Here is a 61,787-nt window from a genome sequence, read left to right as displayed (position 1 = left end):
TAGAGCAGCCGAAGTATAAAGAATGAGCTTATCTTAAACTGAAACAGAGCAATTACAAACTGTGATCATTACCTTACCCACAGCAGCCTTCACAAAATAATTCTTGGCAATACAGGCATCCTTACCATAGTGAACAAGTTAACATGTGTGGTGTGATTTTTAAAAAAAACTTTGTCCTCTTGAAACTAGAGGATATGAGCATTGAACCTCTTGTTGAAAGACAGCTGCTTTTTTTCTGGTAGATTCTGCCCCTCCCCAAGTCATTAAGCTGTGGAAAACTCAAAAATTGTTGTGTGCTTACTGAAAGATGCACAGAAAAAAGGGAGGAAAACCCTTCTTTTTGTGTTTTGTGGTGGTTGTGCTCCTCCATTTTTATTTGACCTAGTTCCTGAAAGTCAATTATCTTGAATATAGGACTGCCTTTTTCTTCTGCAATCGTTGTTTGGGGGTCAAGTGTTAGTTGCAAACGGGTCTTTTTGGCAATAGAAGATGCCATTTAGTTTGGATTTTCTTAAGATTAGAGTGAGAGCATGTGACAGCAAGGAGCAGCAGACACAGAAGCTTTTGTGTGCCTCCAGAGCCCTCAGGCACAATGGGGCAAGGCAGAAAACACAGATAGATTTCTGTTGGTAGACGAGAGAGGCATAAGATCGTTTAAAAGATGAAATCAGAGTTTTACAATCTTTCATAAGACAAATGTTCATCAGATATGACATATTTCCATGAACAAGATACTTTAGTTTAAGAAACAAACAGAAAGTGTGATGGCTGTATGAGTGATTGTTACCAGTTCACCAAACAGAAAGGTTAATGAAGGAAAAAAAATATTGAAAATCATTGTGCAGATTGTCTTTCTAACCTGAGTCATGCTCCACAAATTCTACTGGGCATACACAACTTTACATGCATTTTCTGTACTTCTGTGAATTAACTATTATATTGAAATGTCATCTATTAATTAGATGTGACAAAGCAGGAAGATAATTAATGAGACCACTATACTGTGTGTATGAAGGAGAATTATTTGCCATGCCTGGATCCAACTCTGACTTCCGTTCATTGGCTGGTTCTTCTGCTGAAGAGGCCTGAATTCAAATCCTCCCTCGGTCATGAAGATACTAGCTTAGAAGTTTGGTCCAAGGCATCTTGCTGTATAAGGTAAAGGACGGATGCTATCCTCCTCCCAGACCATGTGGCTGTTGAAGGTCCTTGTGATGCTCATGATGGGATGGCCTTTTCCTGAGCGCAGTTGGTTAGATGAGGGACCATCAGACAATGTGTGTGACTAACCCATGGGCTTCAGTATATTCAGGAAAGTATCCCTTTACCTCTACCCGCATTGAGAGAGGAAGCACAAACTGTGGCAAAAATTCTCTGGCCCACATTCTTTACCTTCTTTTCTGTTTTGGAATGGGACTGATATTTATTTCTAAGGTCTAAAAGGGGGAAAAAAGTTACCTTGTCCCCTCATATCCCACCCAGTGTGGGGAGAAGGCCATGTACTTTTTTCCTATATGAGAATGTCACTCCAAAGCATTTCAACCAGCCACCCTCTGAGACAAGTGAAGGAATGTGGAGAAAGTTTAAAGTTCAGTGCTGCCATTCTAAGGATTTGAACATATGGAGGACTATCTGGAGTATTAGCAGCCACCCAACACATGCTGTATCATCTACTGCTTGTTGCTCAATGGGAGGGCCAGAAATGAAATTAATTCTGGACATGTAAGAGACTGGTAATGTCATTCCCTCCATATGTTTCAGACTACCAAAAAGCACTAGCCAACACGACCAGTGGATAGAAACTTTGGGGGCTGTAGTCCCAAACATTAGGCAGCCACTATGATGGCTACTCTGATAGTATAAGTCTAGTACCCTTCTCTCATACTTAAAAGTAAACTCCATTCTTGGAGCTTTATCCTGAGGGTAATACAGGAGGTATTACCAAGGGTAATACAGAAAAAAAACTGCAATACAGAAAAAAACCAGTTTCTTTTTCTGCAGTAAGTAAAGGGATTTAGTTAAGTCTCATTGTTCTCTTACACAAATTATTCTGTTGTATGCAGAAGGTTACGGTAAGTCTTAATGTACTGACTGTATACCACTGAAACAATCCTAGAGCAGTAATATCCATGCCACCCCAGGGTGAACAGGGTAATTTTTCACCCTAAATTATAAACAGCCGGGAGAATGGCAAGAGACCAGCTGATTGCGCTGAATTTTGACATGAGTTCAGGTCTGAATTTCATTAGTATGTGAAGACGAGACTGGAACCAGCTCTACTTGAATTTATCCTCTGTTGATTCAAAGAGATCCTTTCAAAATAAAAGACTGCGTAGTTGATGTTTTGCCTAGTGATAGTATTGCAACATGTTAAGAGAGTTCAGCCTGTGGTTTTGCTTATCTGATCGTCTCAGGTTCTACTGAGTAATACTTAGTTTTTAAAAACCTCAACAACATTTGTCTGTACTCATACCAGCACAACCTGTGATAGTTATCTAATTCTTCCAGTTGAGTAAAGATGCACTCGGTTTTTTTCATGGCAGAGCAGTTTATTATTACAATGTTTGCTAAATGTGCCAGTACTCTTTCTGAATCAAGGCGAAAGTGCTGTCATCAATTTTCACTGTATTTTCCCCCTATACTGACCGCCCCATAGCCACCTCTTTCAATGTATTAATAAATATTTCTCATATTCGCATGGCAATTTTGTATGGTTTTAATCCAGATTCAAAGTTATAATTTACAGAAAAGTTTGAAAAAAATTAAATAAAAGCTGTAATCTTCAACACATGTATTTCAGATTTTGCACCTATTTTTTAATTTTTCATTCTCCAAAATGCAAACATTATTATTATTATTATTATTATTATTATTATTATTATTATTATTATTATTATTATTATTATTATTATTATTATTATTATTATTATTATTATTATTATTATTAAATACATATTGCGGAACTACTTATCGGGATACGACAAGGTATTTTTTGCTACTTCTTTCATACACTGCTTGCATTTCAGAGAATAAGCAGGCACAGACTTTTCAATATATCCTCATAATTCTGAGTAAATATATATAGTTTACTCTATAAATGTCATGTCCTACTTTTTCCCTTCTCTGTACAGGATTATAAACAGGACTTTACTTGTAAAGAGCCTAGTGACATAGTTGTTAAACTGCTACACTGCAGTAAAGACTCTGCTCATGACTTGAGTTCAATTGCTAGCTCAGATAGCTCACTCGAGGTTGACACAGCCTTTCAAAGTCAGTACATTGAGTACTCAGCTCACTGGGTGGGGAGGCAATGTGTAACCTGCATAATCAAATTGTAAACGGCCCAGAGAGAGCTTTAAGTACTATGGGGTGGCATATAAGTTTTGCTTGGGTTTTACCTAACACTTGCCATAAGGTTTGGACACACAGAGGAGAAACAATTTGTCTCAGAAAACCAGATAAGGAATGTTCCCCTCAGTCTCTAATGTTAATAACATGACACAGGAGCCGGTTAAAATTAGCCCTTATTCGGCTGCACAAGGATTTCAGTGCAAGGCATTTAAAACATAGGCCACAATCTTATTGCTGATTTATGCTTAAGGGAAATTTCATACATCATAGTGAGAATGTCCACTCATTAATGAGGTACTGGTTGCATTCCAGTCTGTGTGCAGTTTGTCACTAAAACATACTGTACATGATTTCCCTTACACATGCATGAATTAGCACTAGGATTCTGGCCATAGGAAAATAACCTAAATGCTGAAGAGCAATCATGCAGTGAATTTTCCCATCCCTTGGTCTCCTCTTCACACAACTGGTCACATGAACCAGTCCGGCACCTTGTTTCACAGTTAGTGCAAGGACAGGGAAGTTGACTTGATGGGGGTTGTTCTAGAGCCTCAGGTAGTAGCTGCTGACAAGGCTGCCATCCCAGCCATTTAGGCTGATTAACTGGGCAAAGCTGCTTCTCTCACACAGATTTCACTTTTGAAGGATGTCTAAAAGAGGTTGTTGAAACATGCCGTGTTCCAGATGTCAGGAATATTTGGCATCCAGCTTATGTTGGATCACAGCTTCCATCATCAGGTGGGGCTAATGGGTATTGGAGTCCATAAGTATTTGGAGGTGTGTGTAGTAACACAGAATGCCTAACTCAAAGGGCCAGTGGTGACCATTCATGCCTTTCACAGTCTGCACAGTAAGGAGACTCTCTTTCCATAGACTGTCCTGCTCCTATGTTTCCTCAGAGCTACTGGGGAAATGTAGCTCCCACTTTCTCCCAGATCAGAGCTGTAAGAACTCTGTTGCACCTATTAACACAGAGAAAGGAGAGCCTTTGATTTAACCATTTTATTAAAAATTGTACCAGTTAAGGGAGGGGAAAAATCCAAAAGCAATTTCAAATAGATTTAAAAGCACTAAAACACAGAAATCTAGAAGTACACGATCAAGATACAAAAACACAGACTTGACTTGGTTGTTAACCGTTCAAGGCACAGGGATCCTGAAGGCACAGAACAACCAGGACAGACAAAATGCTACATTTTCACTGGATCTTGGTCCATGGAGAAGAAGGCCTGTGGACTTCAGGACTCTTGTGAAAGACCCACAGTGCAAGGTGGGAAAATCTAAATGTATGCAACATGAAAATATAATATTTTAAAGCATTATTTTTTTAAAAAATCACCTAGCAAGCTTTCTCTATTACCCACTTGCTTTCCCAGTGCAATTGGCTATTATCAAGTTAATTTTCTTCTGTACTAACGTGGAAGAATTCCAGTGAGAAATGAACACAATCTCTCAATCTCTCTCATCCTGGGCATTTAAAAAGTTGCTTCTTATTAATAACAGGGCACCTAAAGAAGGCAGGCAATGCAGCTCCCTTGGGAGTTTAGTGTAAGAAACCAACTTCATTCTCCTCTGCCCCAAAAAACCTTTTGAGTACTCGTTGTATTCTATACCTCAATTTACCAGAACATTTATCTAAAGAGGGGAAAAAAAAGAACAAGCTGATGTCTAGTAGAGTTTAGATTCGTGTGGTCAGTGACAGTATCAGAGGCAGTAAAAGTTGGAAGTCCTGGGTTCTATTGGTGACATAGGAGGAAGGGCAACTGCTCAGTGAGTTGAGCACATGAAATGTACAGGTTCAAGGTGTAATATTTTGATTACAAGGACCAGGGGCCATAATGAGAAAAAACTCTGCCTGGGATTGATAGTACTTCCAGCATTCAGGAACATTGACAAGAACTCTTCCTGGGAGTACTATCTACTCCAGGGCTTTTAAACACACACTTGTATCCCATGTGCAACATACACTTGCAGTAGCTTCCTGTTGGGAAGCCAGTCTAGGATGAGCAGTACCTCCTGAACGACGCTTGAGAAGGTTACTTTTTGGATTACAACTTCTGTGCCAGAGATTCCATCACAACATCCAGTGCCAGTTACATCAGATGAATGAGTTGGAGCAGAGTTTGAAAAAAGTTACTTTTTTGAATGACAACTCCCCAAATCTTCAACAATTTATCAAGTTATAACCTTGGTTGCAAGATGCACTATCACTATAGAAGTACATGGTAAAACTAAATGTGTAAGCAGTTTTGGGCTAGATGAACAAAATGTACGTGCTGTTGCATGAACAGAAATCAGAAAAGTTACTTTTTTGGACAACTCCTTCTGCCAGAATCTCTGTGCCAACATGATAGCTAAGACATTCTGGGAGCTGTAATCCAAAATTATAACTTGCCCTTTCTGAAGGAAAACGAAAGGACAGCAGTGCACCTCTGTCTCTGATAGTTATACAATATATAGGATTTAAACAGATAGATTTTCATCCTCTTTTGTACGGCAAACCTGCACCTGCTCTTTCACACAACAACGGCACACCTTTCTGACGATGAACAAGATAATAAAAACTGAAAATACAACTATTTGGTACAGTTATCTTCCACATTATCCTAGCTTATGTCCAGTTGAATGAAAACTACTCCAAGATACTTCAAATAAAAAATGTGTAAGCAACAAACTATCATTTTTTTTTTAAAAGTGCAAGGCCATGATTTTCATAGAATTGGTCAAATTCATTTTGTGTGATCACACTGGGGTGGTGCCTAATTCCTGGAGGTAAATTGCTTCAAGTTAAGAAACCACTGCAGATCTTGTCTACGGGATGCTGAGTCACCTGACTCAGTACACCACAGATGATGTCTTCAGTGATTTCGTAACTTGAGGCAATTCACCTCCAAAACTTATGGCTTTAGTATTACACTATGCAAGAAGACCTGGGGCATTATTTTAAACAATGCATGTGTCTCTTTGCCATCCATGAACTGCTTTCCTTCCCCCACTTCTCTAAATGCTGCAACTGAACCAAAGGCATCACTCAAAAAATGTGTGCATTTCTATAGGCCTGCCAACACGTCAACTCACTTGTACAGCTGTGCCTTTAATAGCAGTTTGACCTGAAGGAATAAGGAGGGCAGAAATCAGCAGACAGTGCTGTTCACCGTTTAAAGCTATGCACTGAAATGAATCCAGGCTTGATTTCAATTATTCAACTCAAAATAGGACTAAGCTGGATTCAAGCCCTTGTCACCCATTTAAGTCTGCAGATCAGAAGCATGTACAGCTGAGCTGTGACTTGAAAAGATGGTAACTGTGTCAAGTTCTGTTTCCAAGATATAAAACAGATTGATATAAGGCAGTAAGTACATGGGCCTCTAGATGGAGAAATTAAATTTCTCATGATGAAAACAGTTTGCACAATTACACCTGGAAAATAGATCTACATTTCCAAGGTGAATTCCTGAGGCTTCATTTAAATGTTTAAAAGGAGCCAAGAAAATATTAAAGTGACATGAGAGAGATTCTATGCCAGCTTACTCAGAAACCAGTCCTACTTAACTCAATAGTTATTCCCTGATATGCATAGGAGTGCACATTTCACTTATTAACTTTTTGTCTTTAGATCTGGAGAATTATTGCCAGGGTACTTGAGGAACACATGTCACTCTCTAGTGAATATAGAGCACTGAATACCTGAAAACAGCAACTGGAACTCCAATTACATTACTCTATTGCAACTAACTGCAAGCAATTGTTGCCTATAACTGATATCCTCCACCTGAATATTCCCAGGTCTGTTTCTATAAGTTATTAGGTCCAATACTGAGATGTAATTTGACAATGAATCATAAGAATGCCTACTTTCAGTGTTCACAAAGCTAAGCAGATGAGGAGGAAGATAAAACATAGAAGTGGGCATCCACATGTTTGGTTATTATCATGCAAGTCACCTTATACTGCTTAATGGTTCAGCCCTGCCTTCTCCCTGTTGTTCATCCCCTCGCTCCTTATCTCCACCTGCTCTTACAAGCAGGACACTAGGTAGAAATGTGAAGATAATGCACAGTACTGAGGATCAGAGAAACACAGTCACAGACAATCCCATCTACTAATACACTTCTAAGGTGTGAAAAGGTGCATTGATAGAACAAATATCTTGCAGGCACCCAGACACAGTTTCAATCTCCGGCATCTCCAGGTGGACCTGGAAGAGACCTTTGTTTGAAATCCTGGGAGAACTGCAGCAACTGTAGTGTTGACTAACACTGAGGGACAACATTGCCCTTCAGGTGCTGCTGGACTTCAATTCCCAATCATCCTGGACCAGTGTGTGATTTATACTGAAAAGGACAATAAGCAATGCAAGTTATTTGTTCCTTGTTACTGCCAACTTTGTACTGAAGGGTCTCTCTACTTTCATATTTCACAAGGCACATTTATTTCTGCTTCCTCCTTCAGAATCTGAAATTAACACCCGCACGGCAGAGCTGTCAATGAGTGCTCAGATCTGATGGCTGCAAATTTATATTTGTGCCTTCTTTTTAGGGGAGGCACTAAGTTCTCATTAATCTAAATTGAATACATGGTTTCATTTGCAGGGCAACAGTCTCAGTGTCGCAAAGCCTTTATCGCCATGCCAAAAAAGAGGTTTGTGTGAATGCCACAATGAGCAAACTAAAGCAAGTAACCCCTCTGAGGAAAGCAGATTTGCAGACAGGGCTGTCTGCAAGGGCACGGGCTTCCCCTTCCTATTCCTGTACTCCAGTTGATACAGGCAGAGCTTGAAAACAGCAGAGAGGCTGGAATAGCAGAAAAGGCTCCCTCATGGGCAAGCATCCAAAAGCGAGACTTCCAGCATTCAGGAACACTGACAAGAGCGTGCTGCTTAAGTTGGCAGAAGGAGACAGGCAGACTTGGTACAATGGGAAAGAAAAGGCAGAGGGATCTAGGAAAACCCACACAAACCAAAAGAACAACAGTAGCTGCCCATATGTGGCCACAGAAGTTACACAGCAGAGCGTTACCAACACAGAGACCACTGGCGCTCTGTGAAAAGCCCCGTCCCCAGAGGCCCGCTCTTTTCAGTCGGAGGACCGTTCCCCTTCTTTCCCTCCACCTTGGCCTAATTTTTGGCAGCTGGGAACTACCTCAGGCACTACAGTTTTGTTATGATTGCAGTCTCAGTTTCCAAGAACTGCAGCAAAAGCATTATTGCTGGCTTTAAGCATCCAAGAAAAGTTTGGGTTTTTTAAAAAAAAGGGCCGACAAAGAAAGAACAGAGCACCCTAAAGAGATAGCAAAAGAAAAAGCCACCAAGAAAAATCCCCTGCTCTGTTGAGGATTCTGATAAATGCACGGATGAAGGAACTATAGCACAGCCATGCCCATTCTGCTACCCGTTGGATGTGGACTACAATTCCCATTATTCCCAGCAGCAGAGTCACACCTAAGAAGGCACTAAGATAGGGAAAACTGGCTACAGAATGCAGTTTGTTTGTTTTGTTCGTTTGTCTTTTTTTAAAAAAAAACTTCCATCTGCCCAGTAATCTTAAAACATGCACCTGGGTGATAAAAGGTACAGTACAAATATGTTAAAACAACAGTAGAAATATGCTGCCTAATATCTAAAAATACATAAAAGGAACCAGATTCTATTCTCTTCCAAACATATAATTGAGAGAGGTGATCACAAGGCTGTCCTATTCAAATTCACCTTGCACAAATGATTTTAAATGATCTAATTTAAAGTATGGAAGTTCCTTGAGGGGGGGAAATAGATATTAAAATATAGACTATGTGTGCACACACGCATGTACATATACACAAATGAGCATGCATGCACAACCACCATTATTTCACTGATGAAAGCTGGAGCACACATTTCTGTTCTCATAGGACAATATAACTATGCAAGCCCTCCACCTCCAATATGGTGCATATGCCTTGGTGGCAACAGGACTGGAGCCTGTGCACTGCCTGGTACAGCACCTTGTCTTAGGGCTCTGACCTGCCAGATAATGTTCAGTTCCAACCCCCACAGTCAGCATGGGCCACAGTAAGGGGTCCTAGGAATTTTAGTTTGGTAACATGTGGAGGACAACAGCTCTCCACCCTTTATATACATGGATAATCATTGTAAACTTAAACTTATAGGGACTTGGAGGAAAAGTTGAATCCAGAAGCAGCTAATTCTAATACATGCTATCAATATTTGAATAAGGCGCCCACAGTGTATTAGAATATGTACAAAGAGTTCAAATATACACATTTCCCAGAGACATAATAGTATAACAACTGGAACAATTAGAAGGTATGCAGACAAGTGTGGCCTAGTAATAGCAGAACTCATTGGAAAGAGCCACAATTTTCCATAACTTTCCAGGCTCTGTACTTGCATTAACATTTTTAAGGGAGAGGACTTAAGAAATGTTTTAAGTTTTCTGATGATTTCCTAAATGGAGACCACGTGGCCATCCAGGGGTTGGACTGCGGCTTTCACCGTCTTTCACCATTAGCTACACTGGTGGAAGCCACTGGAAGCTGCAGTCTAACAACAGCTGCTATTTTCGCCCATCTTGCATAGTAGTTTGCTCTTCTTCTTCAGAAAAGAAAGAGGTCAACATGTTTCGTAGGCTCCCCAAGGACTTATTCAGGAACACTGCCCACATTGTTTTCAAGCAGAATAGAATCTCTGGGCTTCACATCTTGCTGTTCTACACAATCCCATGGCAGGTTCTGTTTCTTGAGCATCATTATATTATTAAAGAACCAAGAGAGAATACTGGGAACAATTTTTAAAGAGTATATTATTGATCATTGAACTATAATAATTATGTCTCCATAGACAGAGGTAGCCATGTTAGTCCACAAGAACAAAACAAAATGCAATATACACATGCAAAAAATGCCTTTGTTGGAGGCCAACAATTCCACATGAGCTTTGAAGTTCTCCAGTACTCTTCATCAGGATAGCTGGGTTATAAAATCTGGGACAGAGAAACAAAGAAGGATGGAAGTCCACAAAAATGTTTGTTTCAGCCATGAGTTGCTAATCTCAAAAATGGCCATTACAGCCATGATGCACCCATAGTACATATGTAGGTATCAGATTATACCCAGAAGTATGTGTTTTAATAGAGAAGAAATGGTGGATATGCATATTTGAAAACAGGCACCATTGTATTTTCAGAGATCTACTGTTTCGTCTCCATCCCAGCAGGCATAATAGGTAAGATCTGAAACCAGCATGTACTCTATTAGCAGTGGAAGATGGTGACCCTAGTTTTGGAGGTACTGCAAATCCACTCTGGATTTCTTTTCTGCATTGTAAAAGAGCTCTCCAAGATGCTAAACATTATCTCTAAAATAGATTCAGCGCCTTGGACAACTCCTGTAAAGTGCAAACTAAAATCCAGGATGGATTCATAGTAGAGATGGACACAAACCGTTCAGCAGTTCAATGCAGTTTGTCTGCCTTCTGAACAGATGATCTGCAGTTCACCGCCATGCTCCCTCCAACAGGTGCCCACTTGGAGCTGATCAGCTACTCATCCAGGATACAAACTGTGCTGAACCATTGAACTGAAGGTTTGTGCCCTTCTCTAATTCACAGCACACCAACACTGTGGCCATCAGTTGCCACTGCCTACTGGAGATCCATAAAGCCTACAATCTCCATTTTGGGAGGACGTTTAACAGCACATCCCATAACAGAAGCATCCAGCTAATTCTTTGCACTTCCACACCTCTCTTCCACCCCTTCTCCTTTTTTTTAAATCAATGAGCCTAGTTGAAGAATTCTGGGAATCTCTAAAGTTTGTTCACCATTGTGGAATCACTGTGAATTCTCATAATGGTATTATTGCCCACCTATGGGATTTTTAAAATATATCCATATTAATTGAGTGAGACATCTTGTGGCATCTTAAAGACAAACAAGCTTCCTGGTATAAATTTCTCTGGATTGTGGCTGACTTCTTCAGATGAAACAGTGAGCTACAATCTACAAAAGCCAAAGAAGTGGACTGTAAAGGGTTTACAATTTAGAAAAGTTTAAGGTGTCCCAAGACTTTTAATTGCTTTTGCCGTAACAAACTGACTCAATTATCTCCTTGGAAGTATGGATGGAAGATACATATATTTTCCCCTCTCCGAGTTTACTGTTCCACCTTGCTCCAATAATCTGAGCTATATAGTTCTAGGAATCAACAAGAGCCACATACAGGCATTCTGGTCCTCATGCAATAAGAACAGTATATGGGAGGCAGAGGTACACTCAGTCTCCCACCTGGTTGCGTCCCTATTGTCAGGTTCTAGAGTCTTGGAGATGGGATCCAGGTGGCATCTCATGCAAGAAGTCTACTTCTATAGAGAAGACTCCATGCATATTTCATACTATTTTGATACTTAAGAGTATGGTGAAGCCTCATGACATGAATACAACAGAAAAGACAGGGCTAGTGACTGTGTCCTTGTTCTTCAAGGTGAGGACCTGGATATATGGACTAAAAATACTCATGACATTGCTTTTCTGTTAGGCCAATGTGTATTCCTTCCGGCCTCCAGTTATTAGTAAGCAGTGGGGACAAACTGGACTTTGGACACCACATCTGCTTTTTGTTGGGTAAGAATTACTTTTATTGCTCTAGAACATGCTACCCAAAGCAAAACTGATAGGCAGTTCACTTCAAAGAAAAAGAAAAATAAATAAATTAGGGCAGTTCCCCCACACTCCCCAACTCTACAGGTCATGTCACAGGTCGTACAATCCTGTTCATTGCCTATACTGACAGGGGCTCACTTTAAGGGAGTGGTGTATGAATGAACTGATACAGCTGAAGCCCCAAAACTGGCCACCCACAACAGTTGGAAAATGTTCGTTGTCACATTCAAACTTCCAAAGCAGTCTTGTTTTAAGTTTGGATGGACAATTATAATCCCTCAAGAAGACTATTACAGTGAGAAGAAAAGAGGAGGAATGGGCCCACAGAAGCACTTCCTGAGCAAATTTCAACTCAGGATGCTCTGATTGACAAAAAGGAAGGTAGAGGACATATTTTGCCAACTGCAGGACATCCCACCCCCCAACTGTAAGTTTACAGCTGGCAAAAAGGGGTCCATAGGGAGAAGAAGAAATGGGCAAACATATCCTTCACTGTTGCAGCACTGACATGGAAATGTTTTATGGATTGAAAGAGTGCTTCTATTAATGGAAAGCAAATCCTGAAGCCAGCCCAGGGTTTAGAATATCATGCTATTGACTGAACAAAGATGCTGAAAAATAATCTAACATTGCTTTTTCTGTCAAGTTGGGTTTCATCAGAAGAAGTGGGAAATTTACACTAGAGATACGGAGTAGGGAATGTGTATCGGGAGATAAAGCTCAAGGGAGAAAATTCTCCTTTCCTTTCCAACATCAGAAATTGAAAAATCACAAATTTGGAGGAAATTTGAATTTTAAAAACTATTAGGAAATATTTTCACTTTTGTAACAATGAATGAAAAAAGGTGATTTAAAATAATGCATGTACTGTCTAGTCCTGACTTTTAAAAAAAAACTTAGATCTATTTTAAGATATAAAAGAAAATAATTTAGTGATTATATAATTGCAATTAAGATGCGCTGGATTACTAAAGAACACTTTTAGATGTTGGGAAGTTCTGCTAAATGTTGCAGAATACAGAAAGACTTCAATTTTTCAATTTGCAGCTATGGCAAAATGTTGCCCTGTACAGACCTTCTGATTCTTGCTCCTTGCTTGCCACAAGGCTGAATCCCCCGCCCACCCCTCCAGAGGCTGCAGAACTAGTTTCATGTTTCTCTGGATCAAGGCCACTCTATTTTACTCTTGATAATAAGTTTCTGATTTCTACATTCCATCACTATAATTTTTAGTTTACTCCTATTTTCTCTAACTGAAGTGAATTAGACGGAGTAATAAGCACCTTAATTTCTTACCTTAGAGGTATTTGAAATGATGGCTTGAACAAAATTAAGGTTCTAGTTAACATGGTATAAATATACCATCACTGTATAATTTTGTCCGCCAGCTTTAAAAATACAAGAAGGAAAAGAGGCGGAGAACCTGTCTTTTTCAATGGTCTGTTGGCTTTTTCAGACAAGGTGAAAGGAAGGTATGTAGATAGGTGTGTCTACCAACCAACCTCCCTTTCTTTTTTCCATCTGTTTGGCCATTTCATTTCACTTTTCATTTCTAAAAAAACCTTTTTCCTCTATAATTGATGCCAGAGGGAGAGAAATGAAGGACACCAATTCCCAAATTGTTGTAGTTCTGTCCCTTTTTGGTGTAAGAGGCATGGGACAGTTTTGTAAGTCCATAGTCTCTCCCAGAATGCCTATGAAATACTTGTAGAACACTTTCTTTTTGCCATTTCCAATGTGGCATTTCTGACCAAAGGGCAACAGGCTGTGGAGTGCCACTATATTCGAGAGGCTCAAGAAATTAAGTGCCCCTATCAAAGGTGGACTTCTTTCCAAGCAACTAGAGAGGGAGATCCTAATAATCTGATGACTCCTGAGATGGCCCCTAGGGACCACAGAATAACAGTCTTAAAGTAATAAAAGGATTTCATGTTTGACAAGGAAGTATTGCATGTTATTTCAACTTTTTCCCAAATTTTATTTTTGGAAAAAGATGGGGAAGGATGGGACCCAAGTCTCCCTTCCGCCCCACCCCCCTTCCCCAATGGCTTGGTAAGTTCCAAAAACTTTACATCAATGCTCAGGCCTTGACACCAGTTTCTCAGTGAAAAAAACTGTGGAGATCCAACACAAGCTGTCCAGATGTAAATCTATGATACATTTCATTGTTCTTTCTGAGTAGAAAGTTACTTCCAAACTTTCCCATTAGGAAGCACGTGTCTCCTGTGGAAGTTGCACAAACCACTTTTCAACTCATCAGCCTTAGAACATAACCAGAAGCCAACGTTACAAAACGCTGGACAGCCATTCCTAGCTAAAACCGAAGCTTTCCTATATAAGCACTTAGATTGCAAACAGCAGACATATCAGAGGAGGATTTTTCTTCCACAGTGTTGGACCAAAGCTCCCCACATCAGAAGACAGGAAGCCAACAAAAACAGAAAGCAAGTCCTTGTGAAACAAGTCTTTTGCAGAACAACAAGGGTCCTTCTTATCCCAGGAACCTCACATTTTGTCCAGTGGCATTAAAAATTTCTGCTCTGGCTTTGTTCAGTGTTCCCAGCAAACTGGATAGAACTCAGATGAGGTGCGGCAGGTCTCACCTCCGACCTGTGCGGGGTCTGTTCACCTCCATGTTCAAGGCCATGTTGTGAAGGAAGAGGAGAATCTGCCACCAAACTTGATTTCTGTTCTGCTGGTGCTGTGGAAAGGGGAAAATAGTCTAAACAAGATTAGTCATATAAAATGTTTGAAAACCACAACCCAAGGACTTATCCTTATCCCAATAAAAACCATGTTACATTTTCAAGAACAGATACAATAATCCCAGCAGTACAGCATGTTTAAAAGAAAAAGAGGGAGAGAAGGGGGGGGAAACAGGGAGGGAGTTTTTCAAGGAATAATTGCAGCTTCAATATTATAAAAGAAAAGAGCAGACCCTTTATGTATTGTGCACAAAAGGATTAAGGTTTCCTCTCTCTCTCTCTCTCTCTCTCTCTCTCTCTTTTTGCAAGATTCTGCAAAGTTTAGCCAAGTGCTGTTTTTAATCAGATTGGCTTTTGAGCCACTCAAAGTCCCAGCTGCAAGAACAAACAACTCCTTCCCCCCACTTTTTTTTCTTAAGGAGAACGCCTGCCCCCACTCTCCCTCAAAACATAGGAGAGAGGGAAGGGAGGGGAAGAAGAGAAGAGAAGTGTAGCTGGTGATCCATCTGTAAGTGATTTGACACTGTGAAGGTCAAAGGGTTAATCTTCAATTTAAACCACACTGCTGAGACAGCAAAACTGATTTTATCCAGTACAAGAAAACACACTCCTATGTACTCGGGCGCACACACTTCTCCCCCCCCACTCCAACTCTGCTTCCCAGCATCTCCAAGATAATACTGCCCTTTTTTATAGCTGCTTTTGACAGTAAGCCATAAATAATCAGTCCTGGAGTCCTTTCCTACTGACTGGAGCCAATTAAACCTTAAGCAAGAACATACTTGAAAACAAAAACAAGAAGAACCTAGGGGTTATTTCAGGTCTCATTACCAAGTAGCAAATTTAGACGTTTGGTTGGGGGGGAGGCTTAAAACTCTACTTTGCTACCTTTGGACACAAATATCATTCACTCATCTCTTGGCAAATGACACAGTCTTTGCTTTGACAGTCACATGCTGCCTGTTCAGAGGCACCCAGAAGACATCAGATTGGGTCCAGAGAACAGGGAACAGAGTTCTGTTCACGGGACATCCTACTCAGGGGAAGTAACTTTCCTGATCCCACCCCCTGCAGCCTGCCCACAAACATTTTTATTTCTATTTTTATAACCTGGCCACCATGAGCATCTCCCCACATCATCCATATTACCCTTGCTACAACCCTGGGAACTGTGTTAGGAGGACAGTTAAATAAATAAATAGCAGAGTGCAAATGTAACTGTACGTATTGGTTTTTAGTGTGTTTGTTTCAACTGACCTGTTTTAATTGATGTTGGAAGCCGCCTGGAGACCCTTGCAGGGTACAGGCGGCATACAAGTCGAATAAAACAAACAAACAAACCAACCCCGGGTCACCTGGCACATTTCATGATTCAGCGGATTACAGCCCAGATTTCCTAGTTCCAACCCAAGATTCAAATCATGACACCATATGGGCTCTCACTACTTGCAGAGGTGGGAGGACTCTCCAAAACAATAGGAGAGATGGCTCAGGCTTCTATTGGGGGAAAGGAGGGTGGCAATCAGGGAAATCCCTTCCCCTCTCCCAGCAGTGAGCCTATGTGGCCCTTGTTTTTATATACTATAGGATATAGTATATAAATTTTATAGAATATAAATATATTAAAAATATATATAAACATTTATAGTCATGGAAGAGGCTGCCATTAAGCAGGAACTAAGTTGTTTGCTTGCTTGCTAGTGTGTGTGTCTGTACACACACACACTAGCAAGCAAGTAAACAAACAACTTAGTTCCTGCTTAATGGCAGCCTCTTCCATGACTGGAATGAGCCCATGTGTGGAAGGACTATTCTAGACTCAAAACCATTATCAGTGTTCTTCATAGCTCTATTTTTCTGAAATATGGTGCCTGCTTTATTATTTCCCCATGCTGCAATGATTTCTTGAGACAGCAAAACTGTCTCTTGTAATGAAGGGCCTCTGGCAATTCCTGGACTCCCCCCTCCCACATTATCAAACCAGCTTTTCCTCCCATAATATGCCCTCAGTTAGTTTCTCCTTTGCAATGCTGTATTTGTTCACAATGGCCTATTCTTCCCCCAAAAACGTTTCCAACTGACAGAAGATGGATGACTGCTTTATGGTGACCAATAATGACCCAAAACATTATGGAGGCCCAGACATCTGCACCTTGTGATTGCAGCAGCACACATCCCAGGTGTGCAACCTCAGAGCCTCACCCCAACTCCCTCTGGTAGGATTCTTATGATGTATGACTTGGATCATTGCTTCACTAGTGCCCCAATTTACTGCTTGGCTAATATCTGAAGTCCAGCTTTCTCTGATCAGAAATAGAACTAAGCATGGCCTTTAGGTTTGGCCTCTATTGTTCAGTAAACAAAATTGCATCTTACTACCTACAGAATGCTTGGACACAAGTTGTTACCAATGTGTTAACTGTAATTAACTGTTAACTGTGCTGTCAAGCCGCCTAGAGTGGCCCAGTGGGCCAGGTAGACAGGGTATAAATCAAATAAATAAATAATAAATAAATAATTCCTCCTCCTTTAAGCCCTTTTCCTGCAGAGGAAGCAAAGGAAGAGGAAGCAGAAGAAGAACTTTGTCTGGGAGGACATTTTATTTGGTGTGGGTTTTTTTTTCTAGGCTTGTGGCCTTTTTAGGCTTGCAAGGGTGTGTTTGCTCTGATCTTTGTTCTCCCTGACCACATGGTTTGAGGGGACAGGATTTTAGCTTTAAACAAGGGCTACCAGAAGCATGTGTTTCTGAACTTATTTTTTAGACTCTAATTTGGTAAATAGAAAAGATAAATAGGAGTGCATACATCTGGGGGACCAGGGAAGTTTTAGGGGGAGGATCAGACTTCCTCTCTTTTTAATTCACTGACCAATCAGTTGAGAAGTCACGGGTAGGTGGGGCTCGTTAGCCTTGGAAGGCAGCCCATCTAGGAGAAGCAAAACTACCATTTCAAACCTCCACTGCCTTGTGGCTATATCCACTAATGGAAAAGGCTTTAGGGGTTAACCTCGAGGCAAAATTCGGAGCCGGAGTCCCAGAGGCAGTTCGTGACTGTGCGCAGCTCTGGCAACGTTGCTGGAACCAGTTGTATTGGCTCTTGCCTTTCTATTGGACTACTTCAGTGACGTGGAGAGGGGGGATTTTCTGCTTGGGTAACAGTCTATCCTCCATATTATTTTACTCAGGCTTCGTGCTCTGGAGAGAACACTCCAGGTTTGCGTACAGCGTCAAAACAACACAGGAAGTAGCAGTTACCGGTTGTAAGTCTTTACTTGATTGGTGTAGAGCATGACACCAGGGGCTACTTTCGACGGTGGAAGAGGTTATTGCACCTCACTAGGTAGCTACCACTCGTCTTAAGCTGGGCAGCCCCCAGCCAGTAAGGTGCTGCCTCTCCATGGCCTGTTAACCTCACGGGGTGGCATGGGGTTTAGGGTGAAAGCCGACAAGCAGATTGATAACCCTGCACCATTCAATAATCAGAAGAAAACTTCTGCCCTAAAGTTGGACACCTGGAATGTTCCGACAATGACCCCTGGATTTTCTGAACACCTGCAGAAAAAAGACCAACATGCACAAGACAGCTGTCATCAACACGGAACTGAGTAGATTGCGGATAGACGTTGCTGCCCTGCAAGAGTCGAGATTGCCAGACTCAGAATCTGTCAAAGAAAAAAATTCTCATTTTTTCTGGCAAGGGAAACCATTGAATAAGACCAGGGAATATGGTGGTGGCTTTGCAGTCAGAAATACTCTGCTAAGATCCATTGTTCCACCTACTGCGGGGAGTGAAAGTATCCTGTTTCTGCAGCTCCATTCATCAGCGGGACTGATCACCCTCATTAATGCATATGCACCAACACTGTCGTCCACAACAGAAGTCAAAGACAAATTCTACGACGATCTGGCAGCTACTATCAAAAAATAATAATAATCCCTGAGAGAGAGCCACTGTTTATTCTCTGAGACTTTAACACTAGAGTTGGTGCTGATCAAAATTCTTGCCCCACTTATCTAGGCTGCTTTGGCATTGGGAAGATGAATGAAAATGGCCATCGCTAGCTGGAGTTTTGCTGTTATTATGGTCTTTCTGTCAGCAACACCTTCTTTAATACGAAGCTTCGACACAGAGTCAGCAAGTGGCGGAATTTACCAAGCGCTTGAGGAAACTCTTCCAGGCCCGGCTGTTGCAAATGCACCTGAATGATGGGAACATTTAAAGAATGCTGTTTATACCACATTTGGCAAAAAGAGCAAAAGGACAGCAGACTGGTTCGAAGCCCATTCGGAGGAGTTGATGCCAGCCTTCAAGGAAAAGAGGAGAGCTCTTGCAGCATGCAAAGCCTGTCCTAGTGAGTACAACTTGCAGGCTCTTTGAATTGCTTGTAACAAAGTCCAACAGACTGCCAGGAGATGTTCTAACGATTATTGGCTTCAACTCTGCTCTCAGATACAGATAGCAGCAGAGGTAACATCAAGGGAGTGTATGACAGAGTCTATCCAGAACCACAGTATGGATTTTGAGCTAATAGTTCCACCATTAACATGGTATTTTCCCTCTGACAGTTGCAGGAGAAAAGTAGGGAACAATGACAGCCACTCTTTGTGGCCTTGATAGATCTTACAAAGATCTTGGTTTGGTTAGCAGGGATGGCCTTTTTAAAATACTTCCCACGGCAGAGTTGGACACTCTATCAGAAGCACTACGGGAACAACCAAGAGACTATGTAAAACAAAGATGGGGATTAATATATTCCTGGGCCCAGAAGAAGACAGGAGTTTTAGGGTGAAACTTGTGATATACATATGAACTAATTTAGTATACACTGCAAACTTATATGGGGAGAATAGAGGGGCTAACGAGGCTGGAATATTTGACTCCAAAGGGGGGTGGGAGTACTTCAATAGAGGGGTTAGTTTAGGGTTGTTTTTACGTAGTCTGGGGTTTTTTTCTTTTATTTCTTGCTTCTCCGTTTTTATCCTTTTCCTATTTTCCTTCTTCTTTTAGTGTCTTATGGTTTTTTTGTATGTTAGAGATTTTTAATTAATAAAATTAAATTTTTTGGGGAAAAAATAAAATACTTCCCAAGATCCTTAACATCATCAGGTCCTTTCATGAGGAAATGAAGGGCACCGTATTTTTTGATGGCTCAACATCAGATCCCTTTGACATCCAAAGCGGTGTGAAACAGGGCTGGGTCCTCACACCAACTCTGTTTGGGATCTTTTTGCCTGTCATGCTGAAGTACACTTTTAGAACTGCAACAGAAGGTGTCTATCTCCGGACTAGATCAGATGGAAAGCTCTTTAATCTCTCTAGACTGAGAGCGAAGACTGAAGTCCAGCTGAAATGCATGTGGGACTTCCTCTTTGCCGATAATGCAGTTGTTGTTGCCCATTCTGCTGAAGACCTCCAACAACTCATGAATCACTTTAGCAAGGCCTGCCAAGACTTTGGAATAACAATCTGCCTGAAGAAAACACAAGTCATGGGCCAGGGCTCCTCCGCGATCAGCTTTCTTTATGGTCCAGCTCTCACTTCCATACATCACTACAGGGAAAACCATAGCTTTGACTATGCAGACCTTTGTCAGCAAGGTGATCTCTCTGCTTTTTAAGATGCTGTCTAGGTTTGTCATCGCTTTCCTCCCATGAAGCAGGCGCCTTTTAATTTAATTGCGAGGGAGTTGCTGTGGGCCGTTGCTAGGTCCACAGGTGCTAGGTATGGCTGACCGTTATTTAGTTTTATTCCTCTTACACTGTGTCTTACACTGAGTCCCAAGGAAGCATCAAGGATAGCTTCCTTTTCCAACAGGAAGCTAGACCCAAGCTGGCTCTATGTGGGTCAAGAGGTATTCCAGCCTCCCCTTTCTCCAGGACAGCACCATTTAAGAGTCTGGCAGGTGGAATTCCCAGAATGAAGAATTCTCAAATTTGGAGTCTAAAAAAAAAACATACAAATGCACATGCTTAGCAGGCATGGCTGCAGCAACATCGGATGTGTTTATCTCCTTTCCCTGGACTATGTGTGGCCTTGGAGAGGACCCTTCTGGAGGAGGAAAGTCAGTGGTCTGGTCCCAAAAATTTTGAGTTCCATGGGGCGGAGGTGGGGCTGAGCCAGGTAGTGGGCTGAAATACAGCATGACAGTGTAATCCAAAGAGGTATAGTTGCATAAGGGAGGTGGGGAAATACACGAGTACTTTGAAATAGCTACTGCTTTCTGTTCTTACAGGTCCACTCTTTCAAAGGAACAAAATTTATGAGGCATATTGTACTTCTGTTAGGAAAGGGGTGACGCACCAATGACCCTGGCACATAATTTGACTTCTTAACACAGTGAAGACAACAATACAACAGAGTTGAGTTGTGCATTGCTGCAAGGTTGATTTGCACATGGTCCAATAAGTTTCATTAGTTCAACTTAAGAGCCGTACCTCAGAGTACTTTCTGACACAACATATAAATGATAAAATTAAGAAGAAATTATGCAGGCATACACTACTCATCACTTTTTTCCTCCTTAACAACTGATACTACTTAACTGATAAGATGCTGCTTATGGGAATTTAAAGGAAAATAGCAGTACACACACACACACACACACACACACACACACACACACACACACAGAGAGAGAGAGAGAGAGAGAGAGAGAGAGAGAGAGAGAGAGAGAGAGAGAGAGAGAGGGAAGGGCTGGATGCCTATGGACCACCAGATCTTAGATCTTACTTCTCATCTTCACTGACCATGGATCACACTGACTGACAGGCTAATGGGACCTAAAATCCAGCTCACTCTTGAGCTGATAGGTCTAACACTGTCTTCTTTACAAAGTAGCTGTTTTAGTGGTGAAATTATCTACACCTTCATGCAGAGCAAGCTGGAAAGTATCAATTTCATCCCTTCCATACTGCACAACAACTGAATTCATCTTTGATTCTACTGTTGCCACAGTACCCACAAAAGTGTGAAACTTTACCAGCAGAATGTACTGGAAATCAATCAGGCTGTTTGTAATTAGACAATCATCTCTAGTCATAGAACACTTTGAACACAGATCAACACGCCGACCTATTGGGGATTACATTGAGATGATCCAGATGCCCTTAGGTATTGACTCTTCTTGTTTCAAATTGCTTGCTGTTGACCTAGACTGACTGGTAGATGTTTTTTTTCCAGTGGGAGCGAATAGTTACAAGAACAATGAGAAATCTTCTTGAAGATTCTGATGGGGAGGCCACTGGAATCTGAAAAGCACATCCTCTCTGCTATCCATCTATGGGCATGATGTCAGTAAGCTATATAATGTGAAAAAAACAAACCTTATGGAAGAAAGAGACACAGAGGAAGTACAGTATTAGCAAAACAACAGGAAGCAGCTTAGGATGCAGAGTGCCTCTCCCTTTGTCTCTTTGGGGAAGAGGATGTGAGGTAATGCATCTGATGCCTGCTAGGAAACCAATGCCACTTCCCTCCACTTGACTTTTCTTGTATGTTTGTCAATAAACCAGACATTACAATTTATCTCAGGCCTTCAACAACCTTTCCTCCAAAGGAAACCAACACCTGAGATTCCCGCTGGAATTCCCCAACTTTTCAGGGAAGCAGAGAACATGGAATATTAATTTAAAATAACAAGAGGGGGGAAAAGAATAGATCTTCAATATTTTCAAGTGGTCTGAGAATAACAAGTGTCACAGACTGTCGTTGTCCCATCTGTATTGTACTGGAATTCCCACTTTCATCAGACTCTGTTGAATCTCATGCTGCATCATTAAAGAGGAAATCATGTTCCATTCTGGAACATGGTCAGTCCAACAACTATCATAAATATCCAAGCCAGAAATCTAAAATAATAGATCTTTGATTCTTGGGCAGTGTTCCCATGCAGAGTCTTTTTTCATTCAACAGCTCTGCAAAATATTTTACAGATTTGAGGGGAGAAAAGTAAGTAGAAAGTACAGAAGGGAATGATAATGGTGGATGATACATCCACATAATGTTATTACCTAGCATTCAATGTTCTAAATCCAAGAAGGCCTACTTCCATCACATCATTACCAACTGGGACATTTGATATAGTGAGATCTCAACAGGCTTAAAACTTCACACAAGACAACAAACCCTCACTCATGGCACAGATGTTGCAGATAAAGTAAAACCATTTTCATACATATGAAACCAAGCTACTATGGCCAATTCAAGCCTGACTGCTAAACATCTAATAGAGCAGAAGCTGTTATTCCAACAGCCTAAAATGGAACTTGAAAGGTGGAGCAGAAAATCAAGAAGACCCAGAACACCAGCCAATGAGTATAATATACAGTGGTGCCTCGCAAGATGAGCGCCCCGTTTAACGACGAAATTGCATTACGATGAAGTTTTTGCGATTGCAGAAGTGATCGCAAAACAATGTTTCCTATGGGGGAATTTCGCTTTGCGATGATCCTCGCAAAATGACGATTTTCGGCCAGCTGATCGGCGGTTTCAAAATGGCCGGCAGGTTAAAAAAATGGCTCCCCGCTCTTTTCTGGGATGGATTCCTCATTGCACGGGCAACGAAAATGGCCGCACTATGGAGGATCTTTGCTGGACTGTGAGTTTCAAGCCCATAGGAAGGCATTAATCGGGTTTTAATGCATTTCTATGGGCTTTTTAATTTCGCTTTACAATGTTTTCGTTCTACAGCGATTTCGCTGGAACTAATTAACGTCGTAATGCGAGGCACCACTGTACAGAACAAAGTATGGCATGCACAGTACCAAGAACCTGCATCCATTTGGCACGTAGGTCAAGCAATACTGCCACAGAATGTATTAAACATTAGGTAAAACATGGAAATCAGTCATTTCCCTAAAGGCAACAGAAAGTCAGGAACATGTTTTAGCTGGAGAAAGAAGTAAATGGGCCCTGGGTAGAGTGACTGGTAACAGTTTAAGTCACAAAAATTACCTTGAAAGATACTGCCAATAAATATACAAAACAAGACTAAAGGAAAATATTGGTTTGATGTGTGTGCGTGTTCTGTGCTATCAAGTCAGAACCAATTTATAGTGACCCTAGCAGGGCCTTGATACCATCGCAGAAAACCTTTGCATTATGGCACACTTTCTCTCATTTTTATTTTGAAATCAAATTTGGTAAGATAGATTCCTTGAGGGTTGTCTTATACACAGAAGTAAGGAGGGGGAATCAAAATGCTTTGATTCCTCCCTTCCCTCTGCACTTTCTTGAGAAGAAAGAAATTCTGGGTTAGAAAAGGGGGGGTCTTATACATGGGGGTATCTTATACAGTACATGGAAAATACAGTAAGTGCATGAAATTGGAAGGAAATGCTAAAACCATGCAATTGCTTGGTAATGTAAAAAATGAAAGGGCAACTGCAGACAATCATTTTTCCAGGCCTACAAGGTGTGGTTTTTCTTGCCTTGTGCAATTCAAATATTTTGTTTAGTTCCTTTATCTATATGCAAGAAATATGGGAAGTTAAGAGTGTTCTGTGTCCCTGATCTAGACTTTTAGTCTCCTAGCTCTCAACTCAGTTGTTACAAAATTAGCAGTCTTTGACAGCTTTAGGTCAAATGGAGTTTTGCTAGTGTTTGAAGCTGAGCAAAACAAGTACAGAAGCCTTCCAAGCTGTTTAAAGCAGTATATTTGTTCTTAACTTCGGACCAAGGACAAACAGAACAAACAAAGGGCCTACCGATAGTATTTCACCAGTCTCCTGTATGATTTTAGACACCAAAGCAAAAAGTCACAGAAAAGTGTAGGTACATGTGTATGTTTTTAGCTAACCAGCTTTCTTTTTGATCCTCACCCTCGGCAACCTACAACAGGATTCACAACACCTCTGACTTTGCCAATCAAATTTTTTTAGCAATGGTGAGGAGTACTATGATGGAGTTCAACATCCTGTAGCAGTTGTCTCTGCCAATTTAGCTTGTCAATGTAGCATCTATGGAAAACTCCCTGATATCTTCCCAGATACCTGACAATAACACCTCTCAATGTTATTTATTTGGGTTTTCTAAAAATTGGATTTTGTGTTTTATTGTTATTTTGCTACCTTCAGCTGCTGGAAAGCCACCAAAGTGGCCTCCTTGTTCCTTTACTTTTCCTATGACGCCTCTGGGCCACCAATGCCAAACTCTAAAGACCCACGATAGCCGGTAATTTGTGCTTGGCAAGCTGTATAGAGAGGACAGCAGTAGACACTTTGCCCAGCTGGTACTGTTTTGCACAGAAACCAGTAAAGCCAGTTGCAAGAGCAACAAGGAAGGGAGATAGGCCAGCAAAGCAGAGCAAATAAGGATAATGAAGGAAAAGGAGGAGAAAGGAATAAAAGGAGAGGAAAGGAGGCTAGCAAAGGAAGGAAAGGGACATAGTAGGTGATGACAGAACAGCGGTTGTGGTCTTCTTCCTGCAGACTCAAATGATAGAACCTAAGAAGAGGCATACTGGATCAGATCAAAGGCCTACTTCATCCAACGTTCTGTTCAAACAGTGGTTAACGTATGGGAAACCGATCTCAAGATAGTCCAACTGCACCATCCATCTCACAATTCAAAGCAACTAACACATAGGGGGCATTCTACCTGGAGGTGATAGCTATCGTGACTAGTAGCCATTGATGGCCTTCTACTCCATGAATTTTTCCAGGCTCATTTTAAAACCTTCAAGCGGGCAGCCATCTTGTGGCAGTATTGCATAAACTAGGTGACCACTGTATAAGTAACACACACATACATATATGGAAAGGGTTAAGGAGAAATTATTTTATAAGTAGAGAACTTAACAGAGTAGCAATCTAATGCTGGGAGAGGAAGCATTACTAATTACTAATGTATTTATTTCATGTTCCACATTTCTTCCACTGTATGATCTATAGACAGGTTACTAAATGTTTAAATAACTGATACAACTAAAACTGCAAAAAGTTATAATACTTAAATGAAATTAAAGATATTCAAAAGGCAACTAACTTAAACAATTTAAGCCACTTCAGAAACATATTGCAAACAAGCAAAAGAAAAACTGCATCCTCTCCCATTACAAGCTCCTTTCCTAGGCACCCATTCAAAAGTCAAAGGACTTCCTAGAGAGATCGTTTTTTCAAAATTAAACACATAAACAAGTGCATTTCTGTGCCATCACTTGAAATAAGACTAACGTTCTATATTCCATCATCACACAGATATCAGAATCAATAACAAATACAAAAATTATAAAGGCAAAACAAAAATGCAAAAGCATGCATTTAGGTTATAGACATCAGGGAGATGGATTTAGCTTCACTCCTTTGTTGCATGCACTGAATATCTCCAAGTTTTGGTCAGAAGATGCCCACTGTGTCTCCAAGGAGAAGAGCCAGACTGTGTGGCCTCACCAAGATGTACAGTCCCAGGGTGCCTTTTGAAGAAGAAATGATAGACCACTTCCAAGGATGGTACTCGAAAAATCCAGAAGAGTCACCTTATGTGCCAGAAGAAGCTGGGCTACAGTAGGTCGATTCTACCACAATGTAAATCATTTTATACATTTCTGTTCACACTCTTGCTTGAGTAACATCAATTCATTTGGCCCAGCTAGCCAAATGTTTTTCCCCCCACCTAGCCAGTATGGCCTTTTAAAATGATCCAATCTCTATCATTTCAGTCCTTACTGTTTCAATGCATGTGAACGTTGCTGTCAATTTATTTACTTTATGAACAGGTCAGAGTTTTGGGTGATATGGCCACTGCACCTGTACCCTTTAATTTAAAAAAAAAAATGCTTAGTGATAAATTGCTTACTTTCTCTTTTATATTTTTTCTCCACAACAGTTTACCAATGCATCACTTCTACATTTATCTACTGACATATCCAGGGCTTGAAAAATTTTAGAATATCTCACCAGTCAGTCAAAAATTTCAGCAGTCAGCATGACTGGACTATAGCTCTGCAATTTATGTTTAAACTTAAATTTAAATTTAAACTTGGCACTTTCTACATAACGATGCGTACAAACGCAAAATAAATATACCCTCAGACTTGGGTTGCTTTATTACCTGCATGCCTGTGGGGTCACGAAGCTTGTACTGTATTTTGAATACCTTTCTTTTGAATGTCTCTAGCAAAAATAAAATTGAAAGCAAAAGTGCCTGGCCTCTTAAGGAGCCAGGTCATTCGGTTGAAATTGGGAGCAGGGAATCTCCATACTCTCCAGCATGGGACTACTCTGCATTATCCTGCAGAGCTATATATCTCTGTGTCGCTCAAACTTTCTTCTTGCGGGAAGAGGGCTGCTTTTTCTTTTGCAGTGGGAAGGGGGAGCGGAGGACTGCAGGATCAGAGAGAGAGAGAGAGACAGATTGAGGGTAAGGAGGCAAGGAGGGAGGGATGGAAAGAGCTGTGGCTCGTCAAGCAGCGTTTTTTCACTCGTCATGAGTGGACAAGTGGATTTTTCATGCCCTGGACATATCCACCACATGGCACATTGACTAATAGTGAGAAGTAACAGGAAAACAGCATGTATATGCTGCTTTAGTGATAGGCACTTATGATTTTTTTAAAAAGAAAATTTTAGCAGAGATGCAGAAACAGGACGGAAAATGAACTGTTTCTGAGATGGCATGTGTACCCTATGGAACCAGTACAATTAGCAAGAAATGTACCGATTGAACTGACAGCCATGTGAATGGGCCCAACGAGATATATATATATATAAATATTTATATATATATAAAAATATTGATATATTTGTATGTGTAGTCACATGCTATATATATATATATATATAGAGAGAGAGAGAGAGAGAGAGAGAGAGAGAGAGAGAGCGCATGTGACTACACATACAAATATATCAATATTTTTTAAAAGGAGGAAAAAGAAATTATCCAAATTTTCGGTGTGATTAGGCGCTAAGTCAGAATCAACCCGGCAGCATGTCATTATTGTTAGGAATGCCCCCAGCTAAAGACCAGACTGTCCCGACAGCAGAACTGCGATAGCTGACACTCAGCTTACACTTAGTTTGGGTGCTAATGATTTCTTCTAGGCTTCAGAATTTCTTCCCTGACGTGCTCTTGAATTCAATACACGAAAGGTGCAAAAGGAGATTGCCAAAAAAGAAACATACCGTTAGCACACCATTTATTTTACAGTTTAAGCAAAAACACAAATACATGCACACTATCCTTCTGAGACCAAGGAACAATGAGAAATGTGAAGTCAAAAGGAATAATCTCTCTTCTCTTCACCTGATGCTGCAGAAAAGATGGACGGCTGGCTTGTGTGTCGCACAGAACTTAAAAGACAAAAGGGGTGGAAGCTCCTCAGAAAATCCTTAGACAAAGCCACACTGCCACTCAGCTAGAAATATTAAAAAGGCCAACAGTCAGGTGCAGCACCAAAGTCTCAGTTAATTCAGTCTGTTGTCAGCAGTTGTGGTGACTCAGACGCTAAATATAGAGAACGGTTTAAACAGTGCTGGCCACAGAGCAAATACACTGCTCTCTTGCGCGCTTTCTCTGTCTCTCTCGCATACACACACCGAGACCCCTTTTTTAAAATTTCTAACCTGCAAGAAGTTCAAAGGAGGACCCTTCTAGACAGCAGTGGGTTTTTGCTGTGCTACCATTCAAAAGCTTCTCATCATTGCCTGGGTTGCATCACACAAGGCAATCAGGGTGAAGGAAAACGAGTGTCTAGAAGAGAGTGTGCCAAGGGGCACGCAAAGAGAACGGGAACAGCCTGTTTCCTGGAGTGCAGTGGTGGAATAAGAGCTCTGCTAGGTTTCACTCCATGGTAGCAACCAGTCCACCTACGAAAGGATATGACATGTTTGCCTCCCTTAGTGAGGCTTCTGCAGAAGCAGGGAAGAATTTAACAGCTTGTGTTTCTCCCCTTCTTGCCTCACTACCATAAATTTTTATTGGTCAATATATACAGCTCTCAATTACAGCTCATTTTCAGCATAAATGTCCCTGAAGCCCCAAAGCATTATCTCAGCAAGATCTGGAGGCCAGAGCAGGGGGCTGGAGTCAGGTCTCCTGGATTTTATTGACAGTTATGCAGCTCTTGTATGGCAAGAATAAACTGCCTCTATTTCTTATAGACTCCCTGACTGTTAAATGAGATGTTGCAGCCACAATCAAGGCAGGGAAGAAAATGCTTGCTCTATTTTCTTCGTTGTTCTAAAAGGCTGCAAAATGTGGAGTTAGGGATGAAAATGTGCTAGAATTGGCCATAGGCCGGGATATTACTTGGGATTCCATTCCAGTGGGACTTGCTGCTAAAGAAATGCCGTTGGATCAGCTGGCGGCCAAGTGCCAGCCTCAGAGACGTTTGCAGGCACAACAGTCTGTTCCTGCTCTTGAGCAGCAACACATTTCATGCCCCTGGAAATAAAGTGTGTGAAAATCCAGAATAATGCAAAACATTTGGTTGATGTTTTAAAAATAGCTATTAGTATATTTTGATATACCACAAAGGAAAAATACATAGTATCACAATATACAGCTGTAATATTAAGAAAAAGCATTTCGTCTAGCATGTTTTTTTAAAACAGAAGAGAAAAGACTGATGTCTTCTTGAAGATAGGCCTGGTCCTTAGTGAATGTGGGCTATGCTGACTGGGAGAAATGGGAATTGTAGACCCAAACCTCTAGAAGGCACCAGATTGGGAAAGTTTCGCCTAGACCTAGTTGAATTATTCATACATAGAATTCTGTACTCCTTCACTCTTGAAGAAGGCATCTTTTTATATAAGTCACAGTTTTCTGGCCACAGACAATTTCTCAAATAACTAATGGACAACACTCTATTGCTGTTGCCAACCACCAGAGGAGAAAATTGGCTGAGAGTTAGATGGGAAGGAAAAGGTATTAACATAAACATAGCAATAAATAAACCTTTCAGTGGTCTCAGACATAGTTCCAAGCAAAGACAGAATGATGCACACTTCCATGCAAAGATAATGCCTGAACATTTCCCTACGAGAAGAGAACCCCTTGTTTAAATGTTGTGTCGAGATCCTTAGCAGCAGAGGCCCATAGTTTATTTCCCAACAACATTAGTTTGTCTTCATCATCTTAAAATACGCACAGAGATGCACATGCAGAGAGTGCATAAAATGGTCAACTAACACTCTCTCCCAGCTTTCCAACACTCTATTGTTTCAGCTGGAGAAAAGGAAAGAAAGAGCAAGCTCCTCCTCCCTTGGCTGTAGAAGCTCGTAGTAAAGAAGGGTGCTTTTGTTTACTAACTCTTCCACATGCTTGGCTGAGGCAGGATTCCCCTGCATTACTTTTGATGAGGCTTTGCTTCCTCACCAGTTCTTGATGCCATGGCAACACCACATGTCTTGCCCGAAGAAAAGGGAAGGGACAGGCCATGTTCTTTTTTGAGGTTTCAGCTTATTTTTTTTTTCCTGTCCCTGGGGCATTCTCGGACACATTTCCCAAACAAAGACACGGGATAGTTACACTCCCCAGATGGGAAGGGTTGAATTACAACCAGTTCTACAGCTTCTTTTCAGGACTCCTGACAGAAAAGAAAAAGAAACCAACAAAACAAAACTTCATTAAACTTTGCTACACTAGAAAAAGTTATTTATACCAGAAATGAATTCATGGACAAATCTATCAAAATAATGCTATCTAGGAGAAAAATATATGATGTCCAATGGATGTTAAGTGGAGAAAAATTAAGACATTCATACCCATCAAACAGGTTGACACTACACATTTATAAAGAGCCACAAAGTGGCATGCTACTAGTTATTATGTGCATCAAATCAGTTCTGACTTAAATGTGATCCTTTCCACTCTCTTCTAGGTTTTGAGTACTCCAAAGTGGTTCACTATTGGTTTCTTCTGGGGGTGCCATGGGGCTGTGCAGCTAGCCCAAGGCTACACAGGCTGGCTCTTCTTGTAGGAGGCACAATGGGGAATTGGACTTCTGGCTAACTCACTGAGCTATCCAGCTAGCTAGAATGCTACTACACAGTCTGATAAATCTGTTTTAAAATGCTTCAGTTAACCCCTTCCTTTCACTTTCAAAAACCCTGCTTTTTAAGTTAAAAAAATTCAAAGATTGTATACACTGGCTTAAGACACCCTCTTTCCCTCACGTTCAACCATACAGTATAACCAAAACTGCAAAAAGCTAGCCTGCACATCCAGGGGTGGCAGTGTTGGTGGTTGTTGTTATGGAACAAATATTTTATCTATAAACTTGCATTAATATCCTGTCTTCCTTCTAATGACTGTTATGGCTCTCCTTCCTTAAGTCTCATCCTTACAATAACCCTATGAGATACAGCATGCTGAAAAGGCGCATGACTGGCCCAAGTGTTCCCTGTGTGGAGCCTGCCCAGAACTTGACAGATGCTGCTGAACTCCCGCAGGGATACAAGTGGCTGCACAATGTCAAGTTCACACACTTTGCAGCCATGGCCTCATCCTGTTCCCCTCTCCCAAGCACATAAGAGCTTCCTGAAGCCTTCACGTCTATCACTCCTGTTCATTTGGAAAGATCCACAGAAAGGCGTTGCAACTTCTGTGTTTTGGTTTATGTCCCACAGCACAGTGTGAATGTATTCCTTATCTTGAAGAAATACAGTCTCCTTATTAGAACCCTGTTTTCCTTTTTGGAAAGGAACTCCTTGGCCCCCGACTGATTCTTTGGCCTTGTGACACCAAGCATGCTCATCTTTCCAGGAGAACCAGAACCAACAACACTGATAAGCTCCAACACTGTAATTCCTCCCAGCTGGAGTGGAAAACCTGCAGAAAGCCTAGATAGGATCATTCTGGGCACATTCAAACTGTTTTTAATAGCCCTGGCTTTCTCCCAAAGAATGCTGGGAATTTTTATTTTACTTGTAGCAACAAGAGATGTGGGAAGTTTCCACTTGGGATAGGGAGAAGTTTGCCACAGTATCAGTGAGTATGGGGCAGAGGGGTGGGCAGAGAGCATCCCATTCCAGCTTCTCCCAGACTGCAAAAGTGAGAAGTTCAGGATCCGTGGTTTGGTCCTGAAGCTTTTTAAATAAAGAGAATGTGAAAATCCTTCAAGTGAAACTTCTGGCACCGGGCAGTTTTACAAGTGCTTTCCTGCAAGGGACTTTTAAGAAATCTAAACAGTAGGTTTGAATCCGGATTCTTGCCACAAAAATGCCAATACCGTACACATTAGCCCAAATCAGTACACTCTCTAGAGCTGATGTAACTAAGCAGCTGAATTAAAAATCGTCTCTGGTTCAGATTTCATCTTTTCTATGAACTTACAATGTGGCCTCAGGCAAGCCACTCTCTCTGAATCTCACTTTCCTCCCAAATCTACAAAATGGGATAATAATTCTAACTTATCTTAAAGCAGAATCTGATAGCGTCCAGCATCTGGAGGAAGCATGACATCCTATGGGCTGTGCTCAACACCCCTGCTTCTGCTGAATCGATAATGGAAATAGCAAAAATAGTGATTTGCCAAAGATAAATAAGGTCTACGGAGACCAGCTACCTTGTTTCTTGAGGTGGATCATGCTCCTGGAAGCCTCTGAAAGCACTGTTTGTCTTAAAAACAAGATGTGCAATCTCTGTGCACTTTGGCCATGTGTAAAGAATTGGCAAATGAGATTACTGTGTCAAGGGCAGGTGTTGGGAGACTATGTGAGGGGTGGCAGCAGTCCTTCTGAGTGCTCTTCCTTGACCCACCTGTCTATTGTCGGCTGTTGCAGATAGAGATGTATATCCATACCTTCTCATAGGCAAGGACAAAGAACTGCTATTTTCCCCCCTCCTAGTCCTACAAAAACATAAGATATTTTCTGATGTTCCTGGCTCATCGGTTTTATGCAAACTTGTCCCTTGTGCAAATTGCACAAAATTGCAATAGCTGTTATTTCATGAACTTCTATAAATCTGAAATTTGCATGGTTTATTTGCATCTGTAAAATCAGCTAGTACACACATGTTTTTATTCTTAAAGGGAAAGGCTACTTGTTTTGTGTGGGGTGCCCTTGAGGCATTTTGAATTAGTTGCAGTAACTGTGTTGGAGGGAGCACTAAGCATTGCTTTTCTCACTCTCACACAGGAGGCAAGAAATCTTATGGGACTTGAAAATTCCTCACGTGTATCTGGTCATGTTGAGACAGTCAGAATCAAGGAGAATGGGGGGTTTAATAAACATTCTTTGAATGATCAGTTGGAGGACACAACTGTGTATACAGCATAGTTTGCCCCCTGCCCAATAAGCTACCTTGTTGCTTGTGAATGTGAAAGAGGATGGAGTTCCATCTCCATTGAAATCAGTTTCCACTATTATTCCAATTAATGGTTGTTAGCGGTATGAGAAGACAGCATCTTGTCAATCACCATAGGCAGCAAAATCTTTAGGATGTGTCCTGATCTCCTCTCTACATGAGTTAAACCACAGATTCTTAGAAAGAGCATTTTCACACTTTCCTCAAAAGTTTTCCTGATTATTTTTGTGCCATAAAATTGCAAAGAGGGATTTAGTTGGTTTGCCTCCAGTTTGAGTGAGCACAGGAAATTAGCTTTATAGGGAGAGACATAAGACTACTATTATTCACTCTGAGACTCTGGTTAAGGAAGATTAATCAGAAAAGACTAAAACTGAACAAATAAAAAGGAGTATCAGGAACAGACTAAATAAGATTCAAAAATAGGGTTTCTAAGTTTTCATCCAATGATATATTATCAACAGGAACACATATAAACTGAAATCCTACTGCTAATTCAAACTAAAGGAGACACTCTGAATTAATCGCTGAAAGGCAAATCAAAACTTATATAAATTCCATTGATTCAGCGGTTCTAGTCTAGTTAAGTCTACCCACTGGACTGGACCCAGAATGTTCAGCTACCGCCTTGAAAAGTTGGACAGGTGAAACATTTGGCCAGCCAACATAAAAACAGAGCATGCTTGTCAATGGAACCATCCACCCACACCTCACTCCCCAGTGACATCCTACCCTCTGTAGGTGAAGCCTGTGGAACTGGTCTGCAATGCACTGTAACTTCCGCGCAATCTGAACTTCAGTACGCAGTTCCTGTGGACTTCCTTGAGGTTCCTCCTGGAGGCGTGGATTCAATAAGAAACCAATTGGGTTGACATGTAAACGGTATCCAGCATTTCCTGCCAAATATCAGAGAAGAATCAAAGGCTTACAAAGACTTTCAGCATGAAGCACAGTCTTTCTTTCTGCCATAAACAACACGTCCTATGACAATAGTTTAACTCTGTGTCAGACTTTCATGTGCAAGACAGACAGACTTCGATTCATATTATTATTTATTCCTGAATATGTAACATCCTCACTTAAATTAAACACAGCAGTTGTACCAAATTTCCACTCACCTTCAGAAGGCTGACAGCTGAGGCTCCACTGCCACCGTTCTCAGAGGATCACGTTATACAAGACTTTGCAATCTAAGTACTGACAGTTCAGTACTGACAGTTCAGTACTTCTAGACAAGAGTGTTCCAGTTCAGGGCACTTCCAATAGGTCCTTTAAACAAGGGTTGATGTGAAAAACATAACCTTTGCACAGCATCCGCATTCCACCCGTTTTTGTGCCACTGCCCTGACCGCTTCCCTTATCACTTCATTGACATGCATGCAGCTATCATGTGATGGCAAAAGGGGGGGGGGGAAATCTCAGATTAAAACACTTCTGCACAGAGAACATGCACAGAAAGAGCCACAGTCAGGATTTTAGAATCCTCTTAGAAGTGTGGGTCTGCTTTAAAAGAAACCGTGTGCTGCCCGCAGGAGAAAACCTTTTGAAATGTAGGGTATTTGCCAATATGCCACCGAATTTTGGCAATGAATTTAGCACCCCAGCAGTGCCGCTCCAAACTGTCCCAGTTATAGAATTCAAGCTGACCATGCAATCTGACATTGATCAGTTCATCTTTAAATAAGAATGGCTTTTAAAAGTTAATCATTCATATTTTAATTGATTAAATCAATATAATAATAAATCAATGATGTCCACACAAACAAGCACAAATGCTTCCCCACCCCCTTCATCTCTTTTTTTAGATGACACTTGAATGAGCCACAGTAGGCACTTTCTAAGCTGAAAGTGTTCTTTCCTACAAGTGGCAAAAGGAAGGACTCTTCCAAGCTAAAGTCTGACTCTATAATAGCAGTACTTAAAATATTTTTCAAAACACGTCTGCATAATTGATCAAAATCATCCTCAAAATCAAAACTGATATTTAATCAGCTTTACTTCAGTTTAATAAGACTTTTAAAAATCCCAGGAGACTCAGTGAGCCAAACTTCTCTGGGACCGCAATTCTGTCAAACCACAATTCTGTTCAGATGAGAATGAGATCCACAAAACTGATTTCCAGATGAATCACCATAAGATGATTGATTAATCGTTGCAGCCCTAATTGCAAAGTACCCGTGTGTTGCAGAATTTTAAAAACCTAGGAAGGAGTAGTAAATGAGAGATAAGGACTCTGGCATGGGGAATTCAGCACACATCTTTAATGGAGTCATGGGAAAATGAATAAAATGATTCTTGACAGTATGAAAACCAGTCAAATCCTCTGCGTCCCTGGATTTCATCTAGCTGTTCTCCAAGTATAGTTGTTCTCCCAGCATGATTCTGTCTGACCTCACAAATTTCTATAGTCTTCTAGCGCAGCCCCTTGTACCTCACAAGGCGAGAATCACAACATTTCAACAGAGAAAACAATCTGTCCTCAGAAGGAGCAGCCGTTCAAAGGCAACGGACCTCAGCATTCCTACTTACCATAGAAGAGTCTTTGGGGCTCTTCCACAACCCCACAAGGTAACATGACATCCTGGCTAGAAGAGGATGGGTGGAGGGTTTGAGTTGCCTTGTCTTGCTGCTTGGCTGGCCTGGTACCAGGGCCACAGCAGTGTGTAAGTGGGAAGAGCTGGAATCTCCCTAGGAGGCACTTGTAAGATTTGCTCTGAGTGAAAAGGCTAGGAAAGGTCATCTCACTGGGCCGACCAGCAAGTTCACAGTCATCAGAGTGGAACACATCATCATCCAGCGCATCCATGTTGGAGAAGTCAGGGGGATCCATTCCACCTACCATATATACAAAAAACACCCATTATGAAAACAGGTAAGGTGTCACTGAGTGACACAGCCAAGAACAGACTGGAAAACATACAAAGTTTTCTTGATACCATCCTCACAAAAAGCTTGTGAATGAGCAGGTGGGGGATGATGGGGAGTCAAGTAGCAGGTCAGCGACAAAGGTCATTTGGTTTCCGAAAGCAGGTAAGCAAAACACCATTTAAAGACTTAAACCTTCTAAAAAGACCAGGCAAGTTGGAAGAGCCAGTGTGGTACAAGAGTAGCAGACAGGGCTGCATTCGCACTCTGGAGAACAGAGTTCAAATCCCCACTTGATCATGAAACTCACAGGAGTGCCCTTGGACTAGTCATGCTGTCTTGACCTGTGTAACTTAACAGGCTTGTTGGTGGTAAAGTAGGGAGGAAGAGAGGGATGTATGTGCAAGCTAGTTCTCACCAGGAAAAAAAATGAAAATATGGAGGTAAACAAACCAGACCCTCTTCTCTGCACAGTGAAAAGCTTCAAGGCAGCCCATTTTAAAATCCAAATTAGGTTATAGGAACATTAATAAAATATTTTTTAAAAATCACTTTCAGTATTTAAGATTCAGAGTTCTTTATAAACCTTTACAATTCTGCAAGTCACCAGTGGTGGCTAATGTGGGCCAGATGGAGTCAGGGTGGGGGGGCTGTGGCGGCAACAGCAGCTCTGCCATTGCCCTCACCACCCCACCACTTAGAAAGTACATTACAGGGATTAGCTGCAAGGGATCTAGCTGAGAGGTTATCACAAATCGTAACAGTGAGCCATCACACTGGCAGAACTGATATATCTACGGAAGCCAACACTGCTGCTGATCCCATCGGCCCCCAGAGCATAAAAAAGGTAGAGAAGCTGTCCAAAACTGTAAAGTAGCTCCTTAAAGCAGCATTGCCCATCAAAAGCTGCCATTTCTCCTAATCCCTGAGCCAAAGGATTGTCCACCATTAGCATATTAAGCTTCTTTGAACTGCGAAAGTGTTTATACACTCACACCCACTGCATTACTGAGTTCAAACCAAACTTCACAGGCGACCCTCCCACAGGTGCACGATCCATACCTGGCTCCAGGAAGACCGGAGACGAGGCCCAATCCTTGACCAGCAGCTGTGAGCAGGAGACTTCCAGCTGTTCCACTGTGAGGTTATATTATGAACACATTGGTGCCATTCTCTTTGAAACAGATTTCCCAATGTCAGGGCAGTAGTGCCACAGGACCAGACCTGGCATACTGCACACTGTCTTGTTATCAGGTTTACTTCTAAGAAAATACACTTTAGATTCCAGGGTAAAAGCAGGGAATAAGATTGGGGCAGGGGAAGCCCACCAACATGCCAACAGATGGAAAAGAATGTTAAAAAACCAAAGCCAAAAACCAGGAGTTTGCATTCTGATAGGTACTACTCTTTCCCTGCAAGTTTCATATAGAAAGATTAATTCAACAACTTTATCTCCCTTTTGGTTGCTCAAATCACGTAAAAGGCACTGGAATTTACAGTTGATACAAAGACATAAACTGAAAGTGTCCACATCCATGCACCTAGGTCACAGATTACAAGATAAGACAAATCACTAGTTTTCAGGGCCCCTTAAGACCTACAATTAGCCTCTAACTAGGACATGGTTAATGGAGACAGCAGCCACAAAATTAAAAGACGCCTGCTTCTTGGGAGGAAAGCGATGACAAACCTTGACAGCATCTTAAAAAGCAGAGATATCACCTTGCCAACAAAAGTCCGAATAGTCAAAGCTATGGTTTTCCCTGTAGTGACATATGGAAGTGAGAACTGGACCACAAAGAAAGCTGATTGCCAAAGAATTGATGCTTTTGAACTGTGGTGCTGGAGGAGGATCTTGAGAGTCCCCTGGACTGCAAGGAGAACAAACCTATCAATTCTAAAGGAAATCAACCCTGAGTGCTCACTGGAAGGACAGATCCTGAAGCTGAGGTTCCAATACTTTGGCCATCTCATGAGAAGAGAGGACTCCCTGGAAAAGACCTTAATGTTGGGAAAGTGTGAAGGCAAGAGGAGAAGGGGACGACAGAGGATGAGACAGTGTCATCGAAGCTACCAGAATGAATTTGACACAACTCCGGGAGCCAGTGGAAGATAGGAGGGACTGGCATGCTCTGGTCCATGGGGTCACGAAGAGTCAGAAACGACTAAACGACGACGAGGATGTGGTGGCGCTGCGGGTTAAACTGCAGAAGCCTCTGTGTTGCAAGGTTGGAAGACCAGCAGTCGTAAGATCGAATCCACGTGACGGAGTGAGCTCCCGTTGCTTGTCCCAGCTCCTGCCAACCTAGCCGTTCGTAAGCATGTAAATGCGAGTAAATAGGTACCACCACGGTGGGAAGGTAATGGCATTCCATGTCTAGAAGCGCTGGCCATGTGACCACAGAAACTATCTATGGACAAACACTGACTCTACAGCTTGGAGATGGCGATGAGGACCACGCCCTAGATTTGGACACGACTGGACTAAATGTCAAGGGAAATCTTTACCTTTACCTGTTCTTTTTAAAGCTAGGTTAATCTGCATGTAGATATGCATGTCCCTAGACTCCAAAGAAGGAAGTGAAATTAAATCTTGGGCCATTTGTTTTGCTGTGGTTTGTACCACACAACTTGAAGTAACTTATCAAGTGCCTTGATAGACTACAATCACCTGGATACCTACTTAGAATCATAGTAATTGTAGAGTTGGAAAGGACCCCAAGTTCAGTTCAATGCAGTTCAATGCACAAGCCCAGTTCAATGCAGAAGGAAGAATACGTTTCAGTGAAATCAAAGAGCCTTACTTTAAACATACACAGAGCTTGGTTGTAAAATCAGTGTGATTCTGCATTACAATCAAGTATGTTTAGCTTAAAATAATACAACCCACATGAGATAGCTTTACGCCATCATTTGGATTAATTTTAGCCAGAACTATAACTCACTATATAGTGCCAGCTCTGTCATTAGGTAAATTAAGCCAGCTGCCTCAAGTAGTGGGTCCTGTGGCAGCAAAGAAATGTTAAAAAACATACTTATGTGTGTCATGCAGATCTTAAGAATACTGCTTTCTGGGCTACTATTGGGGATGTTCAAAGTGTAAGCCAACAGTATAGTACAGTTTGCAGAAGTACAGTCCTGCTGCACTCCAGTGGGACAGAATACATGATGAAATTTAGCTGGAAGTCTGGTCAGCAGGGGTAGTATATATGGACTGCAATCCAGTAGTATGTCAAAAGTAGAGTAAGCCTATTGAAATCAATGGAACTTACAGAGGAATTGACTCAACAAATCCCCACTGATTCAATGGACCCTCTGTAAGTGTGGCTTAGCTGATGGATTTCAGATATGGTATCTAAAGTATCAGGGGTAAGGGTAAAAGATTGGAGGCAATGTAGGTCACATATTAGATGTCAATGTATCATCTACTCCGTGAAATGTTCAGAGTAGCATCTTGCTGGCCCAGGCTTGGAGGAGAAAACCATGCATACCATGTCTCACCTCAGAGAAACAAAGGGAGAACAGGATTCCTGAGAGTAACTCTGAGACAGAGGTAGCCAACTCCCAGCAATGATGAAGCCCCCTACTATCCCCCACATTCTCCAGAAAACTAAAAGCTTTTTAAAGGGGGAAATGGCTCAAAAAGAACTTTTGTGCCCTCTTACAAGGCAATTCTCACATGTCTGAAGGGGCAGCATGCTTGTGCTTCCATATACTTCCAAAATACATTTATTTTTATTTATAAAGGAAGGAGTCATAGGTGTGCTTATGGATGGGTTTGTGCAGCGCCCAGGCCTCTAAAGATCGAGGACACCATGGTTTAAGATTTCCACTTCTCCTCTCTTCTTTGGAGGTACATTCAGCTATGTAATTGCAAGTGAGAAGCCAAAGAGAGAGGATAGAAGAGGTCAAAGGCTGAACCATAATCCTAAAATGTCATTATCATCTTAGAACTACAGAGCTAGAAGGGACCAGCTCCTGTCAAGGAGGCACAGCGGGGAATCAAACTCCCAGCCTATGGCTCCACACAGTCAGATACCTAAACCACTGAACAGACTCCAAAAAAGCAGAGGGAGGAGTAAGCATTTTAAAGCACTAGCAAGCTTCACTCCTTGCACACAGGCAGTTCAGAGCCTCTTCAGGTTCTACAGATGCTCACAACTGCTTTCCCAGATATTATTTAAAGTGTTTGTGAGAGGGGGGGGGGGAGAGAGAGAAGTATTAAAAAGTGACATGCACCCTGTTAACTAAAGAAACAGTCCATTCTAGTATCACAGAAACCCAGCATCTCTTTCTTCTACATACATAGGACCTAAGCTGGAGATAGGAGGACGATGGCAGTATGGCGGGGTGGGTAACTTTTGCAACAATGGGGGAGGGGTATGCAGGTTGCACCAGGAGCTCTCTAGGGCTGCATACAAGTACTGTATAAAGACGAGAGGTCTTTGACAGTGGACTGGAACTACACTGGAAAGTGGTAGACCAGCCCAGACCTTTTTTAACAGGTTGAATGGGCATCTACCATGGATGCTTTTACTGGGAGTTACAGGGGATAAAACTTGAAGACCCATAGATCCTATCCAGTTGCACAATTCTGCAAAGTGAACACACATCCAGGAGTAGCGTGACCTACTAGGGTCAGAAGAAGGATGCTTCAGTTCTGTTTCAGTAGTCTCACCACTTAAAGACAAATTCTACACTCCTTTCAGGTCTACAATCTCCATGAGCATCCACACTCTTGCAGGGATCTAGGAAGCTGCTGCAGTGGGGCTTCCTTGTATGGAGATGTACATATAATTGAACTGAGCACTGTGTTGTCTTGGTAGCCAACTTCCCAGACCAGTGAGAAAACAATCCAACTCTACCTGCTTTGCTTTCACCACACTCATGCATTGAAACCCATTCTGGAGTGTACCCATATTCTGGAATGTCCACCCATTCTAGAATGCATCCCTAACACTTCCCTGATTAGAATCTGGATCCCAGGCCAAAAATGTTCCTTACCTTTGTACATCGACAGGTATCGCGTACAAACTTATTTGCTAGGTGTGTAGTTTGATGTAGTCTGATAGGTCACATATTAGATGTCAATGTATCATCTACTGCATTCATTAAATGACTTCACACAGACCAGTAAGCACCAATAGAAACATGCTCAATAAAATGTGATAAACAGATGAAACATTCAGTCATAGCAGGCTCCTTGGCATGTTTATTTTCAAAAGTTCCTGTATGTTCTGCATGGCTCATACCCAGATAAGGGTCTGCCGGGTTGTATGATTTTGTGCATTGTTTTTTGGAAAAGAAAGTTCAAGCTCTTACTCAGCTATTCACCAATAATTTTCTTTCAAGCTGCCTACCTCACAGGACTGTGAGTAAAACAGAATAGCCCCAGATGTCTGGAATTAAACCAGTTTCAAAAATCTGGCTTATTTCAAAAATCAATATTTTATAGGGAGCATTTTAAGAATAATGCATCAACACCACATACATGGCCTACCTAGAAGGCAACAAGAAAAACAAACATGGTGCTGCTGTATGATGGGCAGTACGTAACAAATCACAGCCTGATCAACATATGGTCACACTGGTGCTTGCAAGTCCCGTAAAAATAGCTCTATACTTCTTGAAGTAAAAACATATCCTTTTGAAAAAAGTCCCTCCTGCGAACACCTTCCGTACTAATACTACTCACAAAATGTGAAAAGGGTTCTGCCATTCACCTAACTTCAAAACACCTGTTGGGAGGCATACAATGCATATATTCTTCCCTCTCCCGGCTGCAGCCTCTAACAAAAACTCAATGTACTGTATGTTGCGGCCACGTCTCTGCTCTCAGGAAGGGAGGGAGAGAGGGAGGGGAATGAGATACACGTGCAAGCCAGTTAACCAAAACAAAGCCGCAGCAAGCTGGGTGAATTCCTTTAACTCTTCCTTCCTCCTTCTCCCTGTACTAAACAGCCAGTCAGTGGCATCTTTGACACTTAAAGTTATTATTTTAGCTCAGGATGAAGCCAAAACACATCCTTAACCTCCCCCATACACTCCAAAGTTATCCAGATAATTTGACCAACTGTAGCCCCTTACAATACATGGTATACAATCTGATTTATGTACTTGTCTCACAGCTCATTAACAGCCAAACCTCCAAAACTAAATTACTCTTTTCTCATCAGCAAGATTATTCAGATACGCAGGTTAACAGACCATTTCTTTTGGAAAGTGCCTTTATTTCCCCACCCCCGTGGGAGAATTACCGGATTTACTATTGATATCTTTCAGGGGGGATGAAAAAGCTATTGAGATGACAAATGATGTTTTGCAATCTAGTATTTAGGGCACACGCCAAGAAGCCATGCAAAGGAAACAATTATAACATATCCAGACTGCTGCCAATTGCTGTGGTACAAATAGTAATCTGTCTGAGATAGGAGTCTTGCCCAGAAAACCCATATGGCTACACTGCGCACAAAAATTAATTTTTCTCTCTCTCAGATAGCTCAGACAGCTCAGTTGAGCCATATTGACAGACCAAGTCTAGAAGTGTTCCTCTCCACCAGCAGGGTCGTTGTAAAGCTAAGGGCTTGTAGCTGTAGGTTTCTATACTGATGGCTATACAACCCAACCCACCCCCACGTGCTTTGCACCACAACAGGCAAGGTGCATTGTTGTTGAGAAAAATCCCTCCCTCTTCCCTGCTACTCGGAGCACTGCAGTGAAACTCGAAGGGGACTAGGAAGCGTGAGGATGGTGGCTGATGATGTCGTCATTCCTGCAGATCTCAGACTCTCCAGGACTTCCACCCGATTAGCTCGACAGCACCGGTGGAAGGCTTGGCGTGGAGGACAGTCAAAACAGAAGACCGCGTGAGAGCTCCGTTTTCTGGTGTACCGTAAAGTAAAAGATGCACAGAGAAACACTGCCAACCAACACTTTCCTAAATGCTAGAGAAAAGCCTTTTAAAATTTCGGATCAGAAAGAGAAAGACACCCGCAGGGATCTGAACGTAACAGAGTTTCAGAAGCGGAGCAAAACGTGCAATTCACTGCGCGTACCTGTAAGAGCATCTCAAGCAGACTCAAGTACTGGAGGATGCCCCTGATCAGCTGTAAGCCACCAAGAAGGCAAAACGCATCTAAGGACCCCTTCAAAGGATTAATTCCGTAAAAGTAGAGCTCACCTCGTTGAGTCAACATCGATACTCAGGAAATATCGATGCCTTAACATGAGGGTCTGACCGCAAACGACCCGTGATCGCGATGATCTCAGGAGGAAGTTCCCGCGTCCCGTTCTGCGGGCAACTCCTATCCCAGACCACAGATACACAAGCCCGTCCCCGACACCCACACCACTGACCTGCTGCCCCACTTTCGGGCGAGATCGCTGTTGGGGGCTTTGCGAATAAGGACCGGACGCTGGAGAGAGAAGCCGAGACCGGTGGGGACGGGAGGGGGGCCAGAGGGAGGGAGGAACCGGTGCCCCCTCAGAAACGGGACGCAGGACTCGTCGGATCTGCTGCGGGTGCTACTGCAGCGCCAACCGCAGCGCCCGGGGGACAGAGCGGGAGCCGGAAAGTCCCCAGGCTGAAACCGCAGGCGCCGCCGCCGCCGCCGCCGCCGCGAGCCCCACACGGCATTGTTTCCAAAATACACTTGCTTCCTGGCGTTAGCTAAACAGCTGATGGGAGCCACGCCCCCTTTCGTGACGTCACCAGGGGCAACTGACCAATCGGGAACCCCAGACGCTCGGCGCTCACACCAGCGGCGCGCTGGGGTCTGTCACCAACGTGGCTGAGTTGGTCGTCTGGCCCTCAGCCAGGCGGGGCCGGAGGGCGCAGTCGCTCGCCGAGCGGCTTTTTCTCCCCGGTTTGCGAGCTGGCCGCCGCCGCCGCCGCTTCTGCTCTGCCTTTTCTTCGCTTCCCGAAGGCTGAGGAAAAGGCTTCGAAGTAAACCCCCCTCTTTCCTCCCGGCTGGCCGCTTTTTCTGTCCTCCCCCCCCCCCCCCGTGCTTTGAAAAGTTTATTTCTATACGACAGATTATCCAATTTCCCAGCCAGTAGGGCTGGGGATCCTGGGAGTTGCTGTCCCAAAAAGTAACTTCTCCACAGTCTTCTTTTCCTGTAGATGAAGGAGTACTGGAAGACATAGTAAAACATCCTGTAACCTGCCTAGCGTGCCTGTCTCTACCAGAGGCCCCTGGAACCCTCTCTGAGAAGGGGTGATGGTTTGTCTCCTAGTTAAGCGGTAGATTTCATTATCGCAGTCCCCGTGTGTCATCTCACAAGGAGGGTGCAAAAATGCAGACAGCTCTGTTGAGGTTACCAACAAACCAGGAGTGTTCACCTCTAACGGAGAGCAGCTCTTCTGTAAAGCTAATGGCTCTTAATTACTCATTTGAGACCATGCTGTTCCATAATAGGTTGTTATAACAGATAAGCTCACAGTAATACACATTATTAGTAAGTAAAGGAGCCCCACGGTGCAGTGGTTAAACAGTAGTTCTGCAGCCAAAACTCTGCTCAGGACCCCGGTTCAATCTCATGTGTCTGGAGGTTCACTCAGCCTTCCATGCTTTTTGCGCACCCAGTTTGCTGGGAGGGGATATGTAGCCTAAACAGATTCGATTAGGCATCCTTCAGTCTCAAGAGACTATGGTGACAGAGGACTTGGAACAGCATCTAGTGTGGCTGAGAAGGCCAATTCCGAGATTAGATTAAGCCTAAACAATTGCATTATAAACTGCCTAGCAAGTGCTTTAAGCTAAAGGGCAGTATATAAGCAGCACACTTTGCTTTAACATTATTTGCAGTGATGTTACCTCTGATTTGATGATTATGAATGAGAAATCTCCAAAATGTCATGTCCTCAACAGCCCTGCCCAGCTCTTAGAAACTCTAAGAGGTTCCTTTATGGAGTCATTCCATCTCATATTTAGTATTCCTCTATTTATTCTCAAAGGCTTTCATGGCCAGGATCCAATGGTTGTTGTAGGTTTTTCAAGCTGTTTGGCCATCTTCCTCTATTGGTTGTTGTAAGTTTTTTGGGCTGTTTGGCCGTGTTCTGAGGGTTTTTCTTCCCAACAGTTCACCAGTCTCTGTGGCCGGCATCTTCAGAGGACTGGAGTAGGAACTCTGTGCTCTGGTTCTGACTCCTGTCCTCTAAAGATCCCTCTAAAGATTCCAAAATGTTAGGAAGAAAAACCCTCTTCACACGGCCAAACAGCCCGAAAAACCTACAACACCCATCGGATCCAGGCTGTGAAAGCCTTTGAGAATACATCTTCCTCTATTCCTGCTGCCTTCCACTTTCTCAGCATAAATTGTCTTCTCTAGTGAGTCTGCCTTCCCATTACAGTATATGCCCAAAGTACAATGCCTCAGTTTTGTCATTTTTATTTTATTTATTTTATTTGTTTTATTTATAGGCCATATTTCTCCCAATAAGGGACTCAAGATGGCTTCTAAAGGCTTTATTTGATCTAGCTGATTTGACCCACTTGCTTGTGTACCTGGTGATCCCTGGTATCTGCAGAGCTCTCCTCCAGCCCCATATTTAAAATGGTGACTTGCACCTTGTTCAAATGAATAACACAGATTATTATAAATAAGCTTTCTGGGCCTCTGAATTTATTTTTCTTAATGATCTCTGGATCCCTTCCCACCCTGCACCACAGACGAATACAGTGGGCTTTTGGTTGTTGTGAGTTTTTTGGCCATGTTCTGGAGGTTTTTCTTCCTAACATTTCATCCATCTCTGTGGCCGGCATCTTTTGAGTTCTAGCTCCTTTCCTCTGAAGATGCCGGCTATAGAGACTGGAGAAATGTGAGGAAGAAAAACCTCCAGAACACGGCCAAACAGCCCGAAAAACCCACAATAACCATCAGATCCCGGCTGTCAAAGCCTTCGAGAACGCAGTGGGCTTTTTTTATGCCTTGGAGAATTCCCAGTAAAGCTCCTTTTAGGACTCCCCAGCTTACTTCCCTCTATTGTGAAAACGGCCCGTTTATTCTTCATTTTGCTTCCTGTTTTTAAGCCAGTTACAGCTACAGAAAAAGGACCTGGTTTATCATACATCTCCTTACAACCCAAGAGTTTACTCCTGTATTTAATGCATATATCCTCCACAGCAGACAGAATGAAGCAATTTTCTGCAGCTGTGCTACTATATGAACATCACAGTTTCTCTTTCTTAACATGCACCAAAAGTGATTAAGAGTCTTGTGGTTGCCTTAAAGATTAGCAAATAGTGTAATGACTTCTTCAGGGGCGTCTGGTGGACTGGGACATCATACAATTCCCATAATAAAACTGTTAATCTTAAAGGTACTACAAATTTTCTCTACCAACTAACCCCCTCAAAAAATGATACGTTTCTTCAGAAATAGATCCTACTGAGATGAGTGAGAATTATCACTACTGAAATTTCCAAGCGGAATTTCTATGTAAGTGTCCCTAAGATTCTTTTTGCCAAGGCCCTGGGTGACATTTGAGAAGTAACATCAGTAGGATTTGCAGTCTAGTAGAATGTGACTGGTACTCATTGTGGTACAGTGGATAGAGTAATGGACTGGGACTCAGGAGACCTTTGTTCGATTCCCTGACTCTGTCATAGAAATTCACTGGAGAGAGCTGGAGCTGGTAAAACCACTTCTTAGGTATCTCATTTGAAAACTCTATTCGGGTCACTATACTGTAAGTCAGTTTTGACTTGATGGCACCTAATAAATTTTAAACTGGATTTCACTACAAATACACATAGGAATTTCATGATGCAGTGGTTAAACTGCAGTACTGCACTAAAGATTCTGCCCATGACCTGAATTTGATCCCGAGCTTAGGTAGCCAGCTCAAGGTTGAGTCAGCCCTCCATCCTTCCAAGGTCGGTAAACTGAGCACTGTGCTTGCTTGTGGGAGGCCAATGTGTAGCCTTAGTAGTTAAGTTGTAAACCACCTAGAGAGAGTTTTAAGCACAATGGGGTGGTATAGAAGCAACACACTTTGCTTTTGCTTTGTTTATAGGCTGACATTGGCTGAAATTCTGTTGTTTAGCGTAAGTCACAATTAGAATAGGCCCACTTAAGTCAACTCCTCTGTAAGTTCTACAGATCCAGTTTAGGACTAGAAATAGGCTACTTATGTGCTCTACAGCAAGTGAAGCCTTTCTCATGTTCGTATTACTTTTAACTTTGTTGAAAACACTGGTCCAGAATTTTTGAAATCTCATCAGCACTGCCTGGTGCAGTAGCCTCTGGGAGGTTTGGGCCCATTTGGGTGGGTGGGAAGTTGCTTTATGTCACGTACAGCATAGAAACCTCCCACTGCGACTAGCCTCTGTCATTGAGTGGCAGCACACAGAGACATTTAGGTGCTGGGACTTTTTGATTTGCAGGGACAATGTCACCTTCTGCACTTTCAAACCTTTTTGAACCCCCTAAGCTTAATTACAATTCTTGTAGGACTGCTTAGCTGAGAGGGAGGGTGAGAAGGGATTTTCCGTCCACAATATTACTTGTTTATTTATTTAACTTATATACTGCTTACACTACCCAAAGGTCTCTGGGTGGCTTACAGCAATTTAACTACAGTAAAAAAATATATAAAACAATTAAAATATATACTATAAAATTGCCATCAGGACCCACAGTTGATATTATTTCAATTAAAAGTATTCTGGAACAGGAAGCTTTTGACCTGGCACCGAAATGTCATCAGCGTCGGTGCCAGACAAATCTCCGTCCAGAGGGCATTCCATAGCCCTTTGTCTACAAGCCATCCCTCTTCTTTGAGGGATGGTTCTTTCAAAAGGACTCCCAGGCCAGATCTTAACTGCTGGGTAGGTTCACATGGAAGGAGGTGGTCCTTCAGGTATCCAGGGCCTAAGCCATTTAGGGCTTTATAGGTCAAAACAAGCACTTTGAATTGAGCCCGGGCAGCAAGTGGTAGCCAATGTAATTTAAACAGAATCGGCTTGATGTGGCCCCTAGTGGCCCCACCACTCACCAGCCATGCAACTCGATTCTGGGCCAGTTGCAGTCTTCAAAGGCAGCACCACGTAGAGCTCATTGCAGTAATCTATGCGAGATGTTACCAGTACATGTGTAACTGTCATGAGACTCCACTCGTTCAGGTAGGACCAAAGCTGGTATAATTTCTGCAGCTGAAGGAAGGCGCCCCTGGCCACCGAGTCCACCTGGGCTTCCAGAGTTAGACTGGGGCCCAAGACCACCCCCAGGCTGTGGACCCTGTCCTTTAGGAGGAGTACAGCCCCATTCAGGGCAGAGAAATGGCCCTCCAGCTTGTTCAAAAAAGCACCCACTAACAGCACTTCGGTCTTGTCTGGATTGAGTTTCGATTTATTAACCCTCATCCAGTCCATTATCAGGTCCAGACAAGAGTTGCACAGAAACCGACTCACCTGGATTGGTGGGAAATGAGAGGTAGAGCTGAGTGTCAGCAGCATATTGCTGACTCCTCGGCCCAAACCTCCTGATGACCTCTCTCAGCAGTTCCATGTAGATGTTAAACAGCATGGGGGACAGTATCGAACCCTGAGGAACTTCATGATATAAATGCCATGAAACAGAGCCACTGTCCCCCAGCACCACCCTCTGGACACAGTCAGCCAGGAAGGAGCTGAACCACTGCAAAGCGGTGCCCCCAACTCCAACCCAGCCAACCTATCCAGAAGGACACCATGGTTGATGGTGTCAAAAGCCTTTGAGAGGTCTAGGAGTATCAACAGGGTCACACTCCCCCTCTCTCTTGACAAAGGTCCTTGTACTGGGTGACCAAGGCAGTCTCCATACCAAAAGCCAGCCTGAAACCCAATTGAAATGGATCCAGAAAATCCGTTTCATCCAGCAGCGCCTGGAGTTGCCCAGCCACAACCCACTCCAATACCTTGCCCAAATAAGGGAGGTTCGAACTATCAGCCTTGGGTCCAGGTTAGGCTTTTTTAGGAGTTGCTGAATTACCACCTCTTTCAAGGTGGTAGGGACTACTCCCTCTCTCAAAGAGGCCTCCTGTATTGTTATATATTGTTGTAACCTATCCTTGTTGTACTATAAATAATTAGGGGATGACACTGTCTTGATTAGGGAAGTAAGGCCAATTAGGATGACAGCTGACCAGTTTTTGGTAGGGATGAAAACTGCTAAAACTGGTTTGTTTAAATAGACCAAAACAGCTTCCTGCACTTTTAGACTCTCCTTGGGGGTTTGGCTATGAGGTAGATAGACTCTTCTCCTGAGTCACTTCAAAGCCAAACATCACAACCCCTTGGACAAACCCAGAGGCATCTAGTTGACATCCCCATAAGTGCCTGTGCTTCTGAATTTGCCTCTATACCACTATATGGACATTAGTCTTCAGGCTGACAAAACAACATGAAAAGAACTCAGTTAGCACAGAGTAGGTTCTCTGGCACGTGGTGGCACTGTGGGTTAAACCACAAAAGCCTCTGTGCTGCAAAGTTGGAAGACCAGCAGTTGTAAGATCGAATCCATGTGATAGAGTGAGCTCCCATCGTTTGTCTCAGCTCCTGCCAACCTAGCAGTTCGAAAGCATGTAAAAATCTGAGTAAATAGGTACCACTACGGTGGGAAGGTAAAGGCGTTCCATGTCTAGTCGCGCTGGCTGTATGACCACGGAAACTGTGTACGGACAAATGTTGGCTCTGTGGCTTGGAAACAGGGATGAGCACCGCCCCTTAGAGTTGGACACAACTGGGCTAAATGTCAAGGGGAACCTTTACCTTTACCTAGGTTCATTAATAAGACTCTCTCAGAAGGTTATGAATGATCAGATTCCTCAAGAGTGGGAACAGAGCTCCATAGCTCCTGTTCCTTTGAGTCCATACATCATAGATGGCCCCCAGGGGATGTGCAGGAATAAGCTTGTTGTGAAGGACGGCCCGTTGCTGTTGGCTCTGTTACATTAAAAAAATAGCGGGACACATGAACTCTAGAAATAGAAAAGCCAAAGTGGACAGAGTATTCTGAGAGTGAAATAAAATGTAACTATAGGCTGGCATTAGATTGGCAGCTTGGAGAGGTAGCCTTACTGGTGCTTGCCATTTGGCACTGATGGGAGAAGGTGGCTTAATTTGACTTTGTCGGTTTACACTGTTGAAATGGGAGGCAAAGCCTTACTTGTATTTGCCACTATTCAAAGGCTAAGTGACCACTCCTGCACAAGAAGGTTATAACAGAAGAGTCTCCTCTTCTAAAGCACTGAGTGATTAATGCTAAACAGAGACAGTGGTGGAGCAAAAGGCACAAAGCCCAGGTGGGAGTCAGAGTCAGAGTGATGGGCAAAGCAGGAGCAAAAATTGGCATTCATACATGTATACCTTCCTTCAAGCACAGACATATTAAAAGGGGGAGGAGGCGGGCAGGCATTCATTCACTCCCTCACACCATCCCATTCATTCATTCCACATGGTGTAAAATTAGAAATGTTCCTACCTGCTGCTGCTTCCTTCTGATGCCTAGTTACAAAGCTGAGCAAGCCGGCTTATTCAAACACATTCATTCTCTCATTTCAACCAGCACTCCATGCTCGTTAAAGAAAGGTGACCCTAACATGGATCGTCAAGAGAGATGTTCTTTCTCCTGCCAAGGAACAGTCAGAGGGAAAATGTGATCAGGGAAGCAAACAGACTTCCAAACTCCTGTGTAACATTTTCACTGTACTTCAGAAAAAAACTAAAGTAAGAAGATTGTGAGCCAAAGCCAAAACAACACATATACGCACTCTTCCAAAAGAAATTAATAGGAGATACAGAAGGAGATGGAAAGAAAATATGTAATGCATTTACCCATAAAGCTACAATCCTATGCATGGTTTCTGAGACTTGCTTCAGGTAGATACAGGATATCAAAGAATAAATGATTTAAAAAAATTAGTACTCCTATCTGTCTAAATCCATTTCAAACCCCTCCTGTTTTACTAGTTCTCACCGGTAAGCAGCCTTCAGATACAGGATGGGAAGTTAGATTCTCTAGTCAAGCCCACTCATTCCCACTCACCCCTTCACATTGCAAGATATAACAACAGAAAAATAATCACAGAGATCTTCTTTTAAAACATATCTTTCCAGCTCAAAGCTGCAAGCAGGAGAGGTAGGAAATGGCCATTTCCTGCCTACTTGCATGTTGCAAACAGAATCAATCAATCAATCAATCAATCAATCAATCAATCAATCAATCAATCAATCAATCAATCAATCAATCAGTTTTCAGAATGATAAAATTAACATCTAATTTCTTTGTATTATCATTGATCTAGAGGCAGGAGGTGACCACTGACTGCTAGCATAGGGGAATGGAGGCATCTGTAGAAATGTGATTGGGTCAGTGCCTGAAAGACCACACCAATGTAATGCTTTTGTACTCTACGTTAAGCTTGTGTGGGACTGCATGTACAAAAGAGCAATTATATGTAAATTAAATGATTAATAATTACATATTGTCTTTAAGGTGGTTGTGAACCACAATCTTTATTTGAGGAGTGAGCTGACTAAGAGTAGCTCTAAGGCCCCCAACTTGCCCCAAATGACTAGCTTCCAAGAAGTTATCTAAAGCCCTCAACTGCCGCTGTTGTTGTTGTTGTTGCTGCTGCTGCTACTACTGCAGCGGAAGGCCTCTTGTACCAAAAGCAAAGCAAAGCGTGCTGTTTATATACCGTCCCATAGTGCTTTAAGCACTCTCTGGGCGGTTTACAAGTTAATTATGCTGGCTTGTCCTTGTGTAGGCCAACAACAAAATAGGCTCTTTGTAAGTCTCTCACATTCGTATTACTGCTTTATATGGGCATTTAGACTCAGGCATAACAATTTGATAGAAAAAGAACAGAGAAAGCTGAGTGGCCTTTTATACAACACAAATGTAAGATATGCAATACCTTTATTTAGATAACTAAAAATCAAACATTCCACGCAAGCTTTGGAGAATCCATTCACTTCCTCAAGCACAAATCAACTTGGCATGGGAGGTCCACGGGGGCCACGGGGGCAGTCACCCCGGGCACAAAAAGTTTTAGGGGGTGCAAAGGAGTCCAAGCTTCTGCAGGGGCTTTTATCTTCTCCTCAGGTGGGTGGGGGCAGCCACCTTCAGAGGCAGGAGGCTGGGTTTTCCTTCCAGGAGCTAAGGACCTGCTGCCTGCCCCACTCCACCGCCACTCAGCAGACGAGCAGGCCACTCAGGAAAACTCAGATGCAGGTTGGGGGGCACAGAGGGCAGGCTGCAGGGGAGTCAGAGCTGCTCAGTTTTCCTTCCAGGCCCACTGTCTATACAAGCCTGGAGGGCAGCATCACAGCGGCAGCAGGTGTGTGTGTAAGTGTGTGTGTAGGGGGTGGGGGTTGCCAGGGTGGTCAGGCCTGCTTGGCTTCCTTTCCACCCACTCTCTGTGCAGGGCTGGAAAGCAGTTTGGTGGCAAGAGCAAGTAGGAAGGGGAGTTACCTTTCCCCAGATACCAGAAACCCATGCTAGGCCACTGCACATCAACATCTCGTGGAGAGTGCAGAAAAACTATATGAGTGTCTCAAAACTCCCATGGTAGAGGCCTGCCAAGCCTCCCTCTTAAGGTGAGCTCAGAGCTGGTTTCAACCAGTGGGGGGCGGTGTTTATATGTTTCATCCCCAGTATGATATGTAACAAAACAACTCATAATCAAGCAAAACACAGTGTACTTTTGAACAGTATTGGAACGGTAATTGTCTCTACCTCAGATAGATTGCTAATCCTTTAAAATTAGCTGATGAAGACCATTTTAAGAATCCATAACAAAATAACCTTATATTTTTTAGAAGCTACAACAAACAGTGCTATAAGTGGTTGTGTTTTCATACAATAATAACAATTATAAATGTAATTGTCTTGTCATACGATAAAAATTATCATAAAATTGATTATGTTCTCATACGTAATGGGCAGATCAATAATGTAAATAAATTTTAATATGGTTGCAACCAAAAGTAGTAGTGAAGACATTATCCAAAATCTACATTCATCTGGGGATGAGGAGGTGGGATGGGATGGGGTGTCTCAGGTAGGGTACTCTGGAGTAGTTTTTCTTAATACTCACACACCGGACTAAAAAATATGTTAAATCACCCTGCCTTCATTGGCATCTTAGTCAGTGATGCAGTCCTTCAGGGCAGAATGGCTAATAATGTTATATCCTTGAGGCATTTTGTATTATAGTGTTAAACCCAACTCAAGTCATGCAGTGACTCATTAATTACTTTCTGGAGAGCAAAAAATCTACCAGGGATTGGTGTGGGGCGGCAGGGTGCAGAACTGCATTATTCACATAGAAAATATAATACTCCTTAATAAAAGAAAATATGATATTCCTACAACTGGTTTCCACATTAACTTAAACAACATCTTTCTGTACAGTGTAGAACTGAACAGCTGCATATTTATCGTACACAAACTGATTGATTAGAAAGGGCCTGTTGAAATCTACTTCTTTCCCCCTGAACTTACCAGCAGAGGGCAACATTATCAATGCAGAACGCATAAACAATAGATGGTGAAATGCACTGTGGTGCACAGCATGTAAAGCAGCAAATATATTGAGACACACACTGATTGTTTACATTACAACCATATTAGCTTATCATGAAGATTTAGAATCCTGGTTGTTGAAAGCACAACTGCTGCAGAGAGGATATTATTTATACTTCCAGAATCACCATAGCATTTCCATCTAATTGAGCCAGCATTTAAATCTGCTTTCGTTCTTCCTTTTTAATAATGTGTTTTAATGGCATTGGCCACATAAATAGAAATTGTGCTTCATAAGCATATTTTCAGTTTGGGTTGCTATCCCAAACCATAGTTCCCTCCTCAAAAAAAAATAGAGAGTATCCTTCATTTCTATAATTTTGTAGGTAACAGGAAATACTTTTGCTTTTAAAACTTACCAAAGAATCCCAAAACCTATGAAACGGGTGGCCACCCTCTCCCCCCCCCTTACTGTGAGAAATGACACTGTGTTTCTTAATTCAGAGCACTGAGATTTCCACCAGGGTTGCTATCCCACTACACAAGAAACAACTTAATGTGCATATGCACAATGAGAGAAATTAGAATTCATTCGCTGTGAAATTGCACCAGGAAGTTCAGGTTTCCCCAGGTCTTTTTAAATTAACTGGGCACACAGCAAGAGGAGGAAATTAGCTAAACAGCTTTGTTGGTAGCTTGTTACTATTTATTTATTTATTAAACTTATATATTGCCCATCTAGAACGTGTCTACTCTGGGCGGTTCTTTTTTAACAAAAGAAAGAAAATAAATAGCATATTCTGCCCAGAAAGGAACAGCAAAGCACAGAAGATAGTTTTTTGCATCAGTTCAAGTTATAACGCTGCTTCACTTGATGTAAATAGATCTGATGTAAAGAAGAAAAAGAAGAAGCCCTAATGATAGAGGCAAAAACTATGTATTTGGGAGTGGTTGGGAACTGTAGGCTGGTTTGCATTTACTTTTAGGTGCTGTGATCAACAAAATAAGGTGCTGTGATCAACAAAATAAAGGTGAATCCTGTAACACTTCCTATTAGTTGCATCCTTAGTCTTCTGTCCAAGAGCCAGAGGCAGGAAGGGACATTAAAAGTTACTTTTTTGTATTATAGTCCTCCAAACTCTAGCACAGTGCTAACTGCTGTTGGTTAGCGTCAAGGCCTGTGCTCTTTGCGTTCTTTCCATCCTTTACCTTTATACCAGACTTGAACAGGTCTTCAAACAGATGATACCAAATCTTTGTTAGTCCATCTACAAAACTGCAAAATTTACATATCAGTAGTGCTTCATCCCTTCTCTGCTTCAGGCATAGAAACCAACTGGGGTGCTAGAGGGTTCGTCTATACCCAGCAGAGAAACAACAACAATAAATATGCCATCCAGTCAATTCTGACTTCTATCAACCCTTTCCAGAGTTTCCTAAATATAGAGTACGCAGATGTAGTTTACCATTCCTTTCTTCCGGGGATGCAACTTACCCAAGGCTACACCGACATTGGGGAGTTGAATTTGTGACGTCTGGCTCTGCAGCCAAGTATCCAACTCATTGAGCTAGTTAGGCATTCTTCAGTCTCGAAAGACTATGGTAACGTGCTCCGTATGGAGGACTTGTAACAGCATCTAGTGTGGCTGAGAAGGCCAATTCGGGAGCGACAATCCCTTTCAAACTGAAGACAAATCCAATCTGTCTCCTGCCCAGCTCCCTGATTTTGTTGCTTTCGTGACAGCCTCTTTGCCTCGGCCTGCTGGACAAGTGTCTCTTCAAATTGGGAGAGGCCATGATGCAACACCTGCCTCCAGGCTAAATGCTCAGATGTCAGGGTATCCCATCTGTTGAGGTCCATTCCTAAGGCCTTCAGATCCTGCTTGCAGATGTCCTTGTATTGCAGTTGTGGTCTCCCTCTGGGGCGATTTCCCTGCACTAATTCTCCATACAGGAGAACTTTTGGAATCCGATCATCAGCCATTCTCACAACATACCCGAGCCAATGTAGACGTTGCTGTTTCAATAATGTATACATGCTAAAAATTCCAGTTCGTTCTAGGACTACTCTATTTGGAACTTCGTCCTGCCAGGTGATACCAAAAATGCATCGGAGGCAACGCATATGGAAGGTGTTCAGCTTCCTCTCCTGCCGTTCACAAAGGGTCTAGGATTAACTGCAGTACAGAAGTGTGCTCAGGACACAAGCTCTATAGACCTAGATCTTGGTATATGCCGTCAGATTCTTATTAAGCCATACTCTCTTTGTGAGTCTTAAGAACATGGTAGCTGCTTTTCCAATGCATTTATCCTTCTCGACATCTAGGGAGAGAGTGTCAGAGATTGCTGAGCCAGCTAGCTAGCAGAGAAGTATAACGCATTGTATCTCTGCCTCCCTTGTAGTATATAGCTGAAGTATAGAATAAACCTTGGACAACTTTGTAAGATTAGACAAAATTCATGATGCAGACAGCTAAAATGCAATACTGTAGTTACTTGTCATGTTGAGTATGTGCTAATTTTCCAGGGTTGGATGCAGCATGTCTCTGAGTGCTGTAAAGAATAAGATGGGGAGCATTGCCCTCATGTCCAGCTCATGGTCTTCCCAGTGGAATCTTATGGGAAACAAGATGAGGCACTTGATGGGCTTTGATCTGATCTAACGAGGTTCTTAATGAGCCTTCAAGGCCCTTCTTTGCCAACATCCAGCTGCTAAAAGCCATTTTCAGGCTGCAAACCAATGTCTGTGGCCTTATTTACAAGTATGGTGATCACAGACAACTGCAGACAGGGTCCAAATGGGTAGCTATGAAAACTAACAAATTTATTAGATCACAAGCTTTCACAGACTACAGCCCACTTCATCCAATAACCCCCACAACATTGGTTTGCAGCCTGAAAATGGCTTTTAGCAGCTGGGTGTTGGCAAAGAAGGGCTGTGAGAGCTTGTGAAGAGCCTTGCTAGATCAGCCTACTAAATGCCGCATCTCGTTTCCCACAAGATTCCTCTGGGAAGACTATGAGCTGGACATGAAGGCAATGGGTCTCCTCTCCATCTCCAAAATTTTTGGAATATGTACAATGCTTATGGTTGGCAGAAGGATTTCAGACATTGAAATTAAGTCCTGAAAAGAAAATTTCACTCACACACATAAAAATGCATACATTGTATACATTTTTAATTACATAGTGATCTACATGTAGTGGTTTCCTAGTTTTAAGAAAGTAGAAAGCCTGACTGAAGTATGACTGGAGGGAAAAGAATCAACAGCTCAACACAGAGATAAGTAGGGAATGGAAACTAAGATCAGCTGGGCTTCTCCTATTGGGAGGAAAACTTGCCCACATTCTTGTTTCTAGATATGCTGGGAACATCCACACCTAGATGTATAGGGTGATGTACATAAAACCAAATAATTACTAATTGTCATGCCCAAGTCTTCATTTGACATAGAATACAGTCAACTACTGTGACCAGCTAAACAGAAGCCAGAAACCTTACCTGTTCTTGTACTTTTAACAAAACCTTTGTGTTCAGTTAGTGGATAAATGTTTCCTCAGTGCATGGATATAGGCCTGGATATCAGATACTAATGTAGGCATTTTACGCTGCTGTTCAAGCTGTTGCGGCTAGTTGAAAAGCTGTTAGTATTCCTATGCTTGGCTGAGTCTTCCATCTGACCATATTGTATGATAACTCTCTAATATGTGAATGAGCACCATGTGCAACTGTCTTCTAATAACTTTTCAATTTAATTAAAACCTCCTGAAGCTTACAGCAACATCTGACTTACCAACTCTTAACCAGAGATTATCTTTATGCTAGGACATGGGTCCTCCCCACCAATCCCCCTCCACCAGTGCAAACAATTAAGCAGAAGGCAAACTTTGGCTGAAATCCAGTATAAGTTGCAACTAGAGCAGGCCCACTGAATCAGTATTTGATGAGTCCAAAGTTTATGTAAGTTCCTTTGATTCAGTGAGCCAAGTCTAGTTGTGACTGACTATTGGTTTTCAGCCTACGTATGCGTGACGTTTACCATGTGGCCCCTGCTTGTTTCACCAAAGAGATCACACTATGTCATCCCACCAGCTGACACCAATTGTGACTTTCACTCCTTAGATGCACCTATGTGTTGTGTCTTCACAAAGGGTTCAGTCTTCTCTTTCCCTCACTGCCACCAGTGGATTTCCTTTATCCACAATATAAAAGACTTTAATCAAACACTTGTCTAGTAACTGCCAACAGAACTTATTTATTGAAGTGTATCAAACTTAATCATAATCACAGATGTTCTTCAGATATTCATTGTACACAATCAAATCATTAAAATACCTTATACCTTGACACATAAGCGATCACCACCTGCCCTATCTCTTTATCTTGGCCAGCTTATCTCTATTAGTATCTGTTCCTTCTCTCTCTTCTCTCACTATCTCTCTGACTATCTGACTATATTTCTCTGCAAATTCTATCTTTCTCTTATCCTGTCTCTTATATATTCACTGACTCCACTCCTCCAATCCTCTCATAGGCTCATGCAAATGAGATCCTAACTATGAGTGACAGCAGTGACATGGGGCAATCGTCACAGTATGCTACTTCCATTTTAGCATTTGTAATATCAGCTCCGTTTACCTTATCAGAGGAATTTTGTAGGGTTTTTAAAATTAAGAAACTCAGATACAGTGGCGCCTTGCTTAACGGCGATAATCCGTTCCAGGAAAATCGCTGTTAAGTGAAAACATCGCAAAGCGAAAATAAAAAGCCCATTGAAACGCATTGAAAACTGTTCAATGCATTCCAATGGGCTAAAAACTCACCGTCCAGCGAAGATCCTCCATACGGCGGCCATTTTCGGTACCTGTATAGCGAGGAATTCGTCCCTAAACACAGCAGGGAGCCATTTTAATTACCCGGGGGCCATTTTGAACCCACCGATCAGCTGTTTAAAAAACATTGTTTTGCGAGGAATCGGTTCCCAAAGCAGGGAACCGATCATCGCAAAGTGAAAAAAACCTTATTTAGACCATCGTTTTGCGATTGCAAAAACATCATCGTGAAGCGGATTCGTCATAATGTGGGGCAATCGTTAAGCAAGGCACCACTGTAATGCAGTACCCAACTGCTCCTGCTAGCTTTTGCTGCAAACGGAAAGAATTTTTTCCAGTCCCTCCTGCTAATACTAAATGAATCATTCTGGGTTTGCTTTTTTAAAGATGCCACACAACAGATCCATGCATAGATTTTTAGATATAGGCCTGGAACATTCTCACGTTTCTAAATGTTTCTTAAATAAATCTGCAGTCCATAGTACAACTTTCTGAGCTTGCAGACCAGAAATCATTTATGTGCAACAGCCTTCTGGGCTGCAAACTTGATTTGATTTTCATGGAACAGCTTTCTAAGCTTGACTTTACTTCTTACTGCTTATCACCAATCACTGATTAGAGATAACAGCAGAAGAAGGTTGTGGGTCAGATAGGAAATACCAATGGGCCACAAGGACTCCACAAGTCACAGGTTCCCTGCTGGTCTACACTTTAACAATGTGATCTGTTAATGAGGTCTTATCCAGCCTTATTGGAAATAAATCCATTGAATGCTTTTAGAACCAGACAGTACACCAGTCTTATGAGGCACCACTACACAATAATTTGAGCATTTTACCAGTGTGCCATCTGTGACTTTTCATAGTGAAATGCGTGATCGAATCACTTAAGGCTATCCTGGCCTCTAACTCAATAGGCCACAGAAATTATGTGCTGCTTTTCTTAACTAGCTCCTTACTCTGCCCTGGACATATGACCTATACAGCCTGCATATAGGGCAGCATTTCCCAAACCTTGGGTCCTTAGATGTTTTTGAAATTCAACTCCTATCATCTCCAGCTCATCTGTTCTTCAGGAGCATCTGAGGCTCTATGGTTGGGGAAACCTACACTTTTCTTTTTTTCATGCAGTTTTATGGATTACTGTGGAACCAGTTGAGGTTCTGTGGTAGCTGTTTAGGGTTCCCAAAGGTGTTTTTTTTTTTAATAGTTAACTCCTTGAGAATTGCCAGCTGACACTAGCTAGTTTTAGATGTGTCCTTTCCTATTTCTAATGATGGTGATGTTGATGTTTTGTTTCTCTCAAAGGATGATGAATGAGACGAATGGAATGCAAATTAATCTGCAAAGTTTTCATAGTATAAACAAACAGATTGCTGCAGTTACTCTTGCTATTCCAGCCTCTTTGCCAAGGGTTTTTCCTTCCTTCAACGGCCCTGCTTCCAATTCTGAAAGCACATAACCTTCCTAACAGATGCTCTGGAAGCTCTTGGCTGCTGGGTCTGCAACTGATTTCAGACTTCTACCGCAGCAGTCATTTTCTAACGGAAGATTGTTTGTTTGGGCTGCAAAGACTCCCAGAGGCTTTTGAAGTCTGAGAGCTCTGCGAGGAAAACAATGAACATTTCTATGCATATGGGCCCAATATGAAAAAAAAAATTATTAATGATCTGTAAGAACAAACGAGGTTAGTAAAGGGCCAAACATTTCTCAGGGGACTCCTTTCTGGAAAGCCCTATCGAGCAACACAAAACAATGGAGAAAACAAAAGAAACAAGCAAGTGCGCACAATGACACTTCTTAAGCTAGGAATATTTACCCCCCTCCTCTGGAGTCCAGTTCTGGCTTCAGTTATTTAGAACATGGGAAAGTTACTTACCTGAATTACACATCCCAGAATCCTGCAGCTGACATAATTTCTGACCATGAGCTGTAGTCCAAAAGGGATCCTTCTCAACGGCTCCAAGAATGACAGTGATCAAGCACAGGGGACAACGTCATCTCAGATTATATTTTCAAAACCCACTTAACATGATCATCAGGCCTGGAGATTGGTAAGGAATTGCTACTGTCTCCGGGTGACAGCACTGGAGTTAGACTTTTGTGTGTGGTGCAGCTTTCGAGCAGAGCTTTGAATGTTACATTTTAAAAGGAACTCATTGCATTCGTTTTTTACTGCTCAGCAGCTTGACTGCCATTGCACATTATTTAAATGTTGTGGTGCTCTTACTTACTTCTTGGCAGTCAAGTTGCCACTTTGTTATCATTGCTAAGGGTGTGCAAGTAATTCATTATTTTACCAGTTCCACACCATCCCCAGTGAGTTTCCATGGCAGAGAGGGGAATTGAACCCACATTTCCTAAGTCCTGGTCCAATTCTGAAAGCACATAACCATCATAACAGATGCTCTGGAAGCTCTTGGCTGCTCTGTCCGCTACACCATGCTGGGTACAAAGTAATTCATTACCTTGTGCATTATTACCCATAGCATTGGTCTTACTAACAAGGCAGAATAATATGGAGAAATACTTTCTAGTTCTCTCTACAGCAACTAATTTTGATCATGCACCTTGGAAAAATGCATATACAAATACTTTCCTTATCATTGATAAGAAAACAGCACAAAACTGGTACAATTCCTGTCAAAATGCCCCCAAAATGCCCTTTACTAATATCTTTTGGAAGTCAGATATTATTCACTACACCTTATCCATTACAACACGAAAGCAACTTTGCACTTTCTGGTATCATTAATCTTTACCCAAAAATGTACTTGGTGACAGGTAACATCATTAGCTGTAACTGGTTATTTTCAGACTCTGCCTTGCCACCTACTCCCAGAGCTCAGCATGAAGGCACCTGTGTGTGTTGTGCTTGCACAATGTTTCCTCACAAAAAAGCCAGGAGCAAGGAGAGGGAATGGAGAGAAGCTAGTGGGTATGTGCACTAGGACCCATTGTGCCGTCCAAGCACGGCAGAGAGAGAGGAGCACTAGTGTCATAACGAATGAGTCTTCTTGGCAGCAACAGGGCGGGTCTGGAAAATAAAACTCCCTGTGGACTGGCAGTGAGCCCTCCAGCAGCGGTGAGGGGCCCAGAACACCAGATCATGTGACATGAAGGATAGAGACATACAGGAAATGCTAGCACCTGCTGCCGCTGTTGGTCATATTTTACTGCCAAAAAATTGGACTGTCTCTCTAGCTCTGGGTTGCCACATGACCCATTTTTCTGGCTTTTACACAAGTTCTCTTCATGCTCATGCCCGCTATCAGCTGTGCCACAAACAGCTCCAGCCCCTCCAGTCCTTGACTACCCCATCACACACACACACAAAAAACACCACACCCAATCTCAGGTTTGTTTCCTGGAATCTCACAAAATAGGATGCTACACAGTTAAACCCAGATAGGTTTATCTGAGTTTGGCAGAATCTGTGGACACAGTACAGCAGATGGTTGACCCCAGTGGGCTGTGCTTTAGCTGGCATTATGTTGGTCAAGGACTCTATACCTGGGACAGGTGGGGGGTAGATTGGGATCTATTTATTTATTTATTTATTCAATTTATATGCCGCCCACACTACCCAGAGGTCTCAGTGGCTTCCAGTGTATCTCCAAGA

The 61,787-nt window shown here is 42.2% G+C and overlaps 1 protein-coding gene across 6 annotated transcripts; it reads right to left on the bottom strand.

The window, feature by feature from the left end:
* Positions 1-11,955: 11,955 nt before the first annotated feature.
* BMF (Bcl2 modifying factor) lies at positions 11,956-43,312 on the bottom strand. 6 transcript variants are annotated; one of them, XM_020795717.3, is made up of 4 exons: positions 43,003-43,143; positions 35,487-35,792; positions 33,690-33,853; positions 11,956-14,708 (listed from the first exon to the last, which is right to left on the bottom strand). In XM_020795717.3, exons 1-4 carry the CDS (start codon positions 43,016-43,018, stop codon positions 14,607-14,609), a joined length of 588 nt encoding a protein of 195 aa, XP_020651376.2. In that variant the 5' UTR covers positions 43,019-43,143; the 3' UTR covers positions 11,956-14,606. The 6 variants fall into 6 exon arrangements, with proteins under 6 accessions (XP_020651376.2, XP_072842392.1, XP_072842389.1 ...); XM_072986288.2 differs by lacking the exons at positions 11,956-14,708; positions 43,003-43,143 and adding exons at positions 27,827-28,062; positions 43,179-43,312; XM_072986287.2 differs by lacking the exon at positions 11,956-14,708 and adding an exon at positions 27,827-28,062.
* Positions 43,313-61,787: the final 18,475 nt, after the last annotated feature.

This window comes from Pogona vitticeps, chromosome 1 (assembly GCF_051106095.1).
Source record: "Pogona vitticeps strain Pit_001003342236 chromosome 1, PviZW2.1, whole genome shotgun sequence".
Classification (NCBI taxonomy): Eukaryota; Metazoa; Chordata; class Lepidosauria; order Squamata; family Agamidae; genus Pogona; species Pogona vitticeps.
The sequence above is the reverse complement of the archived record's forward strand: the minus strand, read 5'-3'. Positions and strand labels throughout refer to the sequence as shown.

Excerpts from the sequence above, each read along its gene's own strand:
- BMF (XM_072986287.2), bottom strand. Across the intron at positions 33,854-35,486 it reads GCCCCAAAGACTCTTCTATG|GAAATGCTGGATACCGTTTA; the intron begins GTAAGTAGGAAT and ends GATATTTGGCAG. Across the intron at positions 28,063-33,689 it reads ACAGGCTTCACCTACAGAGG|CTGAGTGGCAGTGTGGCTTT; the intron begins GTAGGATGTCAC and ends TAATATTTCTAG.